General features: G+C 39.0%; 1 protein-coding gene across 5 annotated transcripts; it reads left to right on the forward strand.

Moving 5' to 3' along the window:
- The first annotated feature begins 23,796 nt into the window (after positions 1-23,796).
- LOC116263746 (polynucleotide 5'-hydroxyl-kinase NOL9) lies at positions 23,797-56,035 on the forward strand. 5 transcript variants are annotated; one of them, XM_031643512.2, is made up of 9 exons: positions 23,797-24,077; positions 24,165-24,265; positions 24,337-24,370; positions 28,919-29,088; positions 29,267-29,450; positions 31,294-31,474; positions 34,843-34,954; positions 43,259-43,386; positions 55,373-56,035. In XM_031643512.2, exons 1-9 carry the CDS (start codon positions 23,860-23,862, stop codon positions 55,454-55,456), a joined length of 1,212 nt encoding a protein of 403 aa, XP_031499372.1. In that variant the 5' UTR covers positions 23,797-23,859; the 3' UTR covers positions 55,457-56,035. The 5 variants fall into 5 exon arrangements, with proteins under 5 accessions (XP_031499372.1, XP_031499373.1, XP_031499374.1 ...); XM_031643513.2 differs by having other exon boundaries at positions 28,922-29,088; XM_031643514.2 differs by having other exon boundaries at positions 24,168-24,265.
- Positions 56,036-72,089: the final 16,054 nt, after the last annotated feature.

Raw genomic sequence — 72,089 nt, forward strand, 5'->3', positions numbered from 1 at the left:
AAAACCTATGGATTTATCAAATTGGTGTCTGATGCATGTGGTCAAATTTTCAAAGCAAGTAATGAATCTTGATTCTTCCCTTAAAGGAACAATCAACAATATCATGTGAATTCATCTATGAAAATGACATAATATCTCATTCCTTGGATATATGTAACTGGGGACGGACCCCATAAGTCACAATGAAGCCCAGCAAAAGATTTTACAACCCTTGTCTTTGCCAGTCAAAAAGGCAGTCTACAAGATTTAGCCAATGCACATCCAAATTAACAAATACATTTAGCTTTACTAGATGAACTAAAGATATATTTATCCTGACACAAGAACTTCAAAATGTCAAAATTAACATGTGCTAACCGTCTATGCCATGTCTCCAGCTCTGCGACCCGCTACCTAATTGAAAAAATAAACCTCCATGCTCGGCTGCAACACGTATAAGTCTCCTTCACATCTGCCTTCCACTATCACATGCTGAGTATCATTGGCCTTAATGTGGAAACCATTACATGTGAAACGTAAACCTTTGGTGAGTCTGCAGTTAACTTACTAACTGAAATTAAAATTTTCTTAATTTGTGGAACAACCAAAACATTTTGCAGAGCTAGAGCCTTATCATTCAGAGTTATTCTGGCTTCACCAATATTATAATTCAAATAAGTTACCATCGCCTACCATGATTTTCTTTGGACCATTATATTCATAAAAATTCATAAGCATACCTGGTTCAGATGTTACATGTGATGTGGCTCCTGTGTCTAGAAACCAAGCATGGTCTTGATGACCTGAGATGGATATGGTTGCTAATGCCTTTTTCATATCTTCTGCTTTGTACTCTCCATCAAACATGTGCCAGCATTTAACTGTTGTGTGATTCAATTAAAACAATTTGACATATGATGTTATCTTTGTTTATTGCCTTCCCCTTAGGTTCTACAGCCTTAGTCTGATTTATAGTTTGGTTCAGTTGGCCTTTGCCAAACTGATTTCCTTTATTGGATTGTGAGTAAGGGTTGAAGCCCTTTCCACAAGATGAAAATGACTGACTGTCTCTCCCTTTTCTGTTGTTTCTAAATCCTTGCTTATGTGTGTAGTATGTTATCTTCAACTAAATTCTCTCACATTATTGTTGAGCATCCTAACCATCTCGTGACTTTGAAGTATAGAAATAACTTCTTTGTGTATTCAAATGGGTGGTTTAAGCATTGCCTTCACGAACGATTCATATTTACACCGAGACCATTGAACAATAGGAAAACCTTTGTGTGGTCATTGACCAGTTTCCCCATTGCAGCCAATTCATCACAGGTATTTAATATTCTAATGTATTCAAGCATGCTCATATTTCTCTTTAACATTCTCTTTTTTAAGAATAGAGAGAATAAGGTTCTTCAACTTTTTCATACATGTTCTAATGCGATTAGGCCAACTAATAGACCAAGGACATCTACTGAGAGTGCCCCTGTGATCCTGCCAGACAATGGTCTGTCCGACCTCTTCCATTGGAGGTATTCTTCATTTGTTTCTTGTTTATTTCCAGCCATAACATACTGGCTAGGTATTTGTGGGTCTCATTGATAAAACCCAACATGCCTTGGATGTCAATTAGTCCAAGAATTTGCATCTTCCACAGAAGAAATTTTGTTTGGGTTAACTTGATATAGACGAAATTTACCACATTGAGTGCAGACGGATATGGGTAACTTCTGAACAAAGAAGGATGAAACTACTGCTGAAGCCATTTTGCCTACCAAAAGCTGCTCAAAAAGGTTGTTGATGCCTTGGTAAATGCTACTTGCCCTGTTGTACAACTATTGAGAGTTTTTAATTCGTTGGTGTATGTTACACCCGCTCTGATACCATAAAGAGTTTATGAAATGAAGTGAAAAAGAATGCATTTTCTTTCTTTTAAAAATGATGACAGAGCTATGGGTGGCCTATATATAGAAGGCTTGTACAAAATATATTACAAGAGAATTGCATGCATGCATGGGTATATGACACATTACTTCCAATGAAAGATCATGCTAGGAGTTAGGCTTCCCATCCTTTATTAGAGAAAGAATGAAGGATGTACAGAAAAGAACAAGACGGATGCAAAGCATCAGCTGAAAACAAAAGTGACTAAACACAATCACTCAAAGACCATAATTTGAGCCATTCGGGGCTAAAAAACAACTATCCAAGATAACCCCACTTCATACGAGCAATCAGAGATCCTTATGTCAATTGAAATTTTAGCAGCATTAACATGAATTTTTTAGTAACAATCTGCAGATTGCACATTCTTTCTGCTAACACTCCCCATTTAATACTCCATCATGAAATAATTACATTTTTTTGTTCCAAGCAACCAAAGGTCCAAAATGTTGTTGATTCGGCTCATCATGAAGTCACGTGGGCATTTAATGTACGCTAGATCACTTGAAAATATCTACAAACGTGCCTTTGCATTTATGGTAGTACGAACGAGCCGGCCACTGAGTTAAAAGGAGTCGCATGAAAATTCATTGTTCGAAAAAGGAGTACAGAAGACGAGGAATTCTACCACGATAGATTTTGAAGAACAAGAAAAATTGAATCTCATCTCTATCTAACTATGGTAATTAATGAGAATTAATTTATACTGTGACTTTTCCTCAAATATTTTTCTCAATGAATTTGAAAGTTAAATGACGGAAGAAATTGGAAATAATAAATTTGGGTCCGTTGCGGTTTTAAAAAAAAATCATAAGAAAAGAATGCAGTTAGATAGTTTAACAGGTGTTATATGCAGGTCTAAGGTAAGGTTGCTCCATTCTTATCAACGCAAATGAAAATTAAGCTTGTCGAGAATGATGACTAACATCCTTTGGGATGGACAAACCTGCAAAAACCCCCAATTGAGTTGTTAGAATTCTGCTTCATCATTACCTTTTAGTAAGCACAATTGACCTCTACGTTTCCAAAATCCATCTGTACCTTGAAAGGCTTCTCCCATCATCTGCACCTTCCTTCTGCCGAACCTCAGGACACAGAGAGAAAATTTAGTGGCGCATTTGTTTTCCACTAGGGTGAAAATGATATCAAAGGACAACCACAACTAAACTGCTTGTGTCTTCATCTTATTAGACCAATCCACAGCCTAGTATACGTCCTTGCACCACCTCCAAGTCAGCAAGGCCAGATCTTGTGGTGAGTGATTCCCTATGCTGTCATGAGTTAGAGCATTTCTATACCACCATAGGCACCAGAAAATAACATTGAACGTTACCACCCAACATTTATTGAGCCATGATAGGCCAACTTATATGACTTCCACAGTCTAAATTCCTCTTCCACATTCCTCCAGGGAACACAAGTTCTCACAAACCTTGACACCACCCAATGCCACACAAATTTTACTACTTTACATCTTATGAGAATGTGATCATTAGATTCCTCCTACGCAATGCAAAGAATACACCTATTAACACAAAGGATACCCATTTTTTTAATGTCTTGTGTGGGGTGGCGGCATTGGCATGCCAAATATGTGAACCAGCAAGCACGAGCTGGAGCCCTGTGAAGCCAAATACTTTTCTTTTAAGCTACGCTAGTAGTCTGAGTTTTGGTTTCCTCAAGTATGGTGTTGGCTTTGAGATTCTTATTACTACCCACCATCCATTGAATGACATCTTGACGAGACAGCCTTTGAAGGGTGTTAAGATGAGAGAGAGAACCAAAAGGAATTACTCATTAACGTAACCTAGTTTCCTTTAAAAGAGATTAGGGTTGGCGGTACAAACTTTACAAAAACAGTCCAACCACTATAAAAAAATATGTAAAGACCTCCTTTCTAATTTTCTAATATTTCAGAAACAGTCTTTAATACTCCCCCTCAAGCTGGAGCACATATATCAATCATCCTTAGCTTGTTACAACATCTCAAAAAATCGCCTATGGGAATAGCCTTGGTGACGATATCAGTAGTCTGATCTTCTGAGGAGACATGAATAGTGCTAACAATTCTTTCTTGAACTAGGTCCCGAACATAGTGGCAATCCACTTCAATGTGTTTAGCCCTCTCATGGAAGACAAGATTGTTAGCAATATATGTAGTTGTCTTGTTATCAAAATACATCTTCATTGGGAGATTCACAAAAACACCCAACTTTAGAAGTAATAATCTAACCCACGACATTTCAGCCGCAGTTTGAGCCATAGCCCTATATTTCGACTCAGTACTAGATCGAGCCACCACATTCTGCTTCTTGCTCTTCCAAGAATACGTCCCACAAAGACACAAAAACCTATTGTAGACTTCCTGTCATCTACAGACCCTGCATAATTACCATCACTATATGCTTCGACGTCAATACATTCTCCTTTTTTGAACCATAACCCCCTTCCTATGGCTGATTTCAAGTATCTGACAATCATTAGAGCAGCGTCCCAATGAACCTTTTGGGGTTTTTCCATAAACTGACTTAGCTTATTCACAGCAAAGCTAATTGGGGTGAGTTTCCTGCAAAAGATCAAAATCATTCTTTGAGACACTGCAATTCCTTTACTGCTATGAACTTCCTCAATACCAAGAAAATACCAGAGTTGTCCAAGGTCTTTTATGACAAAGTGTTGTTGTAAAAACTCCTTTGTCTGAGCTATCTCTTGAATATTGTTTACAGTGAGAACAATATCATCCATGTATACAATCAATATCACTATACCAGATATGTCTCGCTTGATAAACAATAAGTGATCAAGCGGGGATCGTCGAAATCCACACTTAGATAAAACCTTAGTTAACTTATAGAGCCATGCACGATAACTCTGTTTAAGTCCATAAATAGCCTTCTTTAATTTTCATACCTTAGAACACTCCTCTTGTCGTTGAAACCAGGTGGTTGCTGCATATAGACGGTTTTAGACATGTTTCTATACAGAAAAGCATTTTTCACATCCAGTTGAAATAGAGGCCACTCTCGCTGGACAGCAAGAGATATAATCAATCGAATGGTGCCCAACCAAGCCACAGGTGAAAAAGTCTCAAAGAGGTCAACAACATATGAGTATATCCTTTAGCGACAAGACATGCCTTGAACCATTCAACTAAACCATCAAAATGATACTTGATAGTGAACACCCATCTTGAGCCAACAACATCACAGCACATCGGTGGACCCACCAAGTCCCAAGTCTCCCGAGAGATAAGATCATTCATTTCCTCCTGCATGGTTCGTTGCCACCATGGATCTAAGAGGGCTTGATGGTGAGAAGTTGGGATAACATGACTAGATAGAGCTAAATAAAATTGCACCAAACTTGCCTTCAGACGATTAGTAGAGTCAGAATTAGAAATATGATGTAGTGTGCACCGTCGCTTGCTCTTGCGAATGGCAATAGGGAGATCGTCTGCAGAATGGCCATCATTTAAATATGAGTCAGTCTTATTAGTGGAGCTTACCTATTGAAAAGACGCTGGTGGGCAATTGGGAGAGGGACCAAGATGACGAGTGTAAACCAATGGAGGGTCAATGAAACATTCATGTGACCTAGGTTGACATAGTGAAAATGACTCAAGTGGCACTGGTGGAATAAGAAGAGGAACAGGTATAGGCATCTCAAATGTAGAGGAACTCGAAGGGGGAAAATAAGGACGAGACTCAAAGAATGTAACATCCACTGATAATCTTTTTATTGGTCTGGGGATGAAAGCACTTATATCCTTTTTGATTGGCAGAATAGCCAATAAATACACATTTGATGGCTTGGCAGCAAGTTTGTTTTTTGTCTAGGCCTAGGATATGTGCAAAGCAGGTGCATCCAAATATTTTGGGAGGTATATGAAATAATGTTCAATTTGAATATAAAATTTGAATGGGGATACGTTCTTAGATGGCTGATGAGGATAATTTATTAATGAGGTAGCATGCAGTAGGAATAGCATCACCCCAAAAATAAGCAGGCAAGTGAGAATGTAGCATAAGGGTGCGAGCCACATTAAGGAATTGCTGATGTTTGTGTTCAGCAACACCATTTTGTTGGGATGTGTGTGGACAAGTATATTGAAGTCGAATGCCATGGTTGGCATAAAACTGAAGTAGAATGGAAGACTTGAATTCAAGAGCATTATCAGTGTGAATATTTTTTACAATGAGACCAAACTGAGTTTTTATTTCCTTGACAAATTTCTAAAGAATATATATGACTGCAGATCTTTCCCTTAACAAGAAAACCAAACTGAATCTAGTAAAATCATCAACTAAAACAAGATAGTATCGAAAACATGAACAAAAAGGAACTTGACTAAGACCCCATACATCCATATGAATGAGATCAAATGAACTCTGACTCGAAAGAAAGCTGTTTTGTGTATACTTGCCCAACTAACAAGCATCACATAAGGACTCTGATGCATGAATATCAAGAAACATGCGACAAAGTTTGGGTACGGATGGATGACCTAGTCTGAGATGCCACTAGAAATGAGAAGGCTTTGAAGGGACTGAAGATGCAACAACATCAACTGAAACCTACAGGAAATAAAGTCTCTCGCATTCATGGCCACCACCAATCATCTTCTCAGTTAGTAAGTTCTAAAAAGAACAAGAACCAGGGTCAAAAATGACTTTACACTGTAAGTCAATAGCTAGCTGCTTAATAGATAACAAGTTAACCCAAAACTAAGGAGCGTATAGCACATGTGTAATAGTGCCTAAATGTAGAAGGTAGATATCACCACTGCCCAAAACAGGGGACAGCTTGCCATCAGCCAGCTTGACATTGCTATAGTGTAGAGAATCTAATAAATTATGAAAAATTTTGTGATTGATTACAATAATGACTAGAAGCACCAAAATCTATCATCCATGTCATACTTGGATCATCAATAAGAGCATCAATAAAGAATGTTGAGTCTATAACAGTAGCATTGGCAGATGTAGAGGCAGACCTCTGAACAAGAACTCAATCATATTCATCCTTACTTAAGTTAAGGGAATATGACATGGATATAGAAGGATCAGTAAGACTCAACCATAGAATTGTCGTCTTTGAATGGGCTGCTTGGGATGAAGATGGGCCTTTGCTTGTGGCGATTCTACCTCCACCATGTCCAGAGGAAATGCTTGAACGGAGGTGAGGATGCTCATCCCAACAATGATCCCCTAGATGACCCACTTTGCCAAAAATAAGAGCACTGAAATCTGCCACGTCTTGCACAATGGCTTGTACAACTTCCCCTAGTGCCACCAAAAGAACTAGGGCCCCGTCCTCCTGATATCATAAGTGCAGAGACTGCTGTGTCACGCATATTCTGAGAAAGAGTGACTGCAAGATGACTCATCCTATTATACATGTTTGTTAAGTCTGGAAGATCACTGCCTGTGAGAATTTGAAACTTTGCCACAGAGTATTCTGGAGATAAGCTAGATAAAAACTTCGCTACCATACCAATTTCAAAGTGTGATGCATAACAATGCTGGCAAGGTGGACGAAGAACCTTTAACCGTTCCTATGCAGCAGTCAATGTAGCAAAATACTGAGATAGGTCCTGACCCCTTTGCCATATGTTACATAATTCTTCTTCCAATTCTAGAATCTTAATTACATTAGTGGCATGCAAGTATGTCTTCCTCAAGAAAGACCACATATATTTGGCCTTGGTATAATATGCAATAATTGGAGCTATATGAGACTCCACACTATTCATAATCCAAGACAACAATGTAATTATCTTCATCCTACGCAGCATATATTCATTTTTTCTTAGTAGGTTCATCCTCCTCAAGAACATATTTGTTCCTATGACCAGCCATAGACATTATGAACACCTTAGACCATATTTCATAGTTTGAACCATTTAGTTTGATCATGGTTCAATGAATTTCCAGCCATCTTCTATTCAGTAGAGCTTTCAGATTTATTGTTTTCAACCATAGTAAATCAAGAAGATCCAGCCGACTACGAATATTAGAGGACTATCAAAATCAGTACAGCACACGAGAATTTGGAAAACACTTACCGCTCCAACATCAAATCAGAAATTCAATAAAACATACAACAACCCTGGCATAAATTCTAAATAGTTTCAGCCGACATAGGCAGCAACACAGGCTGAAATTCAGGCAGCAAAACAAGAAGGAACACAGGCAGACACACAAATACAATAGTTGCAGCCAATGACTGCAACACAAGCAGGAAGTTTTCAATAGATAGTAAATTCTAAACTTTAATAGTTTCTGCTGATGACAGTAAATCCTTCCACCATTGACTAATGACTGTTGTTATTCTTAAATACAGCCACACCACATAAATCTGGCTGTCCACAATGCACAGCAAAGATCCCAACACAATCAAATGATAGATCTCACACCTACGATCAGCAATAGTCCACAACTCATTAAACTTCAAATTACAGACTTCATATCCATGATCTATAGCAGCAGTAACATCCACGAGATCCACTCAATGATCTGATCATGCCTTCCACATAGGTGTGATCAGGTCCTTCTCCGCACAGTGCACCCAACCTCTATTCTCTTATCGTCTCCTTATTGGGTGGTAAGAAGGAATAGAGATAGGAGATGAGGAGGAAGGAAGAGGTCACTGGAGAGAATGATCGCTGGAAAACTCACCTGGCTGTCAGTGCAGGAGAAGGCTCTGATACCATGTTACGATGAGAGAGAGAGAGCCAAAAGAAATTGCTCATTAACGTAACCCTAATCTCCTTTAAAATAGATTAAGGCTGGCGGTACAAACTTTACAAAAATAGTCCAACTACTATAAGAAATTATTTAAAGACCTCCTCTCTAACTTTCTAATATTTCAAAAACAATCTTTAATGAAGGGCATTATTAACTTCTTTGATCTTGAAAGTTCTACAAACACCTCATGGATCACTTTCATACCCTTGCAAAAATCATTTTTCTATTCAACCAAATGCTCACTTTGAATGGATAGGGATGGAAAGGAATTCCCCCATTTATCAGTCCAGCTCTTGATGAAAGAGCCAACCCCAATCTTCCAGCTGACCTTATTCTTGATAAGGCTCCATCTAATACCAAGATTTCCATGTCATAGAACCTTTCCAAGGAGATCTAATCATCCACAGACTTTTAGTTCCTTACAGGTATCTCAAGCGGAACCATGTCCAAGGCCCTTTATTAGCATTAACGAGATGACAAACCCGACTAGCTAGAATTGTCACACCCTGAACTTTTTCAAACCCACTTTTTTCTTTCGTTAGAACATAAAATGTTTCGAGATGATGACACAACAATTAAAAAAGAAGCTATGCATATCAAATGACATTGGGGAAAACATTCCATTATGTAGCAAATTCAGTTTAGACAAAATCACTTCATATGTCTCAATGACGCACATGACAAAAATGCTCCAAACCACAACATCAATGTCTAACAAAAACAAGACATCAATGAGACTAAAACATGATGCATTGGTATGGCTATAGACCCAAAATCTCTCCAGCAGGATGTGAGTGGAGCTATTTGATCAACCTGTTGCCCTGGGTCTACCAAAACATGAAAAAAATAAAAAACAAAAGGCTAGCCTTCAGTATGGCAACAAATCAAAAAAATCCCTAACCCTCTAAGGTGAGGTCTCAAATTTGGAGCCTAACAAATAACAAAACATATTACTATTATATCATGATAGGAGCATGTAGTCACAAAACTTACTTGGTACCCTCACGTATTCCATGACATATAGGAATCACTTAATGACTACAATTAATATACTTAATAGTCACATTTGCTTCATGCATATTCACTTCATTCACATTTGTTTTATTTACATTCATTTCATATTCATTTGATTTAGTGAATTGACAGCTCCTGTGGGTGCAAAAATGGGTGTGTGCACACCACAAGTGACCTATAGTTGGGAGACAACCCCCGTGGTAGCCCAAAAAGATCCAAATCCGATTATATTGTAGCTATAGAGAAATCATCCATGGATGTCTGAATTCCAAAAGGAGTTGCTCAGCCTTCCCTAAGACACCCAAATTAGGAAGGCAGGAGACCTACGCTTTAAGCACATCATACAATGATATCATGAGGCATTGCACGTGTGTGCTCTGAGCAAGCGAGACTAGTGGCGAGGGCGGGACGTATCCCAAACACATTGCTATAACCTATTGGCTTTCCATTAGTTATTCTTTCTTTACTTATCATTATGAGAACACATTCACAATATGACTGACTTGCACATAGGGTTTGTTCACTTCATGAGCGCACTTATACCTCAAAACGACTCTATAAGAGTGTTACACATTCAATCAACACTCTTAGCTAGCCATCATACTTTATGGGTACTTCTATCCTTCAAATTCATTTAATTGCATCACTGCCCAACAGCGATACAAATGAAAAGCCTATAGCATTCATATCAATTAAACATAACAATCACATCATACAAAAACCTAGTCGAACTACGGAGAGTAGTCTTGATCCATAATTGGTTTGTGGTTGTTTTATGCAAATATCATGCTATCATACTCATCAATGCACAATCAGGGTTGAGGAGATACTTGACTCAATACTCCACCTAATCTGTCATAAGCAAATATAATGCTAGCATGCATATGCTATAGCATAACAATTAGAAGACAATCAACCAATCTCATAATCGGTCAATCACACACATAAATTTATGTAGTAATAAGTACATTATAGCACACGTCAATCAACAAAACACAATAATAGGATTTCAGCAATCCTAAAAAGCACACACTCAAAATTTGGCCTAGGCTAGGATTTGCCTGGATTGCCACCATACTTGTCGCATGTCACCACAAACACCCAAAATCACCTCAAGTTTCAAATCTTGTCACTCAAGGTCTACTGGATGTGTCTGGTGCACCTATAAACCTCAAAGCAATAAGTCTTTCATTTCATTTCACTCTTAAATGTATCTGGATAAAAAATAGGACCATTGAGGCATAGGTCATCGACAAGTCCTCCAATAAGTTTTCTCATCTTTTTGAGGTTATGACCGATTGGTTTAAACTCCAACACCTCAATTCAACCTATCAGTAGTATGTTTTTCAACTTTTTTTCTTAGTTAAAGCATCATACCAGTAGTTATGCTTCTCCATTTGTCAATTTGATGACGAGAACTCTAGCTCCCTAGTTAGGGGTGTAAAATGAATCAAATCCCCATGAGATAAGCATTATTATAACACCCTAATGTATGCCTGAACCCTAATAATTTACACGCTATGTTGTCCCTTTAGATCATAATTTTGCATGCAACCCAACATTGCCACATGCAATGGAATATTCATATCAATGATAACATGCATCAAGCATTCTTCAAAACAATCCTAAACCTTCTCCACATCATCAAAATCTCTTTCACCCTAACCGCTTTGAATATTAACCCACCATGCTAAAAAGATAGTTATATACATATTTAGGGTAAAAATCCAATAAAATTAGGCTTGTTTAGTCATACTCACCCCTCTTATAGCGTCTTAGTTGTTGTATTGTCTTCGGCTGCCACCCCAAATGCTATATCGATCCCCAAAAAGGCCAAGAGTATATGTTTTGTTGCTTCCAACACCTTCTATTCATTGGTATGAGGGGAAAGGCGCAATCCTCCAACTGTTGAAATGAAGATAGCCTTAATGAGCGTGAGAATGAGCAAGAAAGAGATCAAGGGAGAGGTGTGATGAAAGAAGACAACATCTTGTTTAGAGGGGAGATGGTTTGGTTGAGGGAGACACATGCTCATGAGGGAGAGTCAACAATGGAAAGGTGAAGAAAGAGTCAAAGGGTGAGAGTTCTCGGGAGTGAAAAAGATAAGTGAGAGGGAGGGTGTGGGAGAGAGTGCTCGGTTGATGTAGAGTGCAGAGAGATATGCGAGAATGAGAGAGATGATGAAGGTGAGAGGAGGCTGGGGGAGACAAAGCAGAAGGTGAGGGACAATGAGAGAGTGCAGGCGAAGGAGGGAGAGACCTCGGCAGGGGAGTCTATGAGGAAGGGTTTAGTTGAGGAAGAACCTGAGATGAGATGGAGGGCAAGGGTGAGTGATGGAGAGGGCGAGAGCACTCAGGACAGAGAGGGAGAGGAGCAAAGCTATGATAGAGGGTGAGAAAGAAGGAGAAGATAGAAGAGATAGAGAGAAATTGAGAGGGGCTTACCTCAACGCCGCTCCCTTCACCTCCATTGCCAATGTACCATCTTCCACCTCCTATTCCTCTATGTCAAGTTTGAACTACGAGAGAGAGAAAGACGAAGAGAGAGAGCCCCGCTGTCATGTCTTCCTCTTCACGTAGGTGGAGTTCGAGTCTGGGTCTGGACTCTGATCCCGACTTGACCTACCAAAAATGCCAAACATTACATATTACCCTCCTTAAATAAAATGTCGTCCTCAAAATTTAGATCATACCTCAATGTGAGAACATGCATGGATACTTCTTTTGCATATTGGCCTCAAGCTCCCATGTGCTCTCCTTTGACCCATGGTGTTGTCATTCTACTTTCACTAAAAGAATTATCTTATTGCGAAGTACTTGTTCTCTTTGATCGACAATTCTAATAAGCTTTCCTTCCTTCATCAAATCATCTTGCACCTGAATAACTTGAAAATCAATCGCGTGTGTAGAATCCAATACATACTTTCAAAGCATGGAGATGTGAAAAACGTCATTAACATGACTCAACTTAGGTGGCAATGCCAATCTATATGCTACCTCTCTGACCTTCTCTAATATCTCAAAAGGTCCAATGAACCTCAGGCTCAACTTTGCCTTTTCACACCGAATCAAAGAACACTTTTTAATGGGTGAAATTTTCAAAACACAGTATCACTAACCTCAAAAGCCAAGCCTCTATGTCAAATGTCAGCATAACTCTTCTATCTACTATGAGTTGTCAATAACTTTTTTCTTGTCAATTATACTTGGTTGGTGTAATGCTGCAATAACAAAGAGTTTTAGTTTTCACATCACTCATCTCGCTCCAACAAGTTGGCAATCTACATGGACTTCCATACAAGGCCTCGAAAGGTGCCATCTCGATACTAGAGTGGTAGTTGTTATGATATGTAAACTTTGTCAATTTCACATGTTTATTTCATTCTCCTTTCCAATCTAAAATACAAGCAGATACATGTTCTCTATGACAGTGACGACACAACAATTAAAAATGAGCTATGCATATCAAATGACAGCAGGGCAAACATTTCATTATGTAACAAATTCAGTTCACACAAAATCACTTCATATTTTTCTACACATTACAAAAATGCCATGAAACCATAACATCAATGTCTAACAAAAACAAGACATCAATGAGACCAAAACATAATGTGTCGGTATGACTTTAGACCCAAAATCTCTCCAGTAAAATGTGAGTGGTACTATCTGATCAACTTATTACCTTGGGTCCACCAAAACTTAAAAAAAAAATAACAACAGAAGGCTTAGTCTTCACAATATGCATCAAACCAGAAAAATCCCTAACCCTCTAAGGTAAGGGCTCAAATATGGAGTCTAACAAATAACGAAACATATCACTATCATATCATGATAGAAGCATGCAGTCACATAACTTGTCTTGGTACTAGTTACATATTCCACGTCATGTAGAGGCTACTTAATAAACACAATTAACACACTTAATAGTAACATTCACTTCATGCCACTTCATTTACATTTGTTTTATTTACATTCATTTCATTTACATTCAATTTAGTGAATTGACAGCTCTTGTGAGTACAAACACAAGCGTGTATACACCATAGGCAACCAATAGTTGGGAGACAACCTCCACGGTGATCCAAAACGATACGGATCCGTTTAGGTTGCAGTGATACAACAATCATCCATAGATGTGCAAATTCCAATGAGAGTAGCTCAGCCTTCTCTAGGATACCCAGGTTGGGAAGGTGGGAATCTGACGCTCCAAGCACATCACACAACGATATCATGAGACCTTGCACCACCTGCGCTACGAGCAGGCGAGACCAGTGGCGAGGGCGGGACGTATCACAAGCACATTGTCATAACCCACTAGCCCCCCATTTGTTTTTTTTTTTTACTTATCATTATGAGAACACATTCACAATAGGACCGCTAGCACATGGGGTTTGTTCACTTTACGAGAGAACCCATTGTCACATTTCAACATTTTGACCCAAAATAACTTTTTTTTTTAAACATAAAACATTGAGGTGTGACGACACAACAATTCAAAAAGAGCTATGTTTATCAAGAGACAATGGGTGAACATTTCATTATATAATAAATTCAGTTCATACAAAGTACACTTCGTATTTCTCAATAATACATATGAAAAAATGTCACAAAACCACAACATTGATGACTAACAAAAACAAGACATCAATAAGACCAAAATATGATATGCTGGCACTACAATAGACCCAAAATCTCCCCATTAGGATGTGAGTTGAACCATCTGATCAACCTGCTACCCCGAGTTTGCCAAAACCTGAAAAGAACAAACAACAAAAGGCTTAGCCTTCATGGTATGGCAACAAACCAGATAAATCCCTAACATTCTAAGGTAAGAGCTCATATCTGAGATATAACAAATACGAAAACAAAACACTATCATGTCATGATAAGAGATTGCAGTCACATGACTTGTTATGGAAGCACCTCACATTTGCCACGACATGTGGAGACCACTCCTTGGCCACAATTAGTACATTTAGTAATTGCATTCACTTCATGCATATTCACTTCATTCACATACACTTCATTCACATTTTTTTCATTTACAATCATTTTATTTACATTAGCTTTAGTGAATTAATGGTTATGTGGTGTAAACACAAGCATGTGCACACCACGGGTGACATACAGTCGGGAGACAACCCTCGTGGTGGCCCGAAACGATATGCATCTATTCATGCTATAACGATAAAGCACTCATCCATGGATGTGTGAATTACAAGAAGAGTTGCTCAGCCTTCCCTAAGACACCTAGATTGGGAAGGCAAAAACTCAATGCTCCAAGCACATCACACAACAATATCTTGGGGCCTTGCACTGCCTGCACTCCGAGCAGGCAAGACCAGTGGCGAGGGCGAGACATCTCTCAAACACATTGCCCATAATCCACTGGCCTCATATCTATTAATCTTTCTTACTTATCATCACAATAGCACATTCACAAAACGACTGACTAGCACATGAGGTTGGTTCACTTTACATATACACTCATACCTCCAAATGCCTCCACATGAGGGCTACACATACAGTCAATATTCTTAGCATGTTGTCATAACCTTATAGGTATAACTATCCTTCAAAATTCATTCAATTGCATCATGCTCATGGTAATGCATACGAAACATATTGCAACATTCATATCAATTAAACACATCAATCATATCTTACAAAACTTAGCTGAACCATGGAGAGTAGTCTTGATCTGTGATTGACTCATAGATATCATATGCAATTATCAGTTTATGATGTTTTCTAGAGCACAATCAGGGTCGAGGAGGTACTCGACTCGATACCCTATCTCATCTATCCTAAGCAACTAATTGCTAGCATGCATGTATCATTGCGTAGTAGTTTAAAAACATTCAATTGATCTCATACTCAATCAATCACATGCATAATTCAATAAGCACTTATATCACATACATCAATCACAAACACAACATAGGATCCTATGATCCTGAAAAGCATGTGCTCTAAAATTGGCCCCCAGGTAGAGATTTATCTGGAATGTCGCCATACATGTCGCACGTCACCAAAACGCCTCAAACTTTAAATCCTATTGCTCAAGGTCTACCCGACGTGCCCGGTGTACCTATAAACATAATCAAGTGATAAGTTCTCTACTCGATTCACTTTACAATCTATAAAAGTTTGAAATGGAATCGTTGAAGTGTAGGTCATTGCCTCAAGAGGATGCTGACAAGTAGTATCGGCCCACAAAGCCCTCCTATAAGTCTCTTCCCAACTCTTTGAGATTGTGACGACATGATTAAAAATCAAAACATCGATTTGACCTATCACTTGTATGCTTCTCACTTGTTTTCCAAGTCGAGGTGTCAACCACGCAATTAAGCTTCCCAACAAACGATGTATATGCAAAACAACAAAAGCATACTTCATGAGTTTGCTAAAACGGTTCTAAACCATCTCAACATCATCAAAATCTCTATCATGCTCTCTAACTACTTCAATTATTAACCTCACCATGCTAAAAGGATAGTTATATACTTAGATCATCATTCCTCCAAAATAGTCATAGACCTTCCTCAAAATAGCAACATCGCTAACATGCATTCTAAATCATCCAATCTTGAGTTTAGCATGCTCAGATAATCATTATACATGCACTAATAGAAAATATTAGACAATTTAGGCTCGATTAGGCCTCGCTCACCACGCTCTTAGAGTTCAAACTGTTGTAGTGCTCCCAGTAGCCACATCAAGTACTCGACCGATCCCCAAGTGGCTAAAATTAAATGTTATCGTCGCCTCCAATGCCTTCTATTTGTTGTTATGAGGGGAAAGACATGTCCCCAAGCTACAATTCCAACCCAACAGCCACAAAAAGAATAAGAATGAGTGAAAGAGAGTTCAAGAGAGAGGTCTACTGTGAGAATAGGGCATCTGGCAGTGAGGGAGCTGGTTCCGCTAAGGGAGACAAGCTAGGGAGAGACAGCAATTGGGTGTGGAGGATAAAGACAAGTGAAAGGGAGAATTTGAAGAGAGTGTTGGGCTGAAGTTGAGAGACGGTGAGAGTGAGAAGGGGTTGTGAGTTAGAGAAGACTCAAAACAGAGGGGGAGAAAAATCAAGAACGGGTGACACGGCTGGGGGAAGCAGGAACAACAAACGAAAGGGAGGTTGAAGACAAGAAAGAGAACACGAGAGATGTGAGTGAGAGGAGGCTGACGGTAAGGAAAGAGTGGGGCCAGTGGGACGAGAGAGTAGCGAATGAGGGAGACAGTGTAGGAGAGAGGACTTTAGAATTTGCAAGAGTGAGAGAGAGATTCAATGGAGAAGACTCAGGACAGAGGGAGAGACGGACAGAGATCAACAATAGTGAGTGACAGTGAGGGTGAGAAAGCTCTTGTGGAAGAGAGGGATCGAGCGGTGAGAGCTCGAACAGAGAGGGAGATTGACAGAAAATGGCGAGGGGGGAAATGGACAGAGTTGCGGTGGAGGGCGAGGAAGAAGGAAAAGAAAGAAGAGACAGGGAGAGATTGACAGACTCACTTGTGCACCGCCGCTGCCCTTCACCTCTATCACTGCCCTTCACCTCTGTCGATGCTGCACTCTCTTTCGCCTCTGGTTTACAGTGCGTCGCACGAATCAGCAACCAATGACAAGGAGATGAAGGCAGAGAGCAGCCATAGGGCTCCTCTTCAAACGATGGATTTTGGGTCCGGGTCTGGATCCTGATCCAACCCGACCTGCCCAAAACAAAAAAATGTTACACCCATACCTCAAAATGCCTCCATAAGAGGGTTACACATTCAGTCAACACTCTTAGCTAGCCATCATACTTTATGGGTACTTCTCCCCTTCAAATTCATTTAATTGCATTATTATCTAATGGCAATGCTAACGAAAAGCTTATAGCATTCCCATCAATCAAATATAACAATCACATCATACAAAAACTTAGCCAAAGCATGGAGAGTAGTCTCGATCCATGATTGGCTCATGATTGTCCTATGCAAATATCATTCTAGGATGCTCATTGATGCACAATTAGGTCGAGAAGATACTTGATTTGATGCCCCACCTAATCTGTCCTAAGCAATTATAATGCTAGCATTCATATGCCATCATCTAATAATTAAAAGACAATCAATCAATCTCATAATCAGCAATCATTAAAACACAATTATAGGATCCAAGGATCCTAAAGAGCACATCATCTAAATTTGTCTCCAGACAGGAATTTGCTTGGATTGCCACCATACATGTCATGCATTGCCACAAACACCCAAAATTGCCTTGAGCTTCGAATCCTATTGCTCAAGGTCTACTCGGCGTGACTGGTGCGCCTAAAAAACTCAAAGTGATAAGTCTTCCATTTATTTTTGCTCTAAAAATTATCTACTAAGAAATAGGAACATTGAGGTATAGGTCGTCGTCTCAAGAGGGTGCTGACAGGTAGTATCGACCCAAAAAGCCATCCAATAAGGTTTTTTCATCTTTTTGAGGTTATGACCGTTTCCAACACCTCAATTCAACCCATTGCTAGTATGTTTCTCAACTTATTTTCTTAGTTGAAGTGTCATCCCAGTAGTCATGCTTCTCCATTTGTCAATTTGATGATGACAACTCTAGCTCACTAGTTAGGGTGCAAAATTAATTGAATCCCCACGAAATAAGCATTAAGCCCAAACCCTAATAATTTACACGTTATGTCGTCCCTTCAAGTCATAATTTTGCATGTGACCCAATATTCTCACAAGCAACATAATATTCATAACAATGATAACATGCATTAAGTGTTCATCAAAACAATCCTAAACCTTCCATACATCATCAAAATCTCTTCCCTGCTCCCTAATCACTTCAAATATTAACCCACCATGCTAAAGGGATAATTATATACATTCTTAGGGCAAAAAATCAATAAAATTAGGCTAGTTTAGCCATACTCGCCCCTCTTATAGCGTTTTAGCTATTGTCGATAGACACCAATCCCCAAACTGCTAAGAGTATATATTGTTGTCACCTCCAATGCCGTCTATTCATTGGTATGAGGAGAAAGGCCTAATCCTCCAACTATCAAAATGTAGACAACCTTTAATGAGCCTGAGAATGAGTATTAAAGAGGTCAAGGGAGAGGTCTGATGATAGAAGAGGGCATCCGATTGAGAGGGAGATGGTTTGGCTGAGGGCAACACAAGCACATGAGGGAGAGACAGCAATGGAGAGATGAAGAAAGAGATAAAGGGTGAGAGTTATGGAGAGGGAAAAAGACAAGTTAAAGGGAGAGTGTGGGAGGGAGTGCTCGGTTGATTTAGAGTGCAGAGTGATATGCGAGAGTGAGAGAGAAATTGAAGGTGAGAGGAGGCTAGCAGGAGACAAAGAAGAAGGCAAGGGACAATGAGAGAGTACAGGCGAAGGTGAGAGAGAGTGTGGGAGGCCAGGGAAGTCTACGAGAGAGGGCTCAGTTGAGGAAGAACTTGAGACGAGATGGAAGGTGAGAGTGAGTGATGGTGAGGGTGAGAGCACTACTCGGGGCAGAGAGGGAGAAGAGCAAAGCTGCGATAGAGGGCGAGAAAGAAGGAGATGACAGAAGAGAAAGAGAGAAATCGAGAGGGGCTTACCTCAGCCCTCCGCCCTTCACCTCTGCCGCTGCTGCACCTTCTTCCACCTCCTGTTCCTTTGCGTCAAGTTTGAACAACGAGAGAGACGAAGAGGGAAAGCCTCAGCATCAAGCCTTCCTTTTCACGTGGGTGGAGTTTGGGTCTGGGTCTGGACTCTGATCCTGACCCAGCCTACCAAAGATGCCAAATATTACAAAAATAGCCTTATTCCATTCTACCAAAGGTTTAAGCTCCATTCCCTTTCCTTTATTGGTCTAAAGAGAAGATTCCATGACAGCAAGTGAATCCTTCCCTTGTTTCCAAATTCATCCATAAAAATTTGGCCACACATTGTTCCATCTTCTTTATTGTCGAGAGAGGCAACCAGAATGCCTGCATTCAATATACCACCAAAAAAGCAACGTTATGTATAATAAGACGTAGCTTCCCACTATAAGAAAGCAAGTGGGATTTCCATAAGGCGAGTCGTTTCTCAAACTTCTCAAGGAAAGGCCTGCACAAGTAATCCAAAAGTTTCCTACTGAATAATGGAAGACCAAGGTATGTAAAGGGCAGTTGTTCAATCCAAAAGTTTTCCCACCGAACAATGGAATACCAAGGTACGTAAATTGCAGTTGTTCCACATTCCAATTAAGGAGGCCAGCCAGCCAGTTCGTCATACTAGTAGGGATGTTAATCCCAACAATTTCGACTTGGCGTCATTAACCTTCAGCCCTGTCCTTAGCTCCAATTCACTTAGGAAATTTTTGAAAGCTACAACAGACCTTGCTTCTACTTGACTAAAAACCCAAAAAGCTTCTACAAACATAATCACACCACCAAAATCTTTAAAACAGGTAGGAAGGTCGATAGCTTGACTGTTCCCTTGAGATTTAAACCCCCTATATCCCATTTCCATCACAATTAAAAACGAGTAGGGGGACGTCGGATCCCCTTGGCATAGACCCCCTAGCTCCCTTAAAATTAGGACGTTCTTCCTCATTAAGAATAACTATATAGGTGATAGAGTTCACCATTTTCAGCACCCTGCTGATCCAGTCCATGTGAAACCCTATAACCAACCTGCAGTGTTCAAGGAATCTCCAGAGTATCCTGTCATATGATTTTGACATGTCCACTTTAAGGAGAGCACTTCTTGTTTACCTCTAGAGAAAGTATCTACAAGATCCTAGGCATAAATGTATTGATCATGGATTACACGGTCTTTAAGGAAAGCCCATTGATTATCACTGGTTCTCTAGACAGGATACCATGCATCCATAATTTTGGTAATGATCTTGTAGTGCTATTGCACAAAGCGATGGGCCGAAAGTCTTCAATACGAACTGCACCTTGGAATTTAGGAAACATCTCTATGTTAGTCTTGCTAACACTATTCACTAACTTGCATGTTTTGAAGAACACGTCCACTACCTTAAACAATTCCTCCCCAAGTACGGCCATAATTTTTGGTAAAAACTATTAAGGTAGCCTTCAAGGCCAGCTGTATTCATACTGTCCAAGCTAAAAACAGCTCATTTAACTTATTCCGTAGAAACTGATCTCAATAGAAGGGGGTTCTAAGGTTCCAACACCATTAGCTTAGTTGCCATAAGGTCAAAAAGATGCCCTATAGCTGGATGCTATCCAAGAAAGGACTGATAATATTGATTGGCTGCAATAAGCATATGCTCCATTGTGAAATGGGTCACACAATTAGAGGTGGGCATCGGGCCGGGTCTGCCCGGCCCGGCCCGGCCCAGTAAAACCGGGTCAGGAACGGCCTGACGGGCCCGGGCCCAACCCGGCCTGGTAATAATAAAATAAATATTTTTTTAAATTATAAAATAATTTTTTTAAATATAAAATATATTTGTTAATAATAAATATATATCATTAAAATAAAAAAAATTAAAAAAATATTTTTTATCCTTAACGGGCTTGATCGAGCCGAGGGGGCCCAGCCCTACACACCATCAACTAGGAGAGATTTAATACGATTTTTCTTAGCTCTATTTTTAGCCATCAGCAAAAAGAACTTAGAATTTTTATCACCTTCGTGAAGCCATCGAATCTTTGCCTTATTTCTCAACATCACCTCTTGCATTGCCAACACCTCATAAAGTTCCATTCTTGTCTAAGCCTCTTTGTTTGTGCTTTCTGGGCTCTCCTCCTCTAGTATCTTTTGAAGAATATTGATTCGATTCATAATAGATTGAGCCTTCTTACCTTTTAAGCTAAAGCATACATATTAATCATATTCAGCTTGTCACAACATCTAGAGAAATCACCAATAAGGAGTGCTTTGGTGAAGACATCTGTAGTTTGATCTTCGGATGATACATGAATGGTGGCTATGGTTCCTTCTTGAACAAGGTTGTAAATATAATGGCAGTTCACTTCAATATGTTTAGTTTTCTCATGAAAAACTGGATTATTTGTAATATATATGACTGCCCTATTATCACAATACATCTTTATGGGAAGAGGAATTGACACATTTAGGCTAGATAACATGGATTTAACCTAAGTCATTTCAACAACAGTTTAAGCCATAACCTTGTACTCAGATTCTCCATTAAATCTTCACACCACACCTTGCTTTTTGCTTCTCTAGGATATAAAATTGCCTCCCACAAATATACAATATCCTATGGTTTCCCGTCTTCGACTAAGCCAACATAGTCAGTATCACTATAGGTTTCCACTTCCAAGGTCTTGCCTTCTGTGAACAAAAGTCCTTTACTTGGAGATGACTTCAAATATTTGACCACCATTAATGTTACATCCCAATGAACTTTCCTAAATCTTTCAATGAATTGAATTAGCTTCCCTATTACAAAGCTAATGTCTGATTTGGTCGCAGTAACATAAAAGAGCTTGTCAATAAAGGATCTATATGATCAATAATCCACTAATTCAGATTGGTCGTCATGAAGATGTATGTGTGGATTCATAGGTAGTATGGCTGGTTTAGCTCCTAGCCTCCTGATGTCCGGCAATAAATCAAGAATATACTTCCATTAGGATAGAACTACATTTTTTTTGTTGTGAGCAATCTCTATTCCTAAGAACGATGACCAAGATCTTTTGTCACAAAGTGCTTTTGGAAAATTGTATTAGAAATTTCTTTATCGGAGTCACATGTCAGTATAATATCATCAACATAAACTACTATAATGAACAAACCCCTAGAATTCTTCTTGATAAATAGGGAATGATCAAGAGGGATCTTGCAAAGCAACACTTTGAGACCATCTTAGAGAACTTCTGAAACCATAGACGAGGACTCTGCTTGAGTCCATATATAGTCTTCTTCAGTTTGCACACTTTTTTACATTTTCCTTGTCATTCAAACCTTGGTGGCTATTACCTATGGACAGTCTCATTGAGATCACCATATGAAAAAGCAGTTTTGACAAAGAAATAACAAATCTAGACCTACTATCAACTCTGCTAAAACCTCACACATCAACATGAAGAAGATCAAATAGTGTACAACTGGACGGACTAAGACTTGATAAATAACAGCTTTGGGTGTGCTTGCCAAGTTGATAGGCTTTACACTGGAACGATCTGGTACTAATAGATGAGGAAGTAGGTGATGGAGCTTGGAGACGAATGGATAACTTAGTTTGAGATGCCACTTGAGTACAAGGATCCACTGTGACAAATTCCCCCATGAGCGGCTTCGCAACACACGTAAAAGTCTTCTCACTCCACAACACTAGCGGTAGATTGGGGATATCTATGGGTTTGATGTGCATCAAACTTGAATTCATCTCCAAGGAGCCAGCATTTTGCAATCAATGACCCACTACCCCCCTCCATGCCCTTCTGAAGGATGAGGGCCAGACACCGCTTCTCCCAATCGAGAGTTGTGTTCCATTGCCTCTACAAATTCACACTCCATTCCTTCAACTAGTAAAACAATGAGTCTATATATCAAACATTACTTACTTTGCCAAAATACCAACTAATCACATTGTTTTCTTTATAAAAATCAATCGCAACACCTACCCTTTGTTGCATTGGCAACCTTCTTGCAAGAAAATCCCCATTACTCAACCAACTAGTTTGTTGTCAACTTTGGCATCATGGTCAATCGAATATGGCTCTGAGTCACTAGTTGAGAGACCAATATATATAAATGTGCAAATAGTTGAAAGCATCAATATGTAAATAAAAAGATGTTGTGTAATTGTGTAGGCAACATTCATGCAACATGTGGCTCCACCAACGTAGCATGTTCTTCTCCCAGTCTGTACAAGCAAATGCCAGACACATTTGCAGCTGCTTCAAGGGAACACATTATCACTGTAACTAAAATAGCAGGATAAGGCGTCCTTCTCCTGCTGTCCAGAGAATGGAACCAAACACTCTCTTAGTGTTAGGTGGACAACCAAATTGCACCTAATCTCACATATTTGAATGATCAAACACACCGGTACGCATTTTGGATACAGATCCGTGTCTATCACTTCAGAATCCAGATCTGACGTGACCCAAGCCAAACCCGATCCATTTGAATCCCTTGGGAGCGGTGACTGCATGCCGTCGTGCAGAGGAGGAGCAAGGAGGCCGACCCCTCTCTCTCTCTCTCTCTCTCTCTTGCTATGGAGGGGAAACAGGGGAGGAGGACAGTGAAGAGGGTGCGTCTGTCAGTTGGAGATGTGGCAGCATGTCAAGACATCGTCATACCCGAGCATTGGAGTTCCGCCGCGGAGGCGGTGGCGTCGCACCAGGGCAATCCTCCCATCGTCGTCGTCTGTGGTCCTAAGAATTCCGGCAAGTCTACCTTCGCTAGATTCCTAGTCAACACCTTGCTTACCAGGTTCTCTCTCTCTCTCTGTGTGTGTGTGTGTGTGTGTGATTCTTGCTGATGATTGGTTGGTTTTGTGCATCTCACCGTGATCCTAAGTAGGCATAAGATGGTTGGTTATTTGGATACTGATGTCGGCCAGCCTGAATATACTCCTCCAGGCTGCCTTTCACTCCACATAATCGACAGACCAAATCACGGTATGGTTTTTGACTTTCCCAACTCCCTATGTTGGTATGTTACTCTCTTATGCTTTTGATTCTTTATGCAGATTTGGCTACTCCACGTTTGAGGAATCCCGAAAGGTAAATCTTTACTATGGAGCTTTTCTGAATCTCCTAGCGTTTTCACTAGCAAGTTAATTGTTTGCATACTGGTAATATTCTAGTTTGTCTCTATTTGAAAACTCATCATTGAAAACCATCGGTTTATTGCTCCTTGAGGAAGGGGAACAGTTTAGTCCTATTATGTTGTGAAGTTGCATTACAGTTTGGTCAATGGCTGAGTCTTCCTAAGCTTGTGGTACAAGCGCCGTTATTGGTATGCAGGATACACAAAAAATGTTAGGTAGCAGTAGTTCCAAAAGTTGCGGTAGTACGAGATTCAATCAAGACTTGAATAAATTGATAAAAATATGGTAGAACTCCGTATGTGCGTCAGAGAGGGAGAGAGTGAGAGAGCGTGATCCACAAAAGTTCAAGCCAAATAAATTGCAAGCATGCATGCATTTTCTGTTGCAATGAAGCACAAGATTCAAGCTAAACATTTTTTACAAGTTGATACATGATCTGCTATACATGAAGAATTGAAGATAAAAAAATGTTCAAAGTCCATATTAGGTTTAGGGATTCCTTCAAATACTAAGTCACATGGGTACGGGTATGGAGATACAGGTACGGATACGGCAACTTTAAGAAATGTGGGTACAGGGGTATGGTAGGATATATATATATATATGTGTGTATGTATGCAAAATAACACAAAGAAAATCAAAATGAAAGCAACATTTTAGTAAACAAGTGATATAAATAAAGACATTAGTACGTTAATGAACAATAACTCTAAGAATAGAATGAAAAGTAAGGTGAAAAAGATTAAATCAAAGTAAAATTAAGCAGTTTGAGTCTAAAGGTACATGAGTCTGAGTGTGTCCAAGTACCCATTTTGGGTACGAGTATGATGACACGGGTACGTGGACCTTACTGAAGTACCCATGTGACTTAGTTCAAATAAAACGGGTCTGACCTGGATCTAACTTAGGCCTGAACCATGGAGTAACAGGTTTGCTACATGGCACTCAAAACTCAAAAGTTCTAGTAAGTCTACCTAGTGGCCCTTCAAAAAGGCCTAAGTGGCACCTAGGTGAGCCAAAAATAGTACATGAAAGGAAAAAATGACAAGGAGCCAGGAGGAAGAAGAGGGAGAAGGTTAAAAAAGGAAAAAAAGTCAAAAGAAAAATAATGAAAAAGGTAAAAGTAGCAAAAAAAGGAGACAAAACTTCGAAAGCATTTAGGTGCTTAGGTCATGCAGCCTAGCCGAAAAGGTGGATGCCTTTGACTATCAAGGTTTGCTGTAAGTACCTGTGTCCAAAATTGCTGCTCGAGCATGGGTACATCACCCAAAACACTATGCCTTTGATAGTAGTTTTCTTCTCATGTAGTAAGCCATTCTTTTATTGGCTTTGGAAACAAAGGGGAAAATAGTTTTTAATTTGGATAGGAATGAACAAATGAAACTAAAAAATGTGAAGAAGAATTGTTATTTTCATGCTAAGTCATATGGGTACCAGAGGGGTATGGCAATGCTGGTGCTAACGTAACAATTTTATAAACGAAGGGCACAGGGGTATAAGAGGGCAGACACATACACAGACGTATAGTTAAAACAATACAAAAGTTCATACAATAATGCATCAAACAACTTAATTTACAACTTCAATAATTTAAATTCATACAATAATGCATCAAACAACTTAATTTACAACTTCAATAATTTAAATTCATACATATAATCCTATAAAAGTGAACTTCAAAACATTGTTTGTCATAAGAAGATTGTCACTGTTTTAGCTTCTTCATGTCCACTTCCTCCATCTCTGCTTCTTTGTCCTTTCATTCCCTTTGTACATTTGTTAATTGAATGGAAAGGTCATGTAACTCTGAATAAGGAAATTTGTGTTTATTTTCTCCTTCTAAATTAAGTTCCTCGTCATTCACATCTCAGTTTTTTGTGCTTCCCCATGATACAATCAATGTATAATTATTGCCAGATACATGAAAGTGTATAAATAAGCGATAACGTACAACCATAGTCACAAAAAACAAAAAGCGTGAAAAAAATGCAATAAATAAATTTACCGTTTTAAACTTAAAAAAATGCCATTAAAAAAACATTAAAACAAAAAAAACACAAAAAACACATTTTTTTTGCTTTTTTTTCCTTTTATCCATTTTTTTCATGGTTTTTTTAATACCAAACGGTTTTTTCCATTTTCTAATTTTTTTTGTTGCAAATCTACTTATTTTTTGATGTTTGTGTTATTACTTATTAGTTTCTCACTTATTTATTTTCCCCTCATTTTCAGTTTTTTTTAGATTTTTTAAAATTTATAGTATTTTTCCTTTTTTTTTCAAGCTTGCCGTATTATAACCAAGAAAAATGTCGCTGTTTAAAACCTGAGAAATTTTTTTTGTGGCTATGCATACAATTAAATAACTTAAATATTGATTTACTTATATTCATCTTTATTTTGTGAAAGAAGCAATGGTTAGGATGCACATAAACCAAATCTTCTATGCACTTGCGTGTGAGTTTTTTCTTTTTTTGCTTTTGGATATTGTGAATATGCAGTCCAATTTCTCAAAGATGCAGATTGAGCGAATATCTTAAAAAAGGTATTGAAGACTATGACAGCATGCCATGTTTGACCCCCAAGGAATAGGTAGATAATTGACATCATCTATGAGTGCAGTTATGTCTTTTGAATCAAAACTTAACAGTTTTGATTCGGATATATGACAATTAAACATGTCAAGTTGTCATTGATAATTTTGGATCTTTAAACAGTGTGTTTCTCTTCTTCCAACACTTGAGAGCCATTTTCTTCCATAATACCTAGGTTTAGCAAATGTGCCATGCATTGTACAGGAATATAGCTTTTATTGCATTTTCCTATCAACATTGGATGGGTATTATCAACATTCTATGGGCATGATAAAAAAGTTTCTTAATCTTCAAGTGTAATATCCTTTTTCTCTTTGTTAAAAATGACTTCTGATTTTTTTTTTTAATTATACTGTCCTGCATCTCATAAACATGATGAAACATTGACTTATCACAATCGAGAGCCATCATATTTCCCTAACAGGCTCTGTAAATGCAATAAAATAAGATATTTTATGTGACCACATGTCATCAACGTTTAATTTTTTGATTGCTTGAGCTGTGTCATCATCGTCAACAAGATAGAACTTTTAATTACTACCATTTTGAAGAATGCACGTTAACTTTGTTACTCTTTTGATTATGACAAGCATAGAAGCAAAGTGTGTGTCAACAATTCTTGACAACTTTAGGTCACATTATCATGAATGGACAATACATGCTGATGATTAACTATAAAATCTGTAATATCTCTAACATTCCTTTCTATGTCTTAACTCCATGAACATAACTTGTAAGCATGAGAATCTTGTTCTTTGTTTGGTAAATTGCATAAGCTTTTTGGAGTAAAATTTAGATTATAAACCATACAAGGCGCCCAAAAGATGTGAAGGTGAAAATGTTCTCCACTAATAATCTGCTCTACATACAAGGTCTGTAATTATTTGGACAACCTTATGTTCACCTTTTCAGTTAACTCTTCGAGAGTCCTTTCAAATGTATAACAGCCTTGTCAACAGTGAGCACTCAAATTGTTGCATAACTTTGATGGCATATTCTTCTAGCATAAGCTAAATCTCAAAACTGTTCTCAGAATTGGGGGAAGTTACCAAAATTGTTTTTCATAATAGATTGGGGGAAAGATCACCAAAATCTACATAAGTATCCATTGTTTTATCAAAACACATGTAAAGAGCATATCTAAAAAATGGAAATTAACAAACCCTTAAACAAAAAAAAAAAATGCTTACCTTGCTGCTGTCATCCGCTATCCATCATTGGTCACCGGTCATCGTCTTTGATCATTGGTCGTTGTTTGTTGCCTCCATCGCTTGTCATTATCGTGGGGAGGAGCAATGCAGGAGGAGTTGGATGAGGCTCAAAACAATCTACTGAGAGTAAAGTCGATGCCTTTGGTCAACACTTTTAACTTTTACTTAAAACTTAACGTTTTGGATTTTGTCTGGCCTAGATTGGATCCAAAATACACCCACTTGTGGAGGCATGCCTGTATCATAAAATGGCATATGGACACCGGTACACCTGCATATTCCAAGTACCTATGTTACTTAATTTTCGTACATCTTTCAAATTTCTTGTTAAGTATACATGAGAATCTTGGAAAAAGCTTCTGCATTTGAACTTTGAAGTCATTCATAAATACTCAAGATTATCAGATGTCCAAATCAGTCTGGTCATTAAGTCACACCTTTTCTTTTAGATGAGTGTATTATGACTGCTTTTTAGATTCAAACATACTTACGTTCTTGTTGGAACCATATTTGTTAAGGTCTCTGTATTTTTCAGCAGTGTTACTTAAGACTAAGAGCTCTTTTCTTATGGCAATATAAATGAAATTGGGCCCTTATCTTGGTCTATCTCTAGTTCTGATATACCAGCATGTCACCTCAGTTTGTTCTTCAGTTATTCTTTGGACTGCCTTACAGGATTTCTTTACATTTGTTCCTCAGCAGATGCTTCTTTTATGGAGACATTTCCTCAAAAAGTGATCCAAGGGCTTACATAGCTTGTGTTACTGATCTGTATGACGACTTCTATGAGAAGCACCATAGAGGTTCATCTGGAATTTGTGGAGAAGCATGTTCTCCACTTGTGGTTAATACACCTGGATGGGTGAAAGGTAATTTTAGTTCTTACAAATTCTTAAAGCATTGGCTTACTGGTTTTGAAGCAGCATCTAGTAAATCTTTTATAAGTGTGCTAACATGCGAACTAACTTTTCACTGGTCAGCAATATATGTTGATGATCACTGTAGCTCTGAGAAAAGCTGTATGCCCTTCTTCTTTTTCTTCTTCAGGTGTTGGCTATCATATTCTGGTGGATACACTGACACATATGGCACCAACACATGTTATTCAGCTGCGCACATCTGAACCTGATAAGAATCTGCCAACTGGTGCTTTCTGGCTGCGTGGTGATCAAGAGGCAATGGTTGATCTTATTAATGTCGATGCAGCAAAACAAGATGTCTTAAGTAGATCGTTAGTTCATATTTCTATCAAATATTCTTTTTTATTTTTTTAAAGGTTGATAATGAGATGGAAGCAATGCGCTTAGCATGAAAAAAGAAAACTTATTGCTGCTATTATTTATACTTGTCCTTACCATTATAGCTAATTTTATTTGTCTTCATTAAGTTGTCCATCATAAATCTTCCTGCATCATGCTTTCATAAGCAGCATCTCCTTCTGTTGGAAAGACATGCATAAGAACTTCATTCTTAGATTTTCAGGGCTGATGCAGGTCTTGACGTAGCTTTGCACCATAGTTGAATCCGTGTGACATAGCTTTGATAGGTTAAATGTAAAGTTATAATTAAGCTGCTTTGATACCAAGTTACCAACTAATTAAATTAGTTAAACTTGGAAGACAAGAAAATTTATAGGCAGTTATTATTAGGACAAATTGCCTGAGAAAGATTCATGTTCACAGTAGGGGTGAAGTAAAGAGAGGAGAACTCCCATAGAGAATTCTCGTTCTCAGAGATGAAGAATCCATGAAAGGGTTAAAGGTTGTAGAGACTGAAGACTGTTATAAACATACAGTTCTTAATTTGATGCTACCCTTATATGCAACTATTATATGTCCAGACTGGGCTGGGGAGGGTTTGTTAGCCAGTCTTGGAGTGAAAAGCTCTTGGTAACCTGATCTGATCAATTAATCTGCTCAAGGTAAATCATACTCAAGCATAGGTACACCTTAATATGAAAACATAGCATTGATTCATGCTTGTCTGTGCTGGTGGGGCTCAGCAGATCAACTCTTGCTTGATCATGGAAAAATATCTGGAACAACTGCCAAATGAATTGGCACCATTAAATGATTGGAGTATAGAAAAGAAATTGGGGCAGAAATTCTTAATCATAACACTTAATTTTCAGTTCGATAAACATGTGGTAGTAGAACAAATGGAAATCTCTTTATATATCTATGAGCAGATTTGAAGCATCAGCAACAAGGTTAAGCTAAGAAGATGAAGTTGATAGATCCAAGTACTGTTGTAACACACAATACTGAGTATGAAAAGTGGGGTCCATGATGATGTCGTAGTAAAATCAAACATATAGTCCTATGACTTTTTGATCTTATTTACCAAAGTAAAGACTTGAGAAAAACAGGGTGACACATTATTTAAAATAAGATTGAAACAGTGTACATTGCAGGAGCGTCTTGCCACAGCAAGGAATATTTGTCTACTAACTGATGGAGCCACCATTCATGAATGTTTAGTGGTCAAAACCATTTGTGTCTGGACACCAGGAAAAGATGCATGAGAAGCTGGATGGTTCATTGGTTTTGGTTAGATGAATCAGCTTTATGCTTTTTCCCCCTTTGTGCGTGTCACTGTAGAACGTATCCTGTATTTCTGGCATGTATAGTTTTGTCAGGGTAGCTAAATGGGGCTCGTTTTTGAGCAAAGGAGCCATTCTTTGTGAAAGGTAATTTTTGCTTCTCCATATAGTAAGTTATTCTCTATACTGTATGATTGTGATTTTCTTCCCGTCATAGTTGTCTGGTGCTTGCCATTAGCATGATAGCTCACAAAAGGCTTTTGATAGAAAGCTCAAGTATTATTGTTGATTAAGATACTTAGCATCCTTTGGATTGTTAAAATATTGATATCTAAAGCTTTTCTAATTTGTGCAGTTCCTGTAGCACCTTGCATATGTACATTCCTCGATGTTTTTTGTTTTCCCCTCATTAGGAGTTTGAAAATTTATTTTCCACTCACTGAATATATGTTTCATACTCGACAGAAAGTTCTTTTAAATTCAGAGATCTTATTCTGCTTCTTCTTTGCCAACAACTGAAATGGTTGTACAGTGTTATAGTACAGAAGCATGCCCGTCTCTTGAGAGAACTCCGAACTGTTGCATATTTTAGGCAGTGCTTGCCAAGTGAGCAGAACATTGATAAATATAAGGAACTTGCTTATGCTTTAGCTGCTCATCCTCCTTACGAAATCTCAATCTCCAAAGTCAAGGTTGTGCACCTCCATTGTCAGGTTAGCAAGAAAATCATGATTTACTATGTCTCATTACTTTCCATAAACTCATGAAGTAAGATAGCTGAACATTGCTTTGTGCTACAGTTGCATTTATGATTTATCTGTCCTTGGCATTTCCTTATGGATTAATATTCGATGAGCCACACTAATGTAAAAATCATAGCCACAAATATCGTAATATTTTCGAAAATGTCGCGATATTAAAGAGAAAAAAGCCAAAAATAAAATAAAAACCGTCTTTTTGGCAAAAATGTGAACAATATATTTGTTGTTTTTTTTGTTGCGTTTTTTCCCGCCTTTCTTCCTTTTTTTTTCTTTTTTTAAGGTTAGTGACATCATACATTTACCTTTAAACTTAAATTAAATGATTTATTGTCATCTTTATCTTCGTTAAGAGTTAAAACATTATTTTTATCTAATTGACATCAAGTAAAGCCATAATTAAGTTATATTTACTTGAGTAATAACAAGAAAGTAGACACTTAAGCTATTGTCTAGTTGCATACTTCAACATAATGTATTGATGGGTCAAAGGAAAACAACTCAACCAAAACAAACATTAAACACCTGAAATATTCAACACTTACAACTACCCAATAGTTAACAAACTCAACATGTATGTATATTCTATCTAAAAGTAAATGTCAAAAGCAAAAGCCTAATGCGCTAAAATAAGTAGAAAACTGTACCTCATCCTTTGCCTAATTAGCTTTGACTTCCATTTGCAATCTACAAAATTAATAAGTGGACAACTGTTCGAATTTTTATGTTCCATTAGATTAGGGGATTGACATCAGAAATTAAGTAGTTCGTACTTAGTAACCAATCACCACGTTGGTTACAAAGAACTCCATGTGCAAACCAATATTCTATCGTCAAATTTTGGGTGAGTCGAATATAGTTGATTCATTGAGTCAAATGAGTTTGAGTTTTTTTAAGTTCTGGATAAAACTGAGTCCCCCTACTGAGTTGACTTGGCACAGGCCTGAGCCAAGCCGAGTCAGTGAGTTGATGTAGCGAGTTTTTAAACATTGGAAGTTACTTGTTTACACTGGCTTTTAACTGAACTAGGAGTTTCTATTTGGGACAAAACTAACTTGTAGTGTGACGATTTGAAGTGCAATTTATCTTGACAAGTCCAAAGTTTCACAAGAGAATAAATCATATTGAATTGTTGAAATAATTTGCCATTTTCAAGTTAGCATATAAAGAAGGTTTGGTTGCATATAAGCATGCAAGTGCAAAAGAACAAGTAGCAGATGTGTTCACTAAGAGTCTAATTCCTGCAAGATTTAGAACATTCCACTCAGACATGGCATGATTCCTTCCATGACATGCCACGTTTGTGGGTGAGTGTTGAATATGTATCCTTGTGTGCATATATTATTTGTTGTCTATGCCTTTTTGTTTTCCTTTTAGGATTTTTACTACTTTTGTGGTTAGTTTTTTCTTTTTGTGTTTTATTAGTTATATTTATTTATACTTTTTGGGGCTGAGGATGCAACACTTGGGAGCTCCTTTTCCTTTGTACAATACGTGAACATCAAATAACATGAATGTTTTTTTTTGTTCCTATGGTGTTCTGTACTCTTTGTATGTGAAATCTGTAGGTTTGAACAATGCACTAGATTAAAAATTCAACATTATTGAGCAAATAAGCCATATACATAATGAACCACAGGGATTTGGAGGAAGCTAAGTGAACCTAGTGAAGTGACTCCTAATTCCTAAATGTAGGTGGAGTCCACGTCAATTGCCTCATGGAAGTGGGCGAGGATGAGAAGCTGGTTATACAGTAAAAATTGATGTTTTGGCTTGTGTGAGTCACTAGATATATGTAGTAGCTGGTGATAAGATCTTCATTGACCAGTTGTCTGTTGACTAATTAGTCAATGTATAGTAGAACTAGACAATACGTGTAATAGGTCATTGTCTTAGCCTGGGAGGACTTATGTGAAAGCAGGAAATTTCAAAAGTCTACTCCTTCCAAAATCGTAAGACATGTAATCACTCCTTGTCTAGACTCAGGAGCATGTTTGTTCGCTCTCTTCTGTTTAAAGCTTATGTAAAGGCAGGAAATTTCAGAAGTCTAAAGCCACACCCCTCCCTCTAACTGGCATAGAGATGGCTTGCATTGATGCTTATCATGTCAAATTGACAAGTATATGAATTCCAAAGAAATCTCATAATCTTTGAAGGCCTTCTATTTGAATTTGCCATTCCAAAATCCATTTACTTCATTTCTTAATTGTTTATTGCTTCCTGTTATGATAACATCGTTGACATATAGTAAAATAAAGGCCATTAGTTCCTTCTTTTTTTCTTTTATGATATAAAAAGTGAATTACCTTGGAAGAGACTTATATTTGTCAACACATTGCCAAAAGCTTTGGAAGTCTTGCTTTGAGCAATAGATTGATCGAAGTGACACTGACACACTTAAAATGGTGTGGCAACCAAGTCGATACAACTTGGTGTGGGTGCAAGTGCAGCTTGCAATTCAAGTGGTGGGCTGACTGCCAGCCCATTTCATCCAGGGCAGGCAAGCGCTCGATTTGAGTCAACAACGAGCAGGTGCAGTCGAACTCTACATAAGGGTATGATCATCCTTCAATTGAGTTTAGAAAAATAAGCCTTTCAAGATCCAATTTCTTTCTTCTCATTTTCCATCTGTCTCTGGAGAGAGGGTTTCCACTAGTCAGTTTATTTGCCCATCTCCGTAGGTGCAAATGCAAAATTAAGATAATCTCTCTCTCTCACTCTCAGTTTGGTCTACCCATCTCCGTAGGTGATTTTGACTGGCAGATTTCAGTTATCTCTTTCCGCTTCCGTTGTGCCTTCTTCTAGCAAGTATTGTTCTCCTTCTCTAACCTCTTCCACCAAATCTTGTAGCCTTCATTCATTGCCATGCTGGTTGTTGTTCATTGTCAATCGTTGTCTTTTGCTGGTCGTCATCCATTTCCTCCATCACAAGTCATCATTGTGAGGAAGAAAGCAGGAGGAGGATGAACCTAGGGAGTTACTGAGTTAGGTAAGTGGTCGATATCTTCGGTCAACCATTTCTAAGTTTTAACTTAAAAAGCTAACATATGGATCGGGTCTAGCCCAGATGGGGAACCAAAACATGTCCACTTGATATGGCATACACATCTAGAAAATGGTGTTCAGACACTGGTAGGCCAGGTCATATAACACTCATGTTACTTAGTTTCTATTGCTGGTTCGTTGACATGGTTAAGTGGTTTTAAAGAAATTCCCTAAATTAGTTGCCTTAATATTTATTTTTGGGCAATATTGTTTGTTAAGATTTTGAAACTTTTGTGTCCTGTATGATCTGTTCTTAGACTAATTCATATCCTCTATAGGTTCCTGACAGTGAACTATTTTATAGCTTGAATGCAACTATTGTTGGGCTTGCAAGTAGTTCTGCAGGGAAGACATATATGGGCACTTCATTACCTTTATGTGTGGGCCTTGGTGAGTTTCTACCTTACAATTTATCTAATTAAATTTTAAAGAATATCCTTGATACTTCTCATGTAATTTCCTTGAACTTCCTAACCTGTCATGTGTCATGTTTATGGAAAGAATTTTTAGCTTAGTCCTTACTCTTCTGTCTGATATTTTTTTTTTTGTTGCTGATTTTTTGCCAGTGGAGAAATTTATCTTTGCTGTGAAGCTATTGCACATGGATACGGGTGTAAGGAACTTAAAAAAGACTCGGGCAAAGGGACACAGCCATATATGTAGGAAAATTGAATGGTGACTTTGGCTTTTTAGAGTCACCCAGCCATCAGGCTGTTTGATCCATCATGATAGATGGTTAAGAGAAAAACAAGGAGAAAAAGGTGATAGATATTTTCGTCATATAGTATCAATTCCCACATTTTTCTCCATGTTTTTCTCTCAACCATCCATCTGCATTAGATGGATGGTATATAACAAGATCTTATGTTTCAAAAAATATTCATATTTCTATACATCTGAAAAGTGAAAACACTGACAGAACACTTGATAAAAATCTGATAATAACAACATAAGATCAGACTTCAGAATCAGATTATATGTGCCAACTGCCAAATCAGTTCACAACTTTATATTCATATGATAAAACAACACTAACAAACAAACATAAAGAAAATATGAGGAAAACAAGTGACGAACAGACTAAAAAACAAGAATACTAGTTATATAATAAAAACACTAACAGACTCGATAAAGATTAAGAAAATAAAAAACCTCAAGGTGGATGCTTTTGGCCTTTCTCAAAACGACCGAATCCAAGATTGGGCAGCTTTCAGCGTTGGGTGCATTTACTATATCTGAAACAGTCAGAATAGCACCCAGGCGGTATCCACAGCCACACCTGCACCCATGTTTGATTGTGTTGGTACTTATCCCTTTTGAAGTGTTTGTGTTACATAGCTGTGACAATATTTCCTTTTCATCATTTTAACTTGCCAAAGTTCTGCACAGAAAACAGATTTATTTTTGTTGTAACTTAAGGCAGCACTCCATCTTTGTATACGGGTGTTAAGGGGTCCACCTTAATATTATAGTTTTCTTATATGGAGTACAGTTATTATGTGTTTGGAGATATGACATGATAAAACTTGATATGCTGTTCATTTCTTTTTAGACATGTTTGACTGTTTTATGTTGTTAAGGGAGTATGGTATGGATACTTGAAAATTTGAAATGTCTACACAGAGATGAACTTGTGTTTGTGTATTGAGGCACCGGCTCAATGAACAAGCTACACTGGCGTGTAGTGCCTCATCTCCACACAACCCACATGCCTCTCTTTTGAGGCTGCACCTCACGAGGAGCCACATGCCTCACAACAAAAGTGGTCTTTTAATTTTCATTTTTCTATATTATGAAGCATCTTGTTAACCTCAAAATAAACATACTTCTGCTTTATTTTCACTAATGCTCAAACACATGCGCACATGCATATGTATGCATTTGTGTATACGTAAGTCTAGTTTAAGACTCTTAATATCTTTATATTCTATTGCATTTGGTTTTTTTATATATGTATCCATCATCTAATCACCTTGTTCTCTTGATTCTTAAGTTGTGAGTTTATTCTTTTATACAGCAATGAATTTGATTTGTAACTGAGAATTGTTTTTTGTAGGCTTTTTTTCCTCTTTTTTTGTTTTTTGAATAATTTTGTATCTAAAATATGTTGCGTGAGACCAAGGGAGAAGAGAGAGAGAGAGAGAGAGAGAGAGAGAGAGATGGTGAGAGAAAAACCTCAATTGCTATTAACCCTAATCTCTATTTAAAAGAGATTAGGGAGGGCCGGCTAAAACAAAAATTACATATGGGTCCTCAAGAAATATAAAAGATAACAAATGAGACATGTAACTTCTTAAAATTCCATAAAACTACCTAAACCCATTAACTAAGATTGTAACACTCCCCCTTAAGCTGAAGCATAGATGTCAATCATGCTCAGCTTGTCACACCCTCTCGTAAACTCATCAATAGGTAGTGCCTTAGTGAGTAAGTCTGTTGCATGGTTCTCTGATGAAACATGCACTGTAGATTAACTCCTTCCTGCACCAAACCCTTAATGAAGTGACAATCAACCTCGATATGCTTTGTCCTCTCATGGAATACAAGTTGTTAGCTATGTATGTGACAACTTTGTTATCACAATACATATTCATTGGAAGTGTGATAGAGATCCCCAAATTTGTAAGCATGGACCGAACCCAAGTCATTTTTGCAGCAGTTTGGGCCATAGCCCTATATTCGGATTCAACACTAGACCTAGCCACCACATTTTGTTTTTTGCTTCTCCAAGATATAAGATTGCCTCCCACAAAACGTAGAATCCTGTGGTAGACTTTCTATCTTCTATTGATTCGGCATTGTCAGCACCGCTGAATGCTTCAACTTCAGAAGTTGAACCCTTTTTAAACCACAACCCTTTCCCTAGAGATGACCTTAAAATTTAAATGCCTAAGAACCATCATGGTTACTTCCCAATGTACCTTCCTCGAGTTCTCCATAAATTGGCTCAGACGTTTTAAGACTTATATCTGGATGAGTGATAGTTACAAGCAATAGTTTCCCAATGAAGGATCTATATGATCGTGAGTTTACAACTTCAGATTGATCTTCATGCAGACGTAGATGAGGATTCATAGGCAAATTAGCAGCTTTTGCTCCAAGCATCTCGGTCTCTTGTAGTAAGTCCAACACATACTTTATTTGACATATAATTATTCCTTTATTAGTTTTGCCAACCTCAATGCCTAGGAACTATCTCAACTGACCAAGATCTTTTGTTTACAAAGTATTGTTGAAGAAACTTTTTGTTGCAGAAATATCCTGATCATTATCTCTTATAAGAATAATATCATCCACATTAACAACTAAAATAACTATACTTGAAGCCCCTTTTTTGATAAAAGGGGAATGATCCAATGGAGACCTCTGAAAACCCACACGTCAACAGAACCTTAGACAATTTATGAAACCAAGCACGAGGACTCTGTTCGAGTCCATATATAGCCTTTTTAAGGCGGCACACCTTCGAACACTGCCCCTGGCTTTCAAAGCCAGGTGGTTGCTGCATATACACTGTCTCAGTATAGTCACAAAAAACGTCTTAGAGTTTTAACAGTGAGGTTTTTTTCAGGTATAATACGGCGAGCTTGAAAAAAAGGGGAAGAATATGGAAAATTTTTAAATAAAAAAATTAAAAATGGGAAAAAAATAAAATAAGTGAGAAACTAATAACACAAACATGAAAGGATAAGTATATTTGCAATAAATAAAACATAGAAAATGAAAAAAATTGTTTGACATTAAAAAAACTGAAAAAAATGAAAAAACTGAAAAAAACGTTAAAAATGTGAATTCATTTTTAACGTTTTTTTTTCAAAAAAACACGTTTTTTTCAAAAAAACACGTTTTTTTTAAGTTCGTTTTTTTTCAAAAAAACACGTTTTTTTTAAGTTCTAAATGGCCAGTTAATTTATTGCATTTTTTTCGAAAAAACATGTTTTTTGTGACTATGACTCTTAGATAGATCTCTATAAAAAATGCATTTTTCACGTCGAATTGATATATAGGCCATTCACACTGCATGACAACAAAGATGATAAGCCTGACGGTCCCAAGCCTACCCATAGGGGAAAAGGTTTTCAAGAAGTCAAATCCATATGTTTGAGTAAACCCTTTTGCAACTAAGCATGCCTTATACCGCTCAATATTCCCGTCTGAATGATATTTGATAGTGAATACCCACTTAGACCCGACAACATCACAATTAGGTGGTAGATGCATCAACTCCCTTGTGGCTCTGGACATCAGTGCATCCATCTCTTCTTGAATCGCTTATTTCCACTTTGGGTCCATAATATCCTGTTGATAACTTGGAGGAATACAAGGAACAACCATAGCATCAATGAATTGATTGAGGCTAGTACTTAGATGGTCAATACACACATGTGAGATAGGATGCAATGTACACTGCTGTGTTCCTTTGGGAAGAGCTATGAGAAGGTCATCAGCCCCGTTAGAGCCATGAGTGCCATAATCCATGTTTTGATGAGAGCTTACCTCATGAGGAGACATTGGTGGAGTGGTAGTGGGAGCCTTATGTTGACGGATATAAATCTGTGGAGGATCCTTAAAGCAACTATTGGAAGGAGAAACAAACTCAAAGTGAGAAGGAACCAACTCCAATGGAAGGGAGGAATAGGAGGAGGACAAGAGGGTGACACCTTTTTAGGAGGACAAGTGGAGATGCAGTAAGGTTGAGACTCAAAAATATCCGCATTGATAAATTCCTTATGAGTTAAGTGATCAAAACACTTGTAGCCTTTTTGATGGGAAGGATAGCCACCAAATTCTGGTTAGTCCCATTGTAGTTTCGAAGGTCCGAGCAGCTTTAGTCATCGAATGACTCAAAGAGGCAATGGTCATCTCGATCGCAACAAGCTGAGCTTCCATTCCTCCGTTAGTCCCACTCGTTGTGTGCTTCTTTTGCTGATGAGTTTGTACTCCCTCCGCTAGAGAACTTGCTTGGTCTCCAGCCATGCTGTCGCAGATAGCAACCAACTGTCGGTTAGCTCGACACTGACTTAGCTCCCCACGCCCCATTGTGCCAGATGATTAACTTGACTCTGATACCAGTTGTCACAGGCTCACTTTCTTTGGCCCGTGCCGGCCCAGCGGTCACCTGTCCGCCGTAAGCTTAAAGGGGCAAAAGAGTGTGCAGATAACTTGAAAACGACGAGTGCATGCAGAAATTAACGATCGCAAGGAAATGGAGGGATTTTCTTGCAATGGGCATAAATCGCATGTCATTAGAGCAATGTAAGTAAAGAGATGTGGAAGAAAGCTCCACTTTACTCATATAAGATGACCGAGGCTGCTTACAAGGATACCACCAAAAACATAGAATCCTCAACATGCACTGAGACCGGTGGGAGGGTATTCCATTATAAGTAAATAAAAACATATACCAAAGATATTATAAGCAAAAAGGAAAGGAAGCAAAACAGATTCTTACACAGAGGAACAGGCTCCCCCCTTCAAATCATGTGCCGTCCTAGGCGCTAACTTCCTCCGGGTGTCGCTGCTTCATCTGGAAGGCGTACTCCTACGTTGGCTGCTCCTTGCCTGCCCACTTCATCAAGTACTTTTTCGACTCACCAAGATAGTTGATTTTGTGCCTAAAAATTTTCTCAATTTGTCAAACCATCGCTCACTTTGGTTGATGGTGCTCTCTGCAAGATTGACTCTCACTGCGTTGTGCTTCTCTCCGAGTCTTCACCATCGGCATGGAAAGTTTCAGGTTGCATATATGAAACACCAAATGTACATTGAAGTCTGGTGGCAGATTTAGCTTATACATTAGCTTCACGATCATCTTGACTACAGTGAAGGGTTCTTCATACTTTCGTATCAAGGCACGGTTTCGCCCATGAAAAATTCTTGTACAGTTTAGGTACAATTTCATGAAGACCTGGTCTTCGATTCTGAACTCCACAAGTCGTCACTTCTTGTTGGCCCACTTCTTTATCTTTTTGGCAGCTTTGTGCAAGAATGCTTTAGTAGTTTAGTTAACTCCGTCTGCTCTTGCCAGTTTTTGACAAACTGGTAAACTAAGGTTGGCATTCCCTTCTCTTGGGTAGCAAGAGTGTGTGGCATCAACGGTTGCTATTCAGTGGCTATCTCGAATGACCATGCCCCGAAGGCTCGCTTTTTTGCGAGTTGTAGTAGAATTGGGTTACATCCAATAATTTCACCCAATTTTTCTGACTTGCGCTCACAAAGTGCTTTAAGTATTTCTAAAACAATGTGTTGATGCGCTCGGTCTAGCTGTCTGTTTGTGGATGAAAGCTTGTTGAAAAGAACAAGTCTGAACCCAACAATCAAAACACTTCATGCCAGAACTTGCCTTTGAACCGGGCATCGCGGTTGCTTACAATGCTTTTTGGCACACCCCAATACTTCACTATGTTCTTTACGAACAATTCTTTCATCTTTTCTGTAGGACAGTCTTTTGAGGTTGGGATGAGAGTAGCACACGAAAATCGATCCACAATTACAAAGATAGAGCTGAATCCATCTACTTTCGGGAGGTTAACCTGTATGGTTCCAACAATAGCAGCAAGGAAGGATAAGGAAAAACCTGTGATGTTGTTCGCTATCTAACTGAAGAAGGATTTGAAGCATGTAGATGAAACGTACTTGGTGGCAATTAGGAAAGTGTCTGAAGATTCCCTTGGTTTGGTGCCAGAGGCGCTTGCACTTGTCTTTGAAGAATTCGTAGAGATGATGCATGCGGAACTCTCTAGACGACTACCACCTCAACGTGAAGTGACCACACTATGAACTTGGTCCTAGGCACAAAGCCACTTTCCATGGTGCCTTATCAGATGGGTCCTACAAGGGAACTTCGACGTCAGCTAGATGAAATGCTAGTGGGAGGGATCATCAGGCCCTTCCAAGGCTCCTTATGGGGCTCCTGTGTTGTTCCAATTGAAGCATGACAGTTCCAACAGACTTTGTGTGGATTATCGAGCACTAAACAAAGTGACCATGAAGAACAAATATCCTTTGCCATTGATAGTGAATCTCTTTGATCAGTTGGGTGGAGCTTGAGCATTCTCGAAGTTGGATCTTCGATCAGGTTATTGGCAAGTCCAGATTGTAGAAGGGGATGAACCCAAAACCACCTGTCACCCGCTGTAGAGCCTATGAGTTTTTAGTAATGCCATTCGGGTTGACGATTGCCCCTACCACCTTCTCAACGTTGATGAACAAGATTTTCTACTTGTACCTAGACAAGTTCGTGGTAATTTATCTTGACGACATTGTGGTATTCAGCAACAACTTGGGAGTTCATGTGCAACATCTGCGGACGGTGTTCCGAGTGTTTAAGGAAAATGATCTCTATGTGAAGAGGGAAAAGTGCCTCTTCGGCCAAGGAAAAATAAGCTTTCTTGGCCATGGTCAGTTGCGGATGGATACAGAGAAGGTAAAAGCCATCTAGAAGTGAAACCCACCAACCAAAGTTCAAGATTTGCGGTCATTCCTTCGGTTGGCGAACCATTATTGGCAGTCCATGGAGGGGATTCTCTGATTGTTGCACCCCTCACGGATTTGCTGAAGGAGGGTAGGACATGGGCATGGGCGGGGCCAGCTAAAGATACTTTCGATCAGTTGAAGAAGGCCATGATGCAGGAGCCAGTACTGAAGTTGCCCGACCATTCAAAACCATTTGAAGTCCACACGGATGCTTCTAATTATGCTGTTGGCAGGGGTTCACGTAGGAGGGGCACCCCCTTTCTCTTTTACATTTATATGCAACTCTGTTCCACAATGCTGAGTTGTTCCAATATTTTCTGTAGTTGGTGCGTAAATCCTGCATTTTTTATAACCGTGCCATTCCAGTTCAGCATTTAGCACTTAGATTCTAGTTCCACAATATTGAGCCGTGTTTTGGATGTTGAAATTCAACTGATGTTCATATTTGACTGTCTAGGGGGCTGCTCGATTGTATGTTTAAAGTTTTACATAGGTTTCTTAAACACATTGCTGCAAGATCCATTGATATATATTTTCTATATTGTTTATTTATTTATGTTGATATATACTTTTATTTTGATATATATTTTCTAAGTATTTCTTGTTGTTTATATATATATATATACGGCCGTACTTCCGCACCAAAGTTTTTTGAAAATAGTCCGTACCTGTACCGGCACCCGTACCCATATCTATGTGACATAGGTTTTGTCTTTGTCGTTCTAAAACTTCCAAAGTTGAAATATGTATGTTGGGTCCAACAAAATTGTTTGTCCAAGATCTGGATTGTAGTGGGCCTTGAAAAAGGCCCAAAATGGGACCATGTAAACAGGGAGGGAGAGCAAAGCAGAAGCTTGTTGATATTTCTGCCTTCCACCACTAAGCTTCAATAACTAAATCTGATATTTCAGCAGCCCGATAGTTTGCCCTTTCTCTATTGGCATCTGATGTTTTTTGTATGTTGTGATGCATAGACACACCACTGCCCTGAGTAACAACCTCATGAAATTTCATCTGCTGAGTCTGTTGTACCAGTTTTTAGTATTAGGTTGTCTTCCATGTATATCTGCTGCTAGAATTTAATCTATAATATGCTTGGCAGTTGAATGTGGGCTGTTCATCAAGCAATCCCTCAGTTGTCCCTTATTTAAAGGGATAATTGGTATTTCTTTCATATTGATTGGATCTTGTGACTTCCTTTTCTTGTCTTCTTACCAGGCATTGTCAGAGGAATAGACACTGAAAAGGGTGTATATTATGTACTTACACCTGTTCCAGCGAGTCTTTTGCTGAAAGTGGATTTGTTTTTACAAGGTCATGTTGAAATTCCCACGAATCTCTTGCAGGTTTTTTTTTGTTCCCAACCACAGTACCATGTTATTTGTAAACCTTATTGTATTTGTACATCCAGTCCTTGTTTTTTTTGTGTTGTTCGCTTAAGAATTTATCTTCTACCCTTTGCTTTGATAGGAAACTGCATGCACTAACATTTTTTAGCACTTGCAGGTGCTATTTTTCAGTTGGATAATTCATTGACCTATCTTTTGAATTTTGAGTGGATGAGCAAACAAGAATGTGTAGTGCATTTTTATAGGCTGACATGCTAAATGATCTCATAAATGTTCGATCATCATCACCTGTCACATCTTGCTTAATCATTGAACTAATTCTACAGTAGGGTGTGCTTTTGAAATTTCAATAGTTGTCACGACCAGAAGTTTGGAGAGAGAGAACATAATGCTTCATTAACCCTAACACTGGACTTGATAGAGCCAAGGTGGGTGACAATAAGAAACTACATAAAGAGTTCATCAAATGTTGAAAATAACATAAACACTCTTAAATGATAAAAGATACTAAAGAGACTCCCATGACTCAAGTTTACTTGCTGAAAACATCAAAACTTCCTAAGTATTCAACGCTCTCCCTCAAGCTGGAGCATATATTTCAACCATGCTCAACTTGCTACAACACCGTGTAAACTCAATAATAGGAAGTGGTTTTTGTAAAGACATCCGCCTCTTATTCTTCAGAAGACACATGATCTGTAAAGATAATTCTCTCCTGAACATGTTTATATTGTAATGACAATCTACTTCTATGATTGGTCCTCTCATGAAAAACTAGATTGTTGGTAATATGTATGGCTGCTTTATCATCACAGTTCATCTTCATGGGAAGAGAAACAGAGATCCCCAAGGCTATTGTCACAAAAAACGTATACGGGTATTATACGGCGAGGGAAAAGACGGGTATAATACGACAAAATTGTGTATCTCGGGAATAAAATGGGAAAAAGACGGTAAATTTTTAAAAAATAAATAAGTAATCCTGATAATTATATAAAAATAAAATAAACGAGAAATAAAAAAATAACTAAATAAGCAACAAATTAAAATTAGATAATGAAAACTAAAACTTATGCTAAACTTTTGATTGTATGCTTGAATAATAATGAGCAAGCACTTTAGAGCTGCTGAATTTTTTATGACCCATGATGGGTAGGCCGATGTTGAAGATCAGAAGACTTCGAACGTATGTAGTTCATGAAATTGAACAAGTATCACATGGCTTCCAGACGTGTTCCTTCCTCTTTCCACACACAAGCAGAGGCATAGCCACCATGGTCTAATGCCAAACAAATAAAACAAGCCCAGTTCATGGAACCATGAAGAGGACAAACACGTTTGGTTTCAATTAAAGTACTGAAAGGCGAAAGAACAAGAAGGGAAAACGCAAAACAGCATGCTTACTGGAGAGGAAAACTGATTAATGCTCACCGTTGGAACGCAAAACGCAAAACGTAGTCTATGTTCTACGCGTCTTTGTCGAATGGCTGATTAATGTTCACCGCTGGAAAAATCCAGCTGCCCGCTGCAACGAGCTCTTCAGTCGAATGAGAACAAGAAGGAGAGTGGAAGGAGACGATCGATTTTTATGTTTTAAGTTTTAACCTAAGCCCTCTTTTCCTATCTGAAAATACATTTTTGCCATTAAAAGGAGCGATCATGTTTAAAATAAGTCAACTTTCTTGTTGATATTACACGCTGTGCCATTTTTTAAAACTACACCTTAAAAAAAATCATGAAAATGTGTATAAAACGCGTATAATACACATTTTATACGGCGTTTTTTATTTTTTGCCGTTTTTTTGAAAAAAACGCATCTTATTCCCGTTTTATTCAGCAGAAGTGCTTTTGACGTATAATACGCGTTTTTTTTAAAAAAACGGCGTTTTTTGTGACAATTCAATATAGAGCTATGACTCAAACTGCACTGGAATGACCTGTATTAAATCCATGATCACTAGCTTGGGCCCCAAGCTAGATCCATGATCACTAGCTTGGGCCCCAAGCTAGTGATCATGGATTTAATACAGGTCATCTCAGTGCAGTTTGAGTCATAGCTCTATTTTCTGATTCAACACTTGATCTAGCTACTGCAGCTAGTCCTCTGCCATGAGAGTGTTTAAGATGTTTAAGAACCATCAAAGCTGCATCCTAGTGTATTTTCCTAGATTTGTCTATATACTGACTCAATTTTCCAATAGCAAGGTAGATATTTGGTCTAGTAACAGTCACATAAAGAAGCTTTTTAATGAGAGACCTATATGATCTACTGTCTACAAACTCTGATTGCTCATCATCAAGATGTAGTTTGGGATTCATCGGGATAGTATCAGGCTTAGCTGACAGCATACCCGTGTCCTTTAATAGCTCAAGGACATACTTCCTCTGCAATAGAGCCACTCCTTTATTTCGAGCAACCTCTATTCCCAAACAATATCTAAGGGGTCCAAGGTCCATGGTCACAAAGTGCTACGTACATCTTGGTGTTTGAGATCTCTTGGTCATTGTCATTTGTCAGAATGATATCATCTACACAAACCGTTAAAGATTGTATGATTTGGATCGGGTCAACCAGACCCGACCCATCTTCTCCACACACCCAATCATAATGGGCGGTGGCATACCTGTATTTTTTAACATTGTTTTGTGTATTTTATTGTATACCAAATCAGTGTATAATGATATCAAGAGGCAGATGTTAGGGTTGTTGCTCTCTTTCTTCTCTCTCTCTCTCTTGTACGTACAACCCATTCCTCTTCTTCTCCTCTTGCATCTAACTTCATCCGATGGTTTGACATTAGATATTAAAATCTTACATGATATCAGAGCCAAGTTTTGCCATTGACAACGTTCGGTAAGAATCTATAATTTCTACCCTAATCTTTTGTTTTCTGCCTTAATCCCCAAATATCTGCCCTAACCCTAATTTTTGCCGTCTGCCTTAATCCCAAATTTCTACCCTAATCCCTGGCATCTGCCCTAATCTCTGCCGTGTGCCCTAATCCCCAAATTTCGTCCCCAACTTTCTGCCCTAATTCCCAAATTTCTGCCCTAATCTCTGTCGTGGCCCATGGGCCTTAATCTCCAACTTCCTGCCCTAATTTCCAACTTCTTGATTGCTGCAAGTATGGATCACAATTGGAATTCCAACATCTTGTCGTTCAATTTCCTCTCTCAACTCATCTCACAAAAGCTAAACCATACCAACTACTTGACATGGAAACGTCAAATAGTCCCGTTCATCAAGAGTCATAGTCTCTATTGACATCTCAATGGCAAACCCGTTGCAGGGCAAGTTCAAGAAACCGTTGCAGAAGTCGATCCTGAATATGAGACATGGATGGCACATGATCAATCTCTTGTTGCCTATATCACCTCTACACTATCAGATGAAGTTCTGGCGGGCATTGATGATGATCTTTCAGCACTTGAATTGTGGAATGTTCTCGCTACCACATATTCTCAAGTATCAGAAGCTAGATTTTTACAACTCAAGAGGCAATTTCAGGATATCAAGCGTGGAACACGTTTAGTCTTGGAGTACATACATGAAATAAAAAATGTCAGCGATCAGCTTGCAATCATAGGGCACCCAGTTAGCGACAAGACAAGGTACAACATGCTTTGAGTGGATTGGGGTTTGAATTTGATGTTTTCTGCACTGCTTTAGAAGTATTGTCTGTTCTTCCCTCTTTTGAAGATCTGAAAGCAAAACTGATTCAACAAGAAGCGAGTCGTGTACAGCGACAAGAATTAGTGCATTCTGGCAGTCACAATGTATTGGTCACTAGAGCCCATGCTTTGCATGGTAGTCGTCCAAGAGTTTGGAACTCGCAGGCAAGGATGGGGGAAGGTATTCTTCCTACACCTAACACAAATGCATAGACAAATGTACCACGAATAATACCTACTTGTTTCTATTGCAATAAGAAAGGACATGTGAAGTCAGAATGTTGGCATAATCCTCAAAACAAGGGAAAACAGGTCAGGCATGACAATAAGGCAGTAGGGTTGACTGCATCGAACACGTTTGCAATGTCGAACATTTCTCCTGATGTGCAACAAATTTTAATGACAACTCTGTCTAAAGTCAATCTCAGGCAAAATGAGGATGGACAATGGTATGTACGTCATTGAAGAAGCTCCAAAGGTGTCCAAGTCTTGTGTTTCAGATTTATCCTTTCCCAGTCATAGTGAAGTCAATATAACAGAGTATGATAAGTCATCCATTTGGCATGGTTGTCTAGCCCGTTGTAGTCGGTCTTTCATTCAAAGTCTTGTTGCAGATTGGTTATTACAAAAGTCCAGTCTAAGTCCAGTAAATGAGTCTAGCATGTGTTCAAGTTGTCATATTTGTAAAAGCCATGCTTTTCCTTTTCGGTCAATAAATAAGGGAGCTTCGAAGTTATTTGATACCATATATTCTGATGTTTGGGGGCCTGCTCCTATTTCTTCTTCTTCTAGGAGTAGATATTATGTTGTTTTTATTGACCCTTATTCTCGTTACACTTGGATTCACTTCATGAAAAATAAATCAGAGGTTTTCCGCTTGTTCACCTAATTCCATGCCTTGGTCCAAAACAAATACTCCAGTAATATCGTGCATTTCTAATGTGATGGTGGTGGTGAATTCACTTCAAATGAATTCACTGAGTATTTACTAAATCATGGGATCACTGTCCACACACACCACAACAGAATGGCATTGTTGATAGAAAGCATAGACATATAGTTGAAAGTGCACTAAGTATGATGCATAATACAAATGTGCCCATGAATTTATGGACTGAAGCTTTTCATATTGCTGTTCATGTCATTAATCGACTACCATTATCTCTACTTGAAGGAAAATCTCCTTTCTTTGTTTTACATCAAGAACAACCAAATTATGATGAACTATGTATTTTTGGATGCATTTGTTATGTTCACGTTGATGTTTCTCTGAGAAATAAATTCCAAGACCAAGCTGTCATTTGTAGATTTGTGGGTTATGCAAAAAATTATAAAAGGCTATCAATGCTACAATCCAAAGACTGGACATGTGCATATTTCACGACATGTTGTTTTTGATGAGTTCAGGTTGAAGGATTTGAAGGAGACACATGCAACATCTAGTGTAAGAAATGATGAATATGATATATGGCTGAATGCTGGAATATTAGGGCAAGGAGCTAACACACACAAGGTGAGAGGATTATTGATGAGTTTGAGACAGCCGCAGCCACTCAGATGGAAGACACATCTTCATCTACTCAGTCCAACAGCATGACTTCACCTAATCGTTTGTCAGGAGTGGTGTATACTCAACGATTAGTTCCAACAACTGCTCCAGAAACTGCCACTACTTGTCCACGTAGATCGGAACGTGGTGCACCATTGATAGATGGGTAAGTTATGATAATTTTTTTTTGAATGTTCAGCTTTTCATGATAGAATTGAGCAAAAAGGTGGAGCCAAAATGCTATGAGCAGGCGTGCAAAAGCAAATATTGGGTCGAAGCCATGAATGAAGAAATGCCTGCCTTAAGTGAATGTCAAACTTGAGAGATTGTTCCTCGTCCGGATGGTAAGAACGTAGTGGGTTCAAAATGAGTTTACAAACTCAAGTATAAACCCGATGGAAACATTGATTATAAGGCTAGACTTGTGGCTAGAGGTTTCACTCAGCAGTACGGGAAAGATTATGATGAGACTTTCAGTCCAGTCATCAAGATGGGAACAATCCGGGTTATCATATCTCTTGCAGTCTCATATGGATGAACTTTGTATTAGTTGGATGTTAAAAATGCTTTTCTCCATGGCTTTCTTAAAGAAGAGGTATACATGGAACAACCCCCAGGTTATGCTACGAATGATCCCGCCAAATGGGTGTGCAAGTTACAAAAATCGTTGTATGGGCTAAAACAAGCATCTCGTTCATGGTTCGATAGATTTTCCCTTCATATACAGCAGGCTGGTTTTCGCAGAAGTTCACTTGATCACTCCTTATTCATATATCATTCAGGTGAAGTTACCACTTGGCTGCTCATATATGTGGATGACATAGTTATTGGAAATTCTTCGTCTCATATATCCCATGTAAAGGAGGTATTGAAACAAGAATTCAAGATGAAAGACCTTGGCGAATTACGGTATTTCTTAGGTGTAGAGCTTGATAGAAACGGCGACACATTAACTCTTACGCAACATAAATATACTCTTGATATTTTGGACAGAGCATGTATGACAAATTGCAAGTCCATAAATACATCTAGTGTTCTCAACACCAAATTGAATGCCTCTGATGGGAGTGATGCATACCCAAATCCTAGTTTCTATCGGAGTATAGTTGGCATGTTGCAATATCTCACTTTTACATGCCCAGACATAGTATATGCAATGAATCAAGTATCTCAATTTATGCATGCACCCACAGAAGGGCATATGGATGCTACCAAATGCATTTTGTGTTACCTTAAGGCCACTCTTGGGGATGAATTTGTCTACACAAGACAATCATCTGTTTTACATGGACACAACATTTCCACCTATACTGATGCAGATTGGGCAGGTGATCCAGACAATAGACGATCAGTTTCCGGTTATTGTCTATTTCTTGATTCCAATCTTATTTGTTGGAGTACCAAGAAACAACGTGCAGTTGCCAGATCTAGCACTGAGGCAGAATACAGGGCAATGGCTGCAGGCACAACTGAAGCTTCATGGTTACGTCATCTGCCTGGGGAACTCTCCCTTCCCATTGCTCAGTCATCTCTATATTGTGCAATAAAAGTGCTATCAAGATTGCTTTCAATCCTGTTCTACATAATCAGACTAAACATATAGAGATCGATCAACATTTCATTCGTCAAAAGGTTGAAGAAGACGAAATTGCTCCCATTTATATAGACACGTCTCAACAAGTAGCTGACCTTTTTACTAAAGGGCTCACAGGACATCATTTCTAGGAATTGAAGAACAAGTTGTGCATGATCAAACCTCATGCACAACTTGAGGGGTGCTGTTAAAGATTGTATGATTTGGATCGGGTCAACCAGACCGGACCCATCTTCTCCACACGCCCAATCATAATGGGCGGTGGCATACTTGTATTTTTTAACATTGTTTTGTGTATTTTATTGTATACCAAATCAGTATATAATGATATCAAGAGGCAAACGTTAGGGTTGCTGCTCTCTTTCTTCTCTCTCTCTCTCTCTTGTACGTACAACCCATTCCTCTTCTTCTCCTCTTGCATCTAACTTCATCCGGTGGTTTGGCATTAGATATCAAAATCTTACACAAACCACCATTGCAACAATTCCATTGGAATTTCTCTTTATGAATAACGAGTGATCTGATGGAGATTGCTGAAAATCAAACTTCGACCCAACCTCAAATACTTTATGGAACCAAGTCCGTGGACTCTGCTTGAAGCCATATATAGCATTCTTAAGGTGACATACCTTCCCATACTCTCCCTGTCTCTCGAACCTAAGAGGTTGTTGCATATAAACTGCTTAGAAAGATCACCATATAACAATGCATTTTCCACATCAAGTGGGGAAGAACTCCAGCCATAGTGAACTGCCAAAGAAATCATAAAACGAATTGTAGCCAATCTGGCAACAAGAGAGAAGGTTTCAAAGAAATCGACACCATAGGTTTGGGTGCATCATTTGGCCACAAGACGATCTTTATTACCTCTCTACCGAGCCTTTGAATGGTACTTGATTGTGAACACCTATTTGGAACCAACAACATCACTCAGAGAAAAATGGGGGTAGGGGGGTCAACTAGGTCCCAGGTGCCACGGGAGATCAAGACATCTATCTCATTTTGTATAGGTTGCCTCCATGTGGGGTTTAGAAGAGCCTAATGATGATTCATGGGTAGCCTATAAACACACATTTAACAGTTTGAGCAGCAAGTTTGTGTTTGTTTGGTTCCAATATATGTACAAAACAAAGACATCTAAAAGTTTTAAGAGCCATGTGAAACAATGGACACTCTGGGTAGAGCAATTGGATAGGTGTTTGATCATAAATGGACGATGAGGGCATGCGACTTATAAGATTATCATGTAGTAAGCATTGCATTTCCCTCGAAAAATACGATGGAACATGATTTTGAAGCATAAGAGTTCAAAGAAGGTGTCTGTGTTTTCTTTTAGCTACTTTATTTTGTTGGAAGGTATGGTGCAGGTGAACTGGGGGAAAATTTTATGAGCTCTGTAAAATTGCGTGAATGAAACATATTAAATTCAAGAGCATTGTCAGTGCGAGCATACTTGGCTAAAAAAGGAAACTGCGTTTTTATTTCAAGAATAAATGTTTTGAGAATACAGATTTCTGACTTTTCTTTTATCAAGAACACCAAAGACACTTTAGAATGATGATCAACAATGACTAAATTATACCTAAACTTTGACCGACTAGTGCAGTCTGAGTGATTGGTCTGCTAGAAGGTGGAACAAACCAAGAGGGAGAACAGCCATGCTTATTTCAACGTCTATCCTCCAAATGTCACAGAATGTACACTGGAGTTTCACGCGACCTCCAGTTTCTTTGCCACCACCTCTACCACGCGAAGGAATGAAAGAGCCATGGCTACGCCCCCCAACAACTACTAATGCTGAAGTAGGGATACCACTAGAGGTCTGAGTAAGGGTAACTGCAAGACAACTGAACGTGTTGTAGGCTTTTGCAAGGTTAGGAATCTTAGCTCCTGCAAGTATCTGTACCTTGGTGGCTACATAATCAGCAGACAACCCAGATAAGAATCTGGCTACCATAGTTTGCTCGAAATGAGTTGTATAACCATCCTTGCATGGAGGACAGACTCCCTTCAACTTTTCAGAGGCAGACTTAACTGAAGAGAAATACTTAGCAAGGTCATGCTCTCCCTATTGGAGGCCATGCTCTACCTGTAAAATTCTACTCATATTCTTGTGTGTATATTTCTCGCAAAAGCTCCCACATACGGGCGGTCGGAGCCCGCAGCCACATTTGAAACTCGGTGGGATAGTTTTGTCGCCTTGGTTTTTGAATTTGAACTATGTAATTGCTCTGGGCGAGTACTTAAACTAAGCCAAGCAATGTATTGAGGGATCGCATGTATTGCTTTGAGTCTTTTAAGTTTTGCTTGACGAGAAAAGTCTTCGAGTTGAGGCAAAGGCTGGTTGTCCCTTGTTCCTTGAGTTTTCGTACAGGTGGTGGTTTGGATGGTAAGTCTAGCGTGTAGACTTACGCCATGCAGGTGAAGAACGAAAGAAAAATTCGTTCCTGTAACAGTTGGTATCAGCACCAGTAGTCTCGTCTCCTGAGTCTCAGCACCAGTAGTCATCGTTACACTCTGGTCTTTCTGATGTTCAACAACTGAATAAACGATGGTAAGTCTAGCGTGTAGACTTACGCCATGCAGGTGAAGAACGAAAGAAAAATTCGTTCCTGTAACAGTTGGTATCAGCACCAGTAGTCTCGTCTCCTGAGTCTCAGCACCAGTAGTCATCGTTACACTCTGGTCTTTCTGATGTTCAACAACTGAATAAACGTGCATGACTGTATCTCATAATTTGTGCCGTCTAGTTTAACAGTCAATCCATATCAAAAAGGATTAGCAAAGGCTTTGTAGTTTGCCACAGGGTCAGACTTACCTATCTCACATGGATGCTTGTTTCCTGCCATGGATCCTATACACAATAAAGAAGCTTTGCCCAACAAGAAATATTACCAGTAGCTCAAACAGGGAAAGGAACAGGCGCAGGCCATGATTTAGAATGAACTCCCCAATCAGCAGAGACAGAAAGCAATAAAATCGATCACAAAATTCTATCTTCAAGACCACACCACATGAGAAAGTTACACCCACAGCCAATAGAAAGATAGGTGAGCAGCACATCAATGGGAGGTGGAACTAACAGCAATCAAGATCAAGCAAAGTCAGCATGTCGATCAATTGTAGCAGTCCAGCCACACCACTTCATTAACTAGCATCAACAATCATACAAAGTAGGCTGATACGAATACCTCTTTGTTAACTAGGCTGAGAGAAAAGACCAAGGACATCATACACCATGGCCATCATGCTGGATGTCTAGCAACTGGCTTAACACAGACCCAGACTGCAGCACGTGCAGCCACTCACACTGTCACACACAATAGATCTTCGCAGATGACATCAGATCTCCACCAAGCTGCATCTTCATTGGAGTCTTCTACAAAGAATTATGCTCACGAACGACAACGTAAGTCACATGGGTACTTCAGTAAGGTCCATGTACCCGTGTCGTCGTACCCGTACCTAAAATGGGTACTTGGACACACTCAGGTACCTTTAGACTCAAACGGCTCAATTTTACTTTGATTGAATCTTTTCCACCTTACTTTTCATTCTATTCTTAGAGTTATTGTTCATTAACATACTAATTTTTTTATTTATATCACTTGTTTACTAAAATGTTGCTTTCATTTTGATTTTTTTTGTGTTATTTTGCTTACATACATACATATCTCTTGCCGTACCCCCATACCCACATTTTTTAAAGTTGTACCCGTACCCAAACCGTACCCGTACCCATGTGACTTAGACAACAACCATATTAGCTATTGTATTTTCAGCATGATTAGATCTCTGAACAGCTACTGACACCTTTCAAGCTTAGAAGATCAACAGGAAGAGACAACGAGAGAAAGGAGACGGAGAAGGAGTAAGAAGAGGAGGAAGAAGAAGAATAGGAGGAATTCCAAACCCTAGCCGGCAGAAAGCGTTCCCAGATTCATGAACACTCTGATACCATGTCAAGGCCAGAAGTTTGGAGAGAGAGAACATAATTCTTCATTAACCCTACCACTCACTCGACTTAATGGAGTCAAGGTGCACGGCAATAAGAAATTACATAAAAGAGTTCAATCAATGTTGAAAATAACAGAAACACTCCTGAGTGATAAAAGAGACTGAAAGAGACTTCCGTAACTTAAATTATGTTAAAAACATGATAACTTCCTAAGTCTTCCACAAAGGCGTAGAATGATAAGAGTAGGCCCAGAAGAGTGGGTATCCATCAAAGAGCTTCATAAGTAGATCTTCCATCGGAAGACGCAACAAAAGTGCCTGCCAGCAAAAGTGTCAAAATTTTTCGGGTATATCTTACAGCATGCCTTTGGTTATTGCGTTATGAGAGAAAGAATGGCCCTAAATATCATATTGCTAAGGTTTGTTTAGTACTTATTCAACATTAAATCATTAATCTATGTGAACATATCCAAGTTTCAATCTCCTACAGCTGGCCAGGTTACTAGTGCTAGTGCACATTAATTGTCCTGTGTAGCAACTGAAACGTTAAGCATACAGATAGTTCAGGGAATTTTTGGCGAACTGTTTATCTTTTCTGATTTTCAGTAGATGGGTTAATGGCTATTGGAAGTTTCATCATGCTTCCAGACAGTAAAAAGGAATGCAAATAATTGCTGCTTATGGAAATCTCATCTGAGACATTCCCATGATTGCTATATGTGCACAAAACATTCACAAAATTATTCCCTCAAAAAACAAGAGCTGGATGTAAGAAACTTGAAAATCATGAGTTGCATATGGCACCTGAAAGGTTAAGCTGATCAAGAATGAAAATTTGTTGCTTCTTGGATTCTATAATGTTATGATATCGATATTCAGTTTCTATTCTTTGGTGAACACTGAGTGTACCCAAGTTCCTGTCCCAACTCTATACTTACCTACAGGAAAGTGCTGCATCGTTATGTGATAATTTCACTGCTGTATGATGTGAGCATTGCACTGTTTCCTTTGAGACAAATTATAAACCTCACTTCCCCCAGTTAAAAAGAGTGCCAATTTAGTTTGGTTCTTGAATCACTAAAAGACTATTAAAGTACTATGCCATCTTGGTTGCATAGTTGCAATGTCGATGCTGGTTAACTTCTTTACATAGTCTATAACTGTATGTTATGTACGTATTTGTTTATGAAGTTTTGACCATAACTACGCAGGTGCGTGGTTGTTTGTCGCCTTATATGTCCACCAACTTTATCTCTGTGACAAAGAACTTTAGAGAGGGCTCACACACGGCATGATGGGACACTACTTTCAAGCTCTGATGGTGGGAGAAAATCATGTTGGAAATGTTTCTTTGCATAAGTGACTTTCTGATTGCCAATGGCCATGGATGACACTCTTGTTGTTGGAGATGAGCATTTCAGAAGCCTTTCGTAAGAGTTCATCTGCTAATGCACCAGTTATGAAGAAGCATCGGTTGGATCTCTTGTTCTTCAGGCGACGACAGTTGGAAGAGTTTTAGTTGGAACTTGCATGTACCGGGAGCTGGGAGTGAAGTATGAAGGCCATTTTGCTCAGGGTTTTTTTTCCCCTTTTGGTGATACAGTATTGGTGTAACCAAAAAGCAATTCCCCATTTGAGAACCACCATGAAATTCTGCTATTTGTTTAGGCTTGATACATTAAGATGTCTGTAAATCATTGAATTTTTTTAGGTTAGGCTTGTTTTACGTATTTCATATGTTCAAGGGCACGAAATGACCTTTGCATTGTGTTTTAACAATGTGTTCAATTTCTCCTGTACTATAGAGTGGAAAATGAGCTGACCAAATTGAACAAGACATACTTAGACTCAATTCATTAAATTACTTGGTAGTCCGCTATTTAGAGTCATTTAATCACAAAATAGCTTGTTGGGGCGAATCTCATCCACTCTTTTTTTTTTTTTTTATTAACATAGCAAGCTCAAATTGGACTAGATTCAAGCCGAAGTTTGATGTTGTGAGTGGGTCGTCCATATAGAATTTAATCTTGAAGTCTTAGGTTGATTTTGCGTGAGTTCACATGAACAAAACTAAATTTGGAAAAATGAGTTGGAAATAAATAGGCTTAATTAGTGTTTATCATGCCTTTCCCTTTTTGTGCGTACGATGTCTTTCTACTTTTCTAGCAGTAAGGTTGTGAGCTGCACAATGAATTAAAGAGTAAGATGGGTACGCACAAGATGGTATCAAACCTCTGTACTTAATCTTCCCGACACACATATGCAAGGCAATTTGTACAGACAAATTAGGAGCCGTTGCATATAGACAGTATTCGATTGAGTTTGAGTGGTGATAAAAAAGCCGTTCCAATGAAGCTCAAAACATTTTGTCTAGATTGTTGTTATTGGTTTGCATGAGTTTGGCGCTAATAAAGCTGTTCAGAAATTTAGTCTGGAATAAAGCAGTTCCAATGAAGCCCAAAACATTTAGCGTGCATTGTTGTCAATGGTTTGCACGAGTGCGGAAGTCAAAAAGCCGTACTATTGAAGCCCAAAATATTTAGTCTGGATTATTGTCGATGGTTTGCATGAGTGGTGTTAATAAAGCCGTTCCAAGAGGGAGAGACAGATAAGAAAAATTTATTCCGTTCCAAGAAGGAGGGACAGATAAGTAAATTTATTTCTAACTCATTTTCAAATATACTTTCGTTCATATAAAACTCAAGCAAAATCAACCTACCCACTCACGACTTCAAACATGAGCTTGAATATAGTTTCAAGCTGAGCTCATTATATGAATCAAAGAGTAGATGAAAGTAGGTTATTCTTCAAGTGTTTGCACACTTTGAAATGATTAGGGTAAACTTATAAAATATAATAAGAAAATGTCAATTCGGACTCATTGAGGCTTAAATAAGTAACTCGGTCCAAGATTAAGACTGGAGCAACCTGCTAGTCCACGTAGCCAAGCCATGGTCTCATTAAGGTATTGAGTGATCACTAATTAGGTTGGAACTGCCCAGTCAGTTCAGACACTTTGGGCATGAGTTGGGTTGTGACATAACCATGACAACTTCTTTTAGGTTATCTGATTTAAAGTTATTTTGTGCATTGAATGAAGAGAGATCTAAACGGCACTGTCATGGTATGTTTAAACGAAGAGTTGTGTGTGTATAGATGTGTGTGCGTTGCGTCTAGAGTGTTGAAAGAGTGTCATTCAATGGTTTTAGCAATCCTAGACTTTGATGAATCTGACCATTTAAATGAACTTAGGACATCCAAACAATATAAATAAAAGAGATAATCCAGTTATATCAAATTTTATGAATAGATAAACATCTGGAGGTTAATAAATTCGTTGTACTAAATCTTTTCTATTTTATTTATCAAAAACAGCATTGGGTTGCCAAAGAACATCACACACACACACACACACACACACACACATACACACTAATATGAAACGGTACCTATCTTCTGTTATCCAACTTATGCCCTCCATTACAAGCCAACAACTATGTACAAGGTCATCCTACAAATACAAATTTTAAACTCTATATTCATATTTTACCATACACACACACACACACACACACACACATATATATATATATATATATATATATATATAACCGCTGAATAAGGATTCCAAGAGAAAAATGATATGTGCTCATGATTGGCAGGCCTTCTTGAAACCGTTAGATGCACAAAGGGTACAATCACAACTTGGTTGTGCGTTTCTCAAAGCAATGTTAAAAAGATTCGTTAATGTTCTAGTCTCGCTTTTTCTCTCTTACGCACTCGTTTTAATGCTTTATTCTCTCTGTATAATTTTCAAGTCAATTTTTTGTTTAAGCTAGGTATCTCAGCTGCAATTACCTGTACAAAGAAAACAATATAACTGCAAAGTGAACATTTCAGATTTAACAGCCCCCCTGAGGCGAAATAAGAGTGGTTTTGTTACTGACGAAGATAGGGATAAAACAAGTCTTTTTCAACATTCAAGAAAGTGGTTACATCCATATGCCTAAAGAACCACTCTTTAAAAGGCGACATCATTGATCCATATTTGAATGGCACGGCCACTATGATGAGAAATTGTGGGGAGGATGTGACTGAGAATGAAGTGAAGCCAGATGGCTCTTGGCATTTCTAGAACGAGATAAATAATAGAGGTCTTGGGCAGTGGCGCCTGCCTGATAGTTCTCTTCGTTTGTCTGCTAATGGTGAATTGAAATATCATAAATGACATACTAATAAAACAAAAAGGTGCTTCTGAACGCAAAGCTTGAAATTGGGAATCAAGAAAATTCATAATGGAGTTTCGGAAGCAAGCATGTGTGATGAATTTTGTACTTCGTCTTCTCCAATTTATGCATCTGATGATTTTAAACAAAAGATCATGGCTAGAAGCAGCAGTGCCACTAGCAATAATAAAGATGGTGAAAATTTAAGTGTTGATCAAGATCATCATTTTGATTTCATATGCTGGTAAGAAGCTGGACTCAGCATTTTTGGATCCTGAAATTTTTGGGATAAGCAATAGGGAAACCAATTCATACCAATGGAGATAGATATATCGTAGTCCTCAGAAGAAGAAAATGGGAAGACCTTAAATGTCATCCATCTACTGTTTGGTGTTGTATTCCCTGAAAAAGTTTATGAAGCTGGTCAAGACGAGTGCAACGCAGGTCATTTCATTGTTCTTTCAACCAGTGTCACAGAAGCATTCCCCCATGGCCAGGACCTTGGAATTTTCCACGACCAGGATGATGATTACAAAATCTAGGACTGCCCTCAGAATGGGAGGTTTCAATGATGGCCAGTAGTCTGTCGTCCGCCCTACGCCAACAAATGGTTATGAGTTGACTTCAGAAGCTGTGCCAAAGACTTCAGGAATTAATTAAAGGTCTTGCATCCCAGGTAGATCCTTCAGTTTCCCAGTTGAACAATGCAATCGTTAATAATGTTCAAGATAAACCTTTATCCTTCGATGCTGACGACCCTTCCACACTATTCTTTCGCCCTCCTACACCTCTACGTACATCCATGGAAGCTGACTGCAGAAACCAGACAATCATGGCTAACTTTCATGTCCAGGTAAAGAAAAAGACACAGATTGACTAATGATTTTGTTACTTACAAAAGAGTGGGATGTTTTCATTTATTTGGTTACGTGTCAATTGACCTTCTCATTTATCTGGAATACTGTTTGGATTATTCTTGCCTCACCATTTCACCATTATCTGACATCAAAGAAGAAAAGTATGAACAAAGTAAATGCACCGTCATCTTGACTCCAAAATAAGCGCATGATTTCTGATGAAGACAACCAAGGTAGCAAGTTAATGCTTCAACAGGGTTTTTCTCACATAAACGATTCTGCAAACGAATTTGAACATTAACAAACAGGATGAAAGTGGCTCGCATCGTTTCCATGTCCTTATGGCGGTCATGAAGTAATTGTCAGCTCTTTTTTTAAAAAAAATTAGCTAGCGTTCAGTTGCTGTCCTCCTTTTAAGTTCATGAGTGAGTAAAATGCGTCTTTATGTTCCAGATGCATCTTATGTCCTCCCTTTTGGTCCCCTTATCCTTAATACCTATACTGCTAGTCATTCCTCATTCTGGTCTGTCTGTTCATCAGATAATGTTCATATGGTTAGTTAACCAATGACCACTTCAAAATCTTCAATTTCTTGCCACAAGCTGACAAGATCTGGTCATATGAAGAAGCTTTGTGACTATAGTTCCAACTGACATCAGCGACTTTTCAACTAGACCAAAAAAAAAGATCAATTTTCTGTTGGCTATGGGCTCATGGCCATGTCGTCGCGTGTTTTCTTAAGCAACCGGCAGACCTTGCCGACCTAATCAGTGAAGCGATCGTGGTTGATAGCCTATTACTCTTGTTTGCCAAGCCGGACTTCATGAACAAGTGAAAAGAAAAATAATGCACAAGACAGGTCGGAACTCACGAAAATGAGTTTTTGTTTTAAAAGCTAAACATATAAGGCATATATATATATATATATATATGTGTATAAATTAATTAAGCATGCATATGCATTAGCATATCTCCAAGAGGGTTGGTACAACAGTCGGAATAGGGGCTGGTAGGACCTCATGAAGAGATTAAAAGAAAAATAATACACAAGACAGGTCGGAACTCACGAAAATGGGGTTTTGTTTTAAAAGCTAAAAATATAAGGCATATATATATATATATATATATATATATATATATATATATATAATGTGTGTATAAATTAATTCAAGCATGTATATGAATTAGCATATCTCCAAGAGGGTTGGTGCAACAGTCGAAGTGGAGGCTGGTAGATGGTCCGCTTTCGTGTGGTGTTAACCTTCTATATTGCCAAAGTAAGGTGAGAGGGCACCAATATGAAAATAGTGTATAGTGGGGTGGGCACATACCCCGAGGCATCATAAAGCAACCCTAAGCCCATATGTATATGAAGGTGCAAGTCTTTTCTTGATACCTTCTTTCTTGTGATTACATTTTTGTGCATAACCAGTTGAACGTTTGTCCTATGTCAAAAGGATGCGACAAACGTGCAATGGAAATGGAACTCTATTTTCTATAACAAGTTTTCCATCAAACCACTGGCCAAGTTACATATGGGTTGGTGAGGTCTACACAACAACTCCTCAATGTTTCTTCATTTTTCATATTAACATCTTCAAATGTTTGCTCTCTTATCCATATGAGTGCTCCATTGGATATGAAAATATGTGAATGAGTGTCATTCAAAAATGTTTTTGGATCTGGCACTGCATCAGCAATCTTAGAATTGAGTCTAAATTCTGGTTGATCCAACTGTTAGAAAAGCCTAACTAACCGAACCATTATGGCTAGTTAGCCAAACTAGGGATGCCAACAAATCGTATGCAAATCGGCTATTTTTTATGGATGTTCACATATTTGGATTTGAATTCGAATTCAAATATGAAAAGAAAAAGTCTATACCATTGCTTACCCTCCATCTAACAGGCCGTTAAACGGAATCCGATCTGTTTTTTATCTAATCATCATCAACATCATCAATGTTAGATAAACCCAAATGATCCACTAACTCATGAATTAAATCGGATTAAGAATGGCTAAAAAACTTATTTTATATTTCAAAACAAACAAAATTGAAAAAACTAAAAAGCAAAAATTAACAATGAAGTAGAAAAGAAAAAAAAAACACATTACGGAAGCAAAAACGTGGAAAAGGCGACTGATTTGGGTATGAGAAATTATAAAAGAAGCAGGGAAGGTTAATAAATTGTTTATGATCCAACGGAGATATTTTACAAACTTTTCTTCTTCAATTGCATAAATGGTGCTATTAGATCCTAAAATAAGAACCACTAGGCAATTTAGTGCATCACGATGGATTGCAAAAGGATCATAACCATAAGCCTATTTCATATGATTGTCAAACTTAAAAAAGCCATCAACGTCAAATGAGAGGAAAATAAGGCCCGTTTAATTGCTGGAGCGCTCTCTCTCTTTTTCTTTTTTTCTTGGCTGCGGCGTCATCCTCCTTCTACTACTGCAGTTGGGTGATGGTGTCGTTTCGTCCTTCCACTCTCTTTCCACCCATCTTATTCGTTTAGTGTGAGTTGTATTGTATATTTTATCTTTTTGTTTCTTTCTTTGCGATTTGTTTTATAATTAAGGGACTTTTTGTGTGCAAATTTTTATAATTAGAGACTTTATCCTTGATATATATTTTCATTTTAATCTCTCTCCCCAAAAAAGAATGGTCTCTCCCCAAAAAAGAATGGCTTTGGCAAAGTAACGATAGGAGGGAGAGGAAGAAAGTGCGCTTCCTGTTGAGGGCAAAAAACAGTAGACAAGAAAAGAAAGAACTTATTTATTCTCTCTCTTCCATCTGCAGGGCCGAGGGTGGGACAAAGAGAGGGTCTGACGAGGCGAGGATTGACCAAAATCGAGAAGCAAAAATCACGCGGAAATGGAGGTGGCTGATGATTTAGACCAAAAAAGTTGGTGGGACTTGAGGCGGCTGTCGTGCTGTTGTAACGCTTTAGCGAACTAAGGAGAGGCAAACCTGAAAGGCGAAAGGAAGCCGAAGTCCGACTGTCCAACTTTCGAAGAAGAAACAGTAAAAAACCCTTGAGGTTTGAAGTTAGAAGGCGGACTGTAATTTTGCAAGGGGCAAAGTGCGAAATCGCCCGATTCTTTTCAGACTTGACTAATTGTGCATTAAATCGGGCGATTTTTTACGCCCCTTGAATCGGCCTTTGAATCAGATCCGTCGATTTGGATGGCCGTTTTAGGTTGATTTTAACAAACATTGGTCATCATTTTTCTTATCATCATCGTCATCATCCCCCACATAATTCTGGACGCCATAGGTGAGCGTGGGAATGGAGAAAAATAGAAGGACGGCCGTCGTCTGGCCGACAGATTCGGCAGCCGCCGACGGGTCCTTGTGGTTAGAGGGCGGCCGGCGGCCGCAGCAAGCCAACACACACACAACGCAACAGTCCTCCCCCAACCAACCGGAAATTTAAGGCGCCTTACCGTACTTTTCTCCTACTCTCATCCGAGGGCTGCTTGGTCGGCGCCTCGCTGGCCCCAAATGTCGTTCCCTTCTTGAACAAGCAAACAATAATAATAATAATGATAATTGCCAACAGTCTTGTCTTCACAAACAGGCCCTTCATGTTTTTTAAATTTTAAATTGCAGCTACTCTTCGCTCCAGCCACTGCATGTGCCGGTCAAAAGAAATAGTGTTGTTGCCTTTGAATGTTTTGAATAATTGCCTCACAAAGTCTTATTGAATTGAGGTTCAGCTTCAACAAGAGAATAGTAATAAAGTAGCAGTAAGGAAAGATTCTCAATTGGGAGATGTCAGCAAAACGGAGAGAGGGAGAGGGAGAGAGATTTGAAGATACGGTCTTAGCCACAGCGATGGCGGCTAGTGGAGGTGGAGCCCACTGAAAAAGCAAGGGAAAAGGTCTCTTTCACCGGCGGTGGGTGACGTCAGCCCGACACTTCCCAACTGACGCCCTCATCGACGTAAAAGTGAGCGCAGCAGCATCCACCTTTTCGCCCAGTCGGCTGCTTGTGCTCTTTCTCGGATTCAGATTCAGTTGTTCATCTAAAGGTCAATCTTAGTCATATTTGCATGGGAAATTTATCCAATACACTGACATCCATGCGAATTCCACTACAAAAAGATTTTGAGGCATCTCTGATGCTAACGCCAGTGAAAATGTTCAATGGTGCTGCCAAAAGGCGCACCACAAGTGTGGATGCTATAATTATTTTTTCCTGCGCTTTGTTTCTCGTGCCTATGAAGATGGTATCAATAGTTCTTGCTTGAAGAGCGCTATTGATAACATTAGTAAATCTGTTTGCGTCAGTTAAAGTGGCAGTTCCAGTGTTCCAGATACATCAATCTCTCAATTATAGCGCTACCAATTTTTTATTAATGTACATGTATGAAAAAAGAAAACGTGTGTAGGAAATATAGTCAAGGGTGCCAAGGAAATCTACTGTGGAATTTGTGAACAATGGCTCATTTGTTGTGGCTCTCCAAATTTCCACCAACACATATCGTTCTTGCAAATGACGAGCATGCACTTACCTGTAACCTAACGTCACTTATAACTGGAACAAGATTCAAAAAATAGATTCTTCTGAAAGATTTTCTACCAGCAGAAGCTGATGAGTAAGCTTGCTAGCAGGGCACAAGATCCCTACCCCATCCCGCGGCATGTCGTGGTAAACCACGGACAGTCGCCAGCAGAACACCTCTCTCCAAATCCTCGAACTCCCGACGAAACCCTAATTTGCTCTCAAACAATTTTTATTTCTTCCCTCTCAGAGATCTCTTTCATGCACCCCTTTCCTTTCCCTCTCAAAGAATCTCTGCTCGCTCTTCCTTTTCCTTTCCAAGAATTTCCTCTCATTGTGCTTGCCTACTCCTTGCACATATCACATGTAATTTTTTTTACTGTACAGCTTGTGAAATGCTTATGATCTCCCTTGCAGCCCCTTCTCCTGCGTCTCCCCTCTTCTTCTTCAACTGAAATCGAGGGTGGTTGCCCTCTTCTTGGCAGGTATGCATTCTCTTCCTCACTCTCTCTTTCTTTCACTCTCAATACCCTAGTTTATGTGTCGTTTGTGGCCACATGATTCCATTTTCTTTGTTTATGTCTCTGCATATATCTCTCTGATTTGCATCCCTATTTGTGTAGCTCTAATCGGTGGTGGTTGTCTTTGATCTAAGCCCAGGGAGAGGTGGTTGCTGAACGGCTTTGGTAAAAAGGTGGGGAGGTGTGATGTGAGCCAGGGAAGAAGAAACTGCTAACCAATAGTTTCCATAGAGGCCTTGGCCAACTCCTGCTGAGTTCCTTCGAGATTGGAGTGCAACAACAGTGAATGTAAGATTTTGCTTGCCAAACCTTTCGTTCTATGATGATTGCTAGTTCTACAAGTCAGTTCTCTCAAGTTGTTGACAGCAACTTTGTGTTAATTTTCATTTCTGCTATTATCTTGATGAGAGAAACACTTTCTTGACATTGAATTCCTTTCGATGGAGAAGAGATAATTTAGAATTAAAGTTCAGACATGCTTTGCTATTCATCCCATTCAGTTTTTCTACATCGTGTTCACAGTTCATTTGTCTATGTGTGGTGGCCACTTGCAGGTCTAAATGCTATGCATGCAAATAGGTTGAACTTGAAAAAGCTGAAACTTGGGGTCTGGAAAGAATAAGATCTGCTCTTGAAGTTTCTTCAATGGCCCTGCAAGGAGTAGTAGTTTGAGCAACGTAGCTTACAAAGTATTTAGATTCCTCATGACCGCTGGTAGTTCACCCTATACAAGGGCTTTTACATGTTGTCTTTACTAAAACACATAAGCATCTTGTAATAGTATTACAATGTCCAATCACATCAGCACTATCTCACAAGAAGTTTATTAGAGCATTCATCCACACGGTTTACAACTGAATGAAACAAGAAAGAACAAATCAGAGCAATCAATAGATCATGTGTAGTGTAGATGACAATAAGTTTTAACCAAGTTAGCAAGTAAATTCATAAACTAATAAGTCATGGGCTGACTTTTTCAAGCTTTATTTAGCCCTTGTAGTGCCGAGAGTTTCCCAAGCCTTCGACCAGTCTTTGCTCAATCTTAATGTAGCGGAAGTATTCATCAATCTTTTTGGACCATGGACTAGATGAAGAGTGCTAAACACTTGACATACATCACTTGGGATTATCTCACAGTAGGCCGTCGCCAAGCAGTGGCCATGAGGCCTGCCAGAACCCTACTATTCCTCCAAGTGTCTTTCTACTTCCATACAAAATCTGGCTTAGGAAGACTTCCTTTTAGAGGAAGTCCCCAGTTGAAGTCAGTTGCCGACTAGACATCATTAAGCAAGGCGGCCAACTATCACCCTACTCGACGATGAGCTTTCACTTGCTTGCCCCCGCGTGACTCTACATAGTTTTGATCGCAGCATATGCATCCATCGAAGGAATTATCCCTAACCCACATGCACCCCCGTTGCACATCCAAATGCTATGCGTGAGAAATTTATTGGTGGACTTGCACTTTTCAAAGGAACTGATGACTGTGATGCACTTATGCGCATTGTTTTTGCACCACCACACTGCACATTCCAAGTGCATTCCTTTTTACTTGACTTAGCATTTGATTGGATCCCACTTACTTCCTGACCAATGCCCAAGTTGGCCAAGCAGCATCTCATACTACTGGCCCAGGCCAGACATAGTCGGTCCGCAACATTCTCCCACCACCAAATCATCAATGTCCTTAGTGACCTACTCTAGGCGAGACAAAATCTGCAGCCATCCCCTCCATTTCATTCAATTGAGCCAACATCCGTTTGATTGACGCACCCCTCATGTCTCGGCTACCTACCTATCTGATGTATAGTCTCTAGTCCATCTTTAGTCATTCCCACTTTTCTATCACTTTTAGCATTTTACCTTAATAAAGTCCAGAACATATTCAATGACTACTAAGTATCAAATTTCCAAGATATGTTACCAACCAGTACTCAACATACTCACTTCCTCGAGCCATGTCAACACTAAGGCCCTTGTCTTCCTGGACAATCCCTTTTCACGTTGGGCCTCTCACCCTATCTGCCTCAGTGAGTGGCTCATCCTTGGCCTTTTGCTCTTGACACCCAAATACCATCTTGAAAACCCGTGATCTCCATCTAGCCAACACCATCGAGGTCACTTAAACCAGTGTCCGACAAACATACCTAAACTATGTGGTACCAACAACAAGCCAACATTTTTCAAAACAATTTGTTGATTGTGTCTTTGCATCATTCTCATCTTTCAAGTTCTTTCTGAGAAATCGTTCTGCTCTAATACGAGTTGTCACAGGATCACTTTTTTTGGCACGTGTAGCCTGGTGATAGCTCCTTCGCCATAATCTTAGAGGGGCTCAAGAGTGTGCGGATAAATTGACAATAGCGAGTATGCGGATAACTTGACAATAGCGAGTATGCTCAAAAATCAAATATTGCAAGGAAATGGATGGGTGATCATGCAATAGGCATATATTGCATTACAAGGCGATGTAAGCAAAGAGATTTGGAAAGAAATCTCAAGTTTACTTACATAGGATGGCTGATGCCCCTTATAATGATTCAAATGCTGAACACCATAAACATAAAATCTTCAACATGCACTAGGGCCGATAGGAATGTGCTTTGTTACTAGTAGGGCTGAACACGAGCCGACTCGAGCCCGAGCTCGGTCAGCTCGAACTCGACTCGACTAAGTAAGACATGAGCTCGACTCAACTATCCTAGCTCGAACTCGACTCGATAGTCAATTGTCGAAGCTCGTTTACTTGAGTCATCCATACTTGTTGAGCTCGAGCTCGACCGTGAGCTCGACTAAGGCTCGGATACGTGAAGCTCGATATTACTCATATCCTTATCGAGCTCGTTTAAGGCTCGATTAACATACCCTTTCGATGAAACTACATTTGGAATATTTTTTATTTCTTCCATCTGATAGAAACAGAAATTATAAAACCAGACGCACAATATGACTGAGCTTAATAAAATATAAATAATAGAATCATCTTCAAGCCATATAATATGAAAATAAAGAATGTGAAGATATCATAATCAACTTGTAACAACATAATTAACCAAGCTATAGTTATCATACAAATGAAGATAATCCTTGCTGCAGGAAAGATGCCGAAGAGACAAATGGTGGATCACTTCTTCGTAGAGCATGGAAGCAATCAACCTGAAACAAAGTAAAAAAAAAGCATTAGGGGAGGAGAAAAAACATTGCAAAGGTATTATGAGCATTTAATATGAAAAAGCAAAATTTATGGCACAATCAGAATCTCACGATTCCAAAAAACATACCTGAAGCACGCAGGTGCCATACCCTTTCAGCACCCTTTTGAGGGTATGTCGATTAACATACCCTTTTGAAGCAAGTGCCTAAACAGGAGCTTCATGACTCAAACGTATATTGTTTAGCACCAGTAACCGCATCCCACACCTACCCACACAAGAGATTAGCAACCATCTTTAGGTAATATCAAACACTTATATATTCAACCAACCTTGATAGTCTTGTCATCTCTTACTGGATCTTTGAGTAAAGTATAAAATATGGATGCACTTGTGAGATCAAAACCTACCTGCTCTTCAGTCATTTGCAGAAAAGCAACAGCATAATACAGCAGCTCCTTAACATTTCCCTGAACAACCTGGAGAAAACCATGACCCAAAAAACAAAAGACACTTACAATTTTAGACATGATTCAGCATGGCTTAGTGATAACTGATCATTTGTACCAAAGTAGCAAAAGAATACAAACCATTACCTTACTCAGCTTCCTATCACCAACAATAGTGAGAAAGAACTCAAACAACTGCAGAAAAACGAACACCATAAGAAGGATATCAACTTTCAACAGTAAAAGGTAATAAAACTGGTCAAAATCAATTCACAATGTTCCATTTGTATGTGTTGCCTTGGGCAATGAAATGTAAGAAAATGTGTTTGGAAGATCGATGATAGAGCTAAAATGAAGTAAGAAAGATGTTAACCTCCAGGAATACCTTAAAGAGGCATTTACATTTTGCTAGACCCGAAAATAAGATGTAGACACTTGGAAAATGGTACCCGTTCAACAAATCTAATTGTACATACCATAAAAAGTGGTGTTGATTGTATATACAAGACCAATTTAGCTGTGGCTTATCTTGGAAATATTAGGAACAATAAAGTAAAAGGTTACTGTCTCACTAAAAAGATAGGCTACCAATTAGCAGAAATAAAGGCATTCCTTGGAGTAAAGGAAACTCACTATTGCTGCCGCATGTAATTAGTGAATATAAGTGGTTACAGATTTTGGTAAAACCAGCAAGAAACTTCAATAAGTAGAAGATTAATCACTTACGTATTAAATAGGCACAAAGGACATTGAAATTACATCTGGAGTGCGTGGAATTGTAGCCAACCATTCATTGTATCCTTGGCCAGTATCTACACCTCCTTTTCTAATACATATGCTAACAACATGCTGCATGACATTGTTAGTCGTTAGACACAAAACCCTTAGTCATCATCAATAAGTTTTCTGCCAAATAGTTGATCAGATAGAAAGCTAAGTACCTCAGACTGAGAAAAATAGGATGAACGGCAGTCAATTAGCTATGTGGCTGGTCCTCTTGTGACTGTAATGAAGCTCTCAATGCACAACTTGAACTTGTAGGTGTAGAAGTACTTCCCTTCCCTTTACTTGAGGCAGCCATACTATAACATAACAATAATAATTAAACAAGCAAGTGACTTAAATATACTTGAAAAACATAAAACAACATTGATATAACAACAAGTCAACAACAATCGTAAGCTACATAGTGCATAACTTATAAGTTATAATCAAATTAATGAACACGTCTGAAAACTCGACAAGGGCATATGCAAAACCACATGTGTTCCGCATATGAAGCAAATGGAAGAGAATTTAACAGAAAGCCATACATGAAATCAAATGGAAGCAGACAAGGGAACATGTATGAAGCACAGGGGAATGAAGCCTAACAAAAAGGCACACATAACAGAACACGGCATCAATAGGGAGCAGGTAGTCTATTTCAAGCATTGCAAGTTACAGTTTTCACAGAAAAAAGAAAACGAACATACCAGGGAGCAGGAAATCAAAGTTGAGAACTAAATGTATCAAGAAAAGGGAAAAAGCTCAAAACACGACAATACAACATGAACAGGGAGTAGGAAATTCCGCAAGAGTGCGCCATCAATTTTGGGAAACTAGAGAAGAAGAAATCCTGCAACAATAAAGCAGATGGGAACCCTAAAATCAAAAGGGAACAAACAAACTAACAAAAGAAAAACCTGCCATCGGCATCGCCCACTCGCAGTCCGTCTCCAGTCGTCGTCGTCACTAGTTGCCAGCTGTCGTCCATCCTCAACTGCCCTTCGTCGTCAGCTGCCCAAGCACCCGTTGGAAGACCTATCGAAACTTGAGAGGAGCCCGGAACAGCTACAGGCGGAGAGCACACTGACGTAGGGTGGCAGGAGCACAGAGGCGCAGAGCACAGGGGGAGATTCGCCGGAGAAGAGAAGGAGAAGTCGGAGTCAGAGAGACCAAGAGGCGAGAGAGGGAGAGTCGGAGTCGGAGAGAAGGCCGAAGGGGAACGAAAAAAAGAAACCCTAGGGCTAGAAGGCTTAGAACGAAAAAAAGAAATTAAAAACCTAAACTTGTTTCCCGCCTCAGATAAAGTGAGACAGCTGAACCTGAACCGGTTTTTTAAAATCGGTATGTTAATCGAGCCGAGTCGAGCTTTAACGAGTCCACTAGAGTGAACTCGAGCTCGACTCGATTAGTTAAACGAGTTGACTCGTGAACTCGAGCTCGACTCGTTTAACTAATGAAGCAGCTCGTTTAACTTATGAGTCGAGCTTAAACGAGTCGAGTTCGAGTAGCTCGACTCGTTGTGCAGCCCTAGTTACTAGTAAACAAAAGCATAAACCAAAACATCATATAAGCAAAAAGGAAATTAAGCAATACATTTAGACATAGGGGAAGAGGCTCCCCCTTCAAATCATGTGTTGTCCTCGGCACCAACTGTTGCATGGTTGTCTAAGACTTCCTCTAGGTGTCATTGCTTCAATCGGAAGGCTTACTCCCATGTCGGCTGCTCCTTGCACTCCCACTTCACTAAGTACTTCTTCTGCTCTCTAAGATAGTTGATTTTGTGCTGAAGAATCTACTCCATCTTTTGGTCCGCCACTCGCTTGGTTGATGATGGCGCTCTTTGTAGGATTGGCTCCCGCTACGGCATGCTTCTCTCCACATCTCCTCCATTGGCATGGAAAGACTTCAGGTTGAAGATATGGAACACCAGATGTACTTTGAAGTCTGATGGTGGATCTAACTTGTACGTCAACTTCCTAAACTTCTTGATTATTGTGAAGGCTCCTTCATACTTTTGTATTAGGACACGGTGTCTCCAACGAAAGATTTGTGTACGATTTGGGTACAGCTTCACGAGGACCTGGTCTTCGATTCTAAACTTTGTAGGTCATCGCATCTTGTCAGCTCACATGTTCATCTTCTTAGCCGATTTGTGCAAGAATATTTTAGTTAACTCTGTCTGCTCTTGCCAGTCTTTGACAAACTGGTAGGCGAAGGTTTCCCTTTCATTCTCTTGGGCAATAACAAGGGTGTGTGGCATCAACGGCTATTGTCCATTGACTATCTCAAACAGACTATACCCCAAAGACTCACTTATCTGTAAGTTGTAGCAGAATTGGGCTACGTTTAGCAATTTCACCCAATTTTTTTGATTTGCACTCACATAGTGCCTTAAGTATTGCTCCAATAAGGCATTGATGTGCTCGGCTAGCCGTCTGTCTGTGGGTGGAAGCTTGTTAAAAACAACATGTTTGAGGCCAGCAATCAAAATACTTCATGCCCCAATACTTTGGGCATGAAGTATTGGGGCATGACATCACGGTCACTTACAATGTTTTTGGGCACGCCCCAATACTTCACTATATTTTTATGTACATCTCCGCCATCTTTTCTGCAGGGTACTCCTTTGGGTAGCATTTGATGCATTGGAAATGTACTGTTCAACTGGAAAAATAATTCAAATTTTTTAAAAAACTTCCTTCCCATCAAACAAGGAAAGGAAAAAATGATTGTTGAACCCATTTTCGGAAATTTTTTTCCAGAATTTTTTGTCCGCTTGAGAGGTGGAAAAAAATTTCTAGAAATTTTTTTTGCCCTTTGGGGCTTCTCCTCGCGTCTCTCTCCTCATCTTGCTCTTCTCATCCTCTGCAACTGCCTCACCCTGCTCGTCCTTCGCTGCTGCCTCACCCTGTTGCTTCCTCAACCCACATCGCAGCGTCAACACCACTGTCCATTTTCCTGCTCACGTCTTTCTCATTCTGTTGAAAGGAGTCTCGCTCAAAACCCTCTCACTCTCTCACTCGAAACCCTCGCTCAAAACCCTCTCACTCTCTCACTCGAAAACTCGCTCAAAACCGTCACGTCTTTTTTTCACCCAACCTGCCTTCATCACGCCTTTCCCCTTCTCTCCTTGCTGCTACCTAAGACGCATCCGTCGCCAACATAGCGTTCTTCCTCCTACACAACATTCTCACCAGCAGCTTGATTTGGGCATCTCCTCAACAGCGTAGCATCCAGCAAGGGTGAAAGGTATCTCTCTCTCTCTCTCTCTCTCTCTCTCTCTCTCTCTCTCTCTCTCAATCTCTTCCTCCACCATTTTCCCATCGTCCATTGCAGCCTATCATCTCATGCTTATCTAGTGCCAGTTTATGCATTCCTTTGTAGGATTTGAAGTGTGAATCTCCTGACCAATTGTTGATGCATCCTAGAATCCTGTTACAAT

Source organism: Nymphaea colorata, chromosome 11, assembly GCF_008831285.2.
Source record: "Nymphaea colorata isolate Beijing-Zhang1983 chromosome 11, ASM883128v2, whole genome shotgun sequence".
Lineage (NCBI taxonomy): Eukaryota > Viridiplantae > Streptophyta > Magnoliopsida > Nymphaeales > Nymphaeaceae > Nymphaea > Nymphaea colorata.

What these genes read in the sequence shown, in the direction of transcription:
- LOC116263746 (XM_031643512.2), top strand. Translation starts at nt 23,860, where the DNA reads ATGGAGGGGAAACAGGGGAGGAGGACAGTGAAGAGGGTGCGTCTGTCA. An exon ending in AATCGACAGACCAAATCACG is followed by an intron (nt 24,266 to 24,336) that starts GTATGGTTTTTG and finishes TTCTTTATGCAG; the next exon opens with ATTTGGCTACTCCACGTTTG. An exon ending in TTCCCACGAATCTCTTGCAG is followed by an intron (nt 43,387 to 55,372) that starts GTTTTTTTTTGT and finishes ATAACTACGCAG; the next exon opens with GTGCGTGGTTGTTTGTCGCC.